The 71,585-nt window shown below is 39.3% G+C and overlaps 5 protein-coding genes across 6 annotated transcripts; 1 reads left to right on the top strand and 4 right to left on the bottom strand.

Annotated features, from left to right (window-relative positions):
- Positions 1-7,896: 7,896 nt before the first annotated feature.
- On the bottom strand, positions 7,897-19,535 carry apip (APAF1 interacting protein). Its single transcript, XM_056371506.1, has 8 exons — positions 19,416-19,535; positions 14,223-14,292; positions 13,121-13,221; positions 11,482-11,530; positions 11,214-11,331; positions 10,261-10,396; positions 8,525-8,692; positions 7,897-8,390 (listed from the first exon to the last, which is right to left on the bottom strand). Exons 2-8 carry the CDS (start codon positions 14,286-14,288, stop codon positions 8,291-8,293), a joined length of 738 nt encoding a protein of 245 aa, XP_056227481.1. The 5' UTR covers positions 14,289-14,292; positions 19,416-19,535; the 3' UTR covers positions 7,897-8,290.
- Positions 19,536-26,950: 7,415 nt separating this feature from the next.
- Positions 26,951-31,595, top strand: LOC130172913 (mucin-2-like). The gene is made up of 7 exons (XM_056381889.1): positions 26,951-27,109; positions 28,751-29,281; positions 29,480-29,575; positions 29,920-30,015; positions 30,172-30,428; positions 30,518-30,596; positions 30,715-31,595. Exons 1-5 carry the CDS (start codon positions 27,013-27,015, stop codon positions 30,336-30,338), a joined length of 987 nt encoding a protein of 328 aa, XP_056237864.1. The 5' UTR covers positions 26,951-27,012; the 3' UTR covers positions 30,339-30,428; positions 30,518-30,596; positions 30,715-31,595.
- Positions 31,596-33,549: 1,954 nt separating this feature from the next.
- slc1a2a (solute carrier family 1 member 2a) lies at positions 33,550-41,198 on the bottom strand. The gene is made up of 10 exons (XM_056381901.1): positions 41,069-41,198; positions 40,048-40,200; positions 38,741-38,991; positions 38,541-38,649; positions 37,854-37,980; positions 37,493-37,726; positions 36,636-36,830; positions 36,113-36,247; positions 35,008-35,218; positions 33,550-33,975 (listed from the first exon to the last, which is right to left on the bottom strand). Exons 1-10 carry the CDS (start codon positions 41,196-41,198, stop codon positions 33,904-33,906), a joined length of 1,617 nt encoding a protein of 538 aa, XP_056237876.1. The 3' UTR covers positions 33,550-33,903.
- Positions 41,199-52,048: 10,850 nt separating this feature from the next.
- pamr1a (peptidase domain containing associated with muscle regeneration 1a) lies at positions 52,049-62,070 on the bottom strand. The gene is made up of 11 exons (XM_056367791.1): positions 61,698-62,070; positions 60,579-60,749; positions 60,268-60,393; positions 58,671-58,785; positions 57,694-57,911; positions 56,014-56,211; positions 55,698-55,892; positions 55,209-55,275; positions 54,327-54,586; positions 53,426-53,754; positions 52,049-52,996 (listed from the first exon to the last, which is right to left on the bottom strand). The coding sequence occupies exons 1-11, from the start codon at positions 61,801-61,803 to the stop codon at positions 52,424-52,426; spliced, it is 2,358 nt and encodes a 785-aa protein (XP_056223766.1). The 5' UTR covers positions 61,804-62,070; the 3' UTR covers positions 52,049-52,423.
- Positions 62,071-64,584: 2,514 nt separating this feature from the next.
- slc35c1 (solute carrier family 35 member C1) lies at positions 64,585-68,805 on the bottom strand. 2 transcript variants are annotated; one of them, XM_056383674.1, is made up of 3 exons: positions 68,689-68,805; positions 67,463-67,974; positions 64,585-66,325 (listed from the first exon to the last, which is right to left on the bottom strand). In XM_056383674.1, the coding sequence occupies exons 2-3, from the start codon at positions 67,941-67,943 to the stop codon at positions 65,745-65,747; spliced, it is 1,062 nt and encodes a 353-aa protein (XP_056239649.1). In that variant the 5' UTR covers positions 67,944-67,974; positions 68,689-68,805; the 3' UTR covers positions 64,585-65,744. The 2 variants fall into 2 exon arrangements, with proteins under 2 accessions (XP_056239649.1, XP_056239640.1); XM_056383665.1 differs by lacking the exon at positions 68,689-68,805 and having other exon boundaries at positions 67,463-68,375.
- Positions 68,806-71,585: the final 2,780 nt, after the last annotated feature.

The raw sequence follows: 71,585 nt of genomic DNA on the forward strand, positions 1-71,585 counted from the left end.
GTTTTTATGCCTTAATATAATATGTCATTTTTTTGACCATTTTATGCCTTAATATACATTGACCTATTATGCCATACTATACTATGACGTTTTTATGTCTTAATATAATATGACCTTTTTTGACCATTTTATGCCTTAATATACATTGACCTTTTATGCCATACTATACTACGACGTTTTATGACATTTTTATGCCTTAATATATAATGACCTTTTTTGACATTTTATGCCATACTATACTATGACGTTTTTAGATGTTTTTATGCATTAATATACATTGACCTTTTATGCCATACTATACTATGACGTTTTTAGACGTTTTTATGCCTCAATATAATATGTCATTTTTTTGGCCATTTTATGCCTTAATATACATTGACCTTTTATGCCATACTATACTATGACGTTTTTATGTCTTAATATAATATGACCTTTTTTGACCATTTTATGCCTTAATATACATTGACCTTTTATGCCATACTATACTACGACGTTTTATGACATTTTTATGCCTTAATATATTATGACCTTTTTTGACATTTTATGCCATACTATACTATGACGTTTTTAGACGTTTTTATGCCTTAATATACATTGACATTTTTTGACCATTTTATGCCTTAATATACATTGACCTTTTATGCCATACTATACTATGACGTTTTTAGACGTTTTTATGCCTCAATATACATTGACATTTTTTGACCATTTTGATGCAATGTTAAAGTTTAACATTTTTTAAAATATTTTATGCCATACTATACTATGACATTTTTTATATTTTATGCTTTACCATACTATGACGTTTTATGCCTTACTATTCTATGACGTTCTTTAACATTTTTATGTAATATTAAAGTTTAATTTTTTTTGTATTTTATGCCTTACTATACTATGAGGTTTCATGCCTTACCATACTATGACATTTTTTTTGACATTTTACGCCTTATTATACTATGAAATTTTTTAGTGATATCAAAGTTGAACTTTTTTTGATATTTTATGCCTTACTATACTATGATGTTTTTTTTTGACATTTTTATGTAATATTAAGGTTTAACTTCTTTTGATAATCCTTTGATAATTTTTGCTTTACTATACTATGACGTTTTATGCCTTACTGTACTATGATGTTTTATGCCTTACTATAATATGACGTTTTATGCCTCATTTTATTATGACATTTTTTTGAAATTTTTTGGTAACACCAAAGTTGAACTTTTTTTGATATTTTATGCTATACTATACCATGAAGTTTTTTGATGTTTTTCAGCCTTTCTATACTATTGCATTCTTTGACGTTTTTAAGCCTTACTATAGTATGACATTTTAGGCCTTACTATACACTGGCGATTTTTGACTTTCTTGAGCCTTACTATACTTTAACTTTTCATGCCTTACTATATTATGACGTTTTTTGAGGTGTTATGCCTTACTGTTCTTTGACATCTAGTCAGCCACACTCTCACACTCCTTGTAATCAACTATCTTCAGGTGCTCAGCAACCAACCAGATCTCACCACAATGTCAACCAGCCAACCAAGTTGTCCCTGACATACATAAAATCTGTCCTCCTTTGTTCTGTAGTCACTTTTCATTTTAGCACAGCTGCTCTGATGCTTCTCCACTTCATCCACCTCCAGTCTTCGTATCCATTCAGGCCGAGCTCATCATCACTCTCATCACATCTTCAAGACCACCACCAGTTTCTCAACCATTGGGGGGTTTCCTGTACTTCGCACAGCCTCACCCCCTTATCACATATGATGACATCACCATGGGGTTTTATTGTCAAAGACTCTCACATCTATCATTTTTCCTATCTTGTTTTGCACATGCCAATAAAAGTTTCATCGTTAAGCATATGAGACTCTTTAACATATGATGTTATTTGACGGGGAAGTTTCATGCCTTACTATATATACTATGAAGTTTTTTTTACGTTTTATGCCTTACTATACTATGATGTTTTTTTGATATTCTATGCCTTATTATAGTTTTATTTTTTTGACATTTCATGGCTTACTATATTATGATCTTTTTTCATTACATTTCATGCCTTACTATACTATGATGTTTTTTATACGTTTTACGCCTTACTACCCTGTTTTTTTTTTTTTTTTACGTTTTTATGCCTTATTACAGTTTTACTTTTCTTTACATTTCATGCCTTAATATACTATGACATTTCTTCACTTACTATAGTATGCCACTTTTTGACATTTTTATACCTTACTATACTATAACATTTCATGCCTAACTATTATTATAGTTTAAGTAACGTCAACTAACATTTTTTTGACACTTTTATACCATACTGTACTATGTCGTTTTATGCATTACTATAATATGATGATTTTCTGCCTCAGTATACTATGACATATCTGTCCCTATATCCATAGTGATGTCACCATATGTGTCATTACTGTCATTACATAGTTTGTAACATAAATGAAATACTTACGCTACTTTATTACAACAAAATTCTTACAAAAACTCTATGTGTATCTATTTGTCATTAAATTTGAAAATACATGTCTATCTTTTACATTAACATATATAATATGAACATATACTTACAGGCTTTGGGATTGATATATCTTTATGTAACATATGTGTATAATACAAACAGATATACTAAAATACAGTTTTTTCATTAGCTAGACATATATGTCAATACATTTTTCAGCAGGTTTCATATGTAATTCTTACATATAGAGACTATACTTTAAATAAATATATGATTTTACTTGTTTTGTACATATTTTCCAATATGAAAATTCACAACACATGTCCACACACTCAACACATTTACACACATTATATTTGTGTATGGGCATTCCTGAATGTAAATTCAGATCTTTTATTTTAATAAACTGTTTGGTTGACAGCACTAAAAAGCTACTCTCTTTGTTTTGGAGGGTTGGCAGGGTTTTTGCTCCCCTACCAATGTTGAGACCAAAGCTACGCCCTTGGCGAAACCCCTTTTGTTTGTAAGGCTAGGCCTCACAGTGGCCATAGCTTAATTTGAATGGCTCACTAAGCTTATTTTGCCAGCTTTCTAGGTTAGATTATGTGGCATGCAGCTCAGTAAATAAAATCTGATATAGAGTCTTAAGTATCAGTGCTAACCTAAACCAGCAGCAGCACTTTGCCTCAAGTCTTCTAACAGAAATTAATCCCCCTTAAAATCCTCCACTTTACCATTTTTGTTGGTGTGTTTTAATTAGTACAATCAGTAATCCATAGGTGCTTGATGTATTTTCACTAGATGATTACTGAATTACAAGTAGCAATTCTTCAACTGAACATTGATGGTTCGTTTAGCTCCATTAAGCAAAAAATTATTGTCTTTTGGCTATATGTTTCTTTTTCTTTTTCTAATGTATAAAATTATTTTTAGTCTGGAAAGCTGTTCTTATGGATATACATAGATATATAAACTGTAGATATATTTACCTGACCCAAAAATCTTAACTACAATTTTTCTTGCAAATAAGAACAGCCATCTGTATTCAAATTTGTCTTTAAACATTAGTAATAAGTAAATTCAGTGACTTTTCAGTGATTGAATCACAGGTTATCTTTATCTTAACTGTGTTCATCACTCTAATCAACCACAATATAAGAATGTTATTGGTGCAATGTTGTTGGTCTGGAAACTGCCTGCACATTGGTTTGTATGGGGAGTTTTGGGGAAGGTTGAGGCTCAACTATACATTCTCAGTGGGTCTGGTAGTACTAGCAACAAGCTGCATGTAGTCATTTGATTCATCCTCTACATTAGGTAACTGAAATGATGTTTGAACAACAGCAGAAACAGCATTGCATGAATGTAGCCAAGTGTAATATTACTACTACTAGTACTACTGGGTTTATGGCATTGACTTTAAAAGAGTCTAAACATGTTAGGTGGTTATCTCCAGTATGCAAGGTCAATTTTTTAACAGACTTTGAAATTGTAGTTTGTAGCAAGTAGATGCTGGCATGAAGATAATTGACCATAATGAAGTGAGTGGGAAAACAAACCAAATCTCTTCAAAGTCAAAGTTTTTTTTCTTTTTCCAAAATTAAAAGTAAAAGTAATTTTGTCTTCTATTGAATATGTATTGGTGGCATTTTCTGAAAAGTGAAGTGTGTTAACATGAGTGGTCACTGCTCACTCGCTCCCCTTATAAGGGCTCCGAAAAGAAAATCCATATTGCTTTATTGTCTGTGAAAAGGTTGCCACATTCAATTGCTTGTATAGCGTGTTCTTTATCTTGAAGGTTCTTTTTTTTTCAGTATAAAATGCATACTTGTCATCTCAGTGAAGGCCAAAGCGATAACAAAACTAAATTTAATTTTTTAGGAGTCTAAAGTAGATTATGCTGAACCCACTCACATTAAAAATAGTATGTGGAGTGACAATTTACTATATTCAAGGACCAACATTAGAACCTGGTGACTCAGTCAGCTAAGGGAAATGCAGTACCATGTAACTGCTATCGTTTGGCTTCAAATCCAACACTTATCATATGCAAGCTCCTGTCTTTCAATATTTTCTTCCACACTCTTTTTAGAAATACCTAATGAAGGCAAAATGCCAAAAAAAAAAACGACCAGAATGAAGCGGTTTAAGGATGTCAAAATGCAAAATTGGTCTTTTAAATGTCAACGCTAAGATACATTAGTGAGCTTTTTCTGTGTGGATGCGTGACTGTGTGCTGAGTGGCTGACACACATAAGCTCACAGTACTTGTGTCTGAACGTCAATAATATTAATTTATATCACCATTTGGCCTGTCACAAGGCTTTTACTGAAGCTAAAAATCATAAACACATTTACACTTTAATCAATATCATAAAAAATATGGTGCAGCAATGAGTGTTCCTTTTTCTCCTGAGACATAGGTGCCAAATACGTTAATACAACTTGAATATAATTGATGGGTTGAGAGGCGCCACTACAGCACTTGAACTGTTATATGTCCCCCAGTTGATTGAAAAGGCTGGGGAAAATAACATTTTCTGCAAAGTTGATAACGAGATGCTCTGCACGGCAACTGATAATGTGAAAAAAAAGACTGCTAATGGCTGAAGTGATGAAGGAGAAGAGGATCAAAAACAGTGATGTGAGTTCTTGCCTATCCAGGCAACACACTGTATACAGTATTTAAAGTTTTATGAATAAAGGTAAATTAAAATTAGCTTTTTGAGGAGGCTCAAACAGAATCAGGTATCCCAGAGCTTGTGTCATAGACAGCCTGAAGGAAGCAGGGGTTTGCTCCGACTACAGATTACAACAGGGGATTCTGTGCATGGATGCTACAATCACTACAGAGAGAAGTGTAAAAATGGAAATGATTGCCAAGGGGCTCATTTTTTACTTTTCTGTGCCAGAAAAAAAATGTGGGTTCAAAAGGTAACATGATTGTTTTGCTGGTGACTTGGGAATGCTAAATGGGCATATTGTTATTTGAGCAGCACACATACTTTCCACAGTTTCATTTAAGAAGAGACTTTCTGTTGTTTACAAGACCTTTTTTGGCAGGATAAAGGTTCACATAAATGTTTGATTCATTTTGGATGATGCAAGTGCTGCCTGCAGTGGTTTCAGCCTCTCTAAAGTGACATCTCTCAAGCCTACCTTGAGGGAATTTCTTAACGTTCACTTGGACTCAAGGATGAACTGATTAGATTTTGGTGGGCAAAGGTCAAAGGTCACTGTGATTACACAAAACAATTTTTTTAGCCATAACGACACAATTTCACACAGATGTTTAATAGGATAAAATTATGAAGCGGTCAAAGGTCAGCTTCACTCAGGAACTGAAGGCGAGATTGCGACTATATTTCACATTTGGTCGGATACTAATCTTGGGTGTCCACCTTGGAAATGTGGTGACTGTGTAGATCGTTTGTACTGCTGGATTGAAGATGTGTATGACGCATATATGAGTCTGGCCAAACATGCACGTAAACTGCTGCTGAGCTGGTTGGCAGAGGCATGAAACCATGAGGCAGTTCAAATTCAAATTTTCTTTGTTTTAATAAATTGCCATCAGCGTGAAGTGAAGCCTGGAAAAAACTGGAAAATGCAGTGGCAGGAAGTAACTTAAAGGTGCAATGTGGAGTTTTCTCACAGGAAAACAAAAGGTCTGTCATAATTTGTGTATTCTTGAGGTGTATCGCATGCATTTCCTTTCTCATACAACACTTTTGACGCATCTTGGCACGTTACCACCACTGGTTGATCTCTATGAAGCGATTGGCAGGACTGTGTATCCTGTCAGTCACACGTGCATGTGCTTGAGACCCACTCACAGAAAACGAGCATCGTAGTGCCAGTGAGCTCAACGGGGAAACTGTAGTACATCTGATCAAGTACTGTACTTAGTGCAATTTTTGAGGAATTTGAACATTTCATCTACAACTACATCTTTCACTTGAGAATAGTTAAAATTAGCTCCACTTCAAACAGTAAAATGCTACATACACATTGATGTAGCAGTAAAAAATAATATAAAAATGTAATTTGTGATAATGTATGACTGTAGAGAGCATTTCTCTGCAGAACAGGTGCTTTTCCTTCGATGCTTTAGGAATACGTTGCCATTTTCTTTTCTTTTTTTTTTTCTGCCACTTAGTCTGGTCGGTGAAAATACCAGCAAACACCTCTTTGTTACTGCTTTAACTCCAAAGTGACAAACTGTGCACTGTAGCTCTGGGCTCTTTCCACTTAACAAAATGTGACCTGCAAAACATGCAGCAGTTTCACTCACTCAGTAGGTGTTTGAGACAAAAAGGTGTGCGCGCTCGTACAAGCTGCTCCCATGCCTTGGCGTGATCAACGTCCCACAGCGCCCCCCAGAGCTCAATTATCATGTGCCCCCCCCCCCCCCCCCCCCCCCTTCCCCTCCCCTCATATTAGATTCTTGATGTGTCTATTGCTGAACTTTGCAGGCTGACAGGTAATAAATATTTATATGAATATATATTGGGATGAATATTGGAATATATAATACACATAACATTTGCTATGAGCAATTGAGTCCCTTGAAAATTTTGGTACCAGAGTACGATCTGACTTTGACTTTGCTGAATACCTTGTTGAATTTTGCTTAAACATTGCAGTTTGTCTGTTTTTTTGTTCGTCTGTTCAACACTCGAGACACCGACATTGTGGCTTCACACTGCTGGTGTTGTTTCTTTTGCAAATGAGTTTCCCAGAATTCCTCGTTAATCAAAAGATGGGGAATGTTGGCAGTGTAAGTGCAACACCAAGGAATATTCTTGTTCTTTTTTTTTTTTTTTTGCTGTATATTTCTTGTTTTTCCAATTTTAACTGAGCCTGCGGCGTATTTGACAGTGCTCTGTTTTCAGCGAGTATAGTGTTGGAAGCGATGGGATCGTGGCAGCAGAGGGAGCTTGTTAAAAGAACAACAGCTCCGGCTTTCATGACAGAATGAGTATGCAGACGACTGAAGGCATGCTGTGCAAAGATCTACAGGCATTGTGCGACGGCTGCGCCAAATGGACCTGCCTGCGCTGGAACGGTGCAGCGGGGAATGAAAGGATGTCCACAGACACAGCAAGGGTCCTTTTTTTTACACAGTACAGTGTTATTTTCACTGAAAGGTGTTTGACAAGATGACCACAGCCATTTGTGTGTGTGTGTGCTGCATTTACCAAAAGGCAAAAATGGGAACAGAAATATGGCTTCAAACAAAACATCAGGCATCATTCTGCCGGCCTTGTATTTAAAAAAAAAAAAAAAAAAAGGAGATAAAAGAAAAGAATTAGTAAGAAATAGTTTTAAAATGGCAAATTTAATTTATATTTTAAAAATTGAGGTTTGGTTTGGGATATTTTAGTGGTAGAGCAAAACCAAAAAAAAAAAATCATTTCAAAGAGTTTCAGTGACTCAATTGTTTTTTATTGATTGAAGCAGAGGCAGATAATCACCATTACAGGTCAACTGAAATACACACTCTGCTCACGCCTGACATGCACCAAGGCCTTGATTTCAGTGCAGTCAAACTTGAATGGGAAAGCATTTGAACCTGAGGACGTTGATTTGATAGCTGCTCACTCATGAGTCGTCCCACAGTGCTTTGCAGCGTAACCTCCAGGTGCTTCCGGATCACAGGCATTCAATCTCCTTCAGTCCTGAATCTGCCCTCACCATCAAATTTCATCAAATTTGAAGCCGGCCAGCGTGAAAGGCAAATGATTACAATCTGCTCTCCTGATTGTAGTCTACTGACCTTTCTGCAACAAATGTCTCTTTAAAAAGCAGCAGAGAATGTCAAACTATTCCTTTTTCTTCCATTGGGAGGGCTGAAGGGTCCAGCCCACACTGCTTCATCTGCACAGCCATGTCGAACAGGTAGTCGTAGCATTCGCACCTACAAAATGCAGCAGGGATGAAAAATACAACGTAAAGAATTTACATCTCGTGCTCTCAATACAAATCTACTAATATATTCTTAGTCATAAATAAGATCAAAGAGGTTAATAGTGGTGGGAGGTGAATGCTCACATGGTCTTGGCTTTTTCCCACGACTCGCCCCAGACATAAACACCGTGTCGGCGGACGAGGACCGCGCATGAATCTGGGTATTCATCCATGGCCCGAGCCATCCGGTCTTTCAAGTCCTTCTCCTCTGGTGTATTTTCGATAATAGGCACAACCAGGGTGTCATCATACCTGTATATATACACGGGGTGCAAAGAGACAAATTACACCCAGGCTTAAAAGTATTTGAGGCATTAACCTAAGCCATTAGATACTGGCTATACGTGTCTGTTCTCAAAGCCTGACCCCACCGTCTGCTCCACAGGGCCTCAGACTGTGAGGCAATCGAATCAAAGTGATACAGTGACTGCGAATCGGGCTTAGTGCTGAAACTGGGTAAGTAATTTATGAAGCAAAAATATCAAACAGTTTTTGATTCCAGCCTCTCCAGAGTAAGAATTAGCTGCTTTTCTCTGTTGTATATTATGTCTTTGTTGAGTTTTGGACTGTTGGTTGAATAAATCAAGCAATTTAAAGTTGCCACCTCTGGTGAGGAATCAACCAATGTGTGACTTCATCTTCCCAGGCCCACTCACTCACTTTGTACCAGGATACCAATAAACACCTCATTACAGCAAAACCTTAGGACAGGACTTTGAGTGATTTCCTTTTCATATTTTCTTTCCAGTTTATAGACTAAACACTCAGGGCAGAATAATTCTGAAAAATAATGAATAATGAAAATAATCATTATTCACTGCCCTAATCCAGCAGGCTCCTGACTTGCCTTAGTCCCAGTTGGAAGCAGAAAAAAAAAAAAAAAAAAAAAAAAAAAAAATCACTGCAACATTTCCTCATTTTATTCAGCTGCATTGACGAGTTACTAGCACACTGTCAAACCTTTAAAACTTTAAAGTGATATTCCCATCAGGCTTTTCAGTCAATTATAAATCGTGAACTGAATCCCTTAAATGAATGAGTGAGGAGATTTTAAATGACTGAAAGTATCATTTCCACACAGTACTTGATTACATGCACCAAAATAAACCTGAAATAAAAAGTATAAAACATCTTTGTGAAGTCAAAAAAAAAAAAACAAAAAAAAAAAAACAAAACAAACAATGCATGCTTTGGATTAAAATGAAATTCATTGTAGGGCTCCGCATGTTTGGGCCTGTAATCTGCACCAACTATTGAGAAAGTGCTGCAAGACAGGGCACATTTATGTACAAAGAGAGGCAGAGAAAGAGCTGTTCATGTCGTCATGCGGCTTACGTCTAAAAACCCACAGAGTGTGATGAACCTGTACTCTCCTTGTGGGTGACTTGATGCACCATGTTATGCTTTTCTTAAGCTCGATGAAGGGCCATGAGCCAGACGCAGTTGATTCCCGCAGCAAAGTTGGCAGCTGCAGCACCATGCTATGCTGGAGATTTCTACTGTCAGATTGATAGTGAGTGAACTTGTTCCCTGGCAGGTGTGCAACACATTCATTTTGGAGAGCGGCGTGATAAAAAAAAAAACCAAAAACAACACAAAACAAAAACAAAACAAACGGCCAACACTTCATAAATTCACTGTCTGTGCAAATTCACGCTGTGTTCGCGCGCTGTCATCCTCTAGCGCTGCACTAAACATATCTATTATGAGAGCCAAGGTGCCTCCACCGACCGAGACTTTACAAAGCTCCTCTTGACTGAGAGATGAAAATGTGAGGAACCTCTTTGGACTTCACTAATCCTTGCTGCTTGATTACATACCGATAGTTGGAGCCTGAGGTGCCCTTACGAATCCCCTTGATCATCTCCTGGTGTGTTATCCTGAACTCCTTGCCAGGATACAGCAGCGTTGCCATGACAGCAGCCTTGGAGTGGGTGTGTATCACTGCCTGTGCCCCTGCATTTTAGCAAGAGGAAAAGCAGATTTTGATTTTTGAGTGTTATCTGCTGGTATTGTCTTTCTCAAATGGTGATTGTAACAAGGAAAGAAAAAGCACGTTGACCTTTACTTACAACGCCTTTATCACACAGCTGATAAATCACACGAGTGTAATCTTGTCTGTTTCTTTATTTTAAAAAAAGAAAAAAGAAGCTCATTTCTAGGAATATGTTAAAGCAATATTTCCACAAAACAGTTTCCAAACAGAAGACCTTTATTTTGTGGACAACAATCTTATACTTTATTTCAGAGTAAAACTATCCAACGAAAAATAAACCACACATTTATTGAGTAAGATGTGTTCAAAATGTGTTTGTTAAATAAAAAGGAAGAAGAACACAAGGACACTGCTTGGAGTCCATTATTGATTTTACAATTTGGTTTGTGTGGATATTTATTCCATCATTTCTAAAATGATAAAATGATGTTCCTGTGGTGGCTGAGAGGGCTCAACACACAACACAAACACATAGACAAACACTTTGCATATACGCAAGAAAACACAACCAAAATACACAAATGCCCTGCAAATGCACACAACACAACCGGACAGACAAATGTGCTGCAAGTAGAACTGACAACAAGGCGAGAGTGATGAACCCAGCGCGGACGTGCTCATTGTTCAGTGCTTAGTGAGTTACTGAAGTCGGCCACTCATCAGCGCTGACTAATACAACAGTATATACAGCTGGTCCTGGTCTCTGCCTTCAGACAATGGTTGGTAGGGCTCTGTGTGGTGTGTGTATGATGACGTGTATGAACTAGAGCGACTCACCTCTCATGGTGTAGGCATTCATAAAAAGCGGCGTACACTGGCTCTTCTTTAATTTCTTCCAGGCTGGTGGACAGCTGATGTCCCTCTCCTCCACGTCACACACAAACATGTCATCTGGCTGAGTAACACAAACAGTTACTAAAAGGGATGAAGTAAAACTTAGCACACTAATCGTTATAATACAGCTATATCAAAACACTGTGTCAAATGTGAGTCATTATGTCTACTGAGCAGAACGAAGTTTCACACTGCGGTGGAGCCCTCTCACCTGTATTCTCTCTTTCTGGACGCCTGATGGCGCGATGTAGATCTGCTCTCTGGGAGTTACCAAACACACAATAAGGTAAGTAAGGAAAGGAAGGAAAGGAAAAGTACAATCAAGTCATATCCTGACTGCCCCAAGCTTAATCTGTGTGTATCACACTCCTTTTCTTCCATTTTCTTGTAGAGCACATTGAGCAGCAAACACACCATGTAAACAAAATTTCAATAATTGGCTTGTGTGTCAACAATCTATCACATTTCCTTAAGTGAGCAGTCATTGTTGGAAGGTTTTACATTCTATGGTCTTAGCCAAAGGGAGCTAATGTGAGAAAGGCCTGAAATGTAAAGTAAGAAATGCAGAATTGTGGCATTCAACAAACACGAAGAATGATCACGTTGTTATTTAACTGTGAACTGCGAGGCTTAACATTTCCCCATAGGATGTAGAGGATAAAGCCATTGTACTCTTCTTTATCTAGCAACTAACATACCAGATAAAGGAGTAGCCTATTGATTTTGAGTGCAAGGTTTGGCGAGGCCGCCTCGGGCTCTGACTCATTCTGAGTCAAAGCAAAGCAACTGTGAAAAAGTGCTTCTAAACTTAAAATTCAGACCTACACTCACAGAAAGTAAAAATACACTTATTTGAATTTTTGTATAAAACATCTGACAGCACTACTGTCTGTTCAGTTCGCTTCATGTGTTGCATATTTTTTATCCACTTTCTTTTATGTAGACTGGGTAAATAAATGTTAGCGGCTTTTGTTTTAATAAAACAGCCTTTAGATTGCTGAGCTGAACCACTGAAGCATTGATTTATGAACAGTGTGCAGGCAGCCACAAGATGGACACATCTGATAGCTCTCCTTTACTGCAACATGTAGATGATGTTGGGGCCACAGATTCAGAGTTCAAACGTTCTTTTAACTGAATTTAAATCATCACTCTGCTGTCAAACAGCCATTTTAAGGAGTGATACTCTGCACAGTTTAAGTCCTGCAGCTGTGCTGATAACTGCTTATTTTCAATCTGAATCTAAAGGTGTAATAATTTAACAAAATGAAAGGAAATATTAGAGATACAATGTCTCTCTCTCTCTCTCTGAATGAAATACCATCACACTGGGAGCAGCAGTCAGTTAATCTTATTTTGGTTTCATCTGAGGTTTCATCAAGTTCCCCTGTTGGCCTAAATAAATGTCTGCCATTCGGCATATCGAGCAGGGATTTGCTAATGGGTGGTGCTTTCTTTGTAGCTGCCATCCAAAACAACACAGTTCAAAGATGTTTGTAATAACCTGTCAAACTCTTCATTTACAATTCTGTTTCATTACGGCAAAAAACTGTGGCCTTCTGTCTTCACCCGAGATTTTCACACACACTGTCGAAGCCGATATATCTGACCTCACATCAGGCTCACTACACATTTGTCAGCATCAAAAAAAAAGTATCTCCACAACAGATTTTTAATATCACTGTCAAACATATGCTAATAGACAGTGTGTGTCAGGTAGTAATACGGTTGTAATGAAGAACCCTTTAAGATGGAGTAGATTGTCACTGTTAAGTGATTGAGTATAAAGAAAAAAAGTGCTATTTCTGATCCTCCACACTATTCTGCAAGAAAGTAATCTGCATACGAACCCTCGTCTCAGACTGATCCCTCCGCCCGTCCCCGTCACCCATCCCAGCTGGTAGAAGAGTCGACATAACTCGGGGATGAGAACTCGGGGATGTTCGCTCTCCTGTAACAGACACACAGCTGTTAGACAAATAATCGAAGTTCAGCTTTAACGCTCTTTACAATCAAAAAACTTGAATCCACATGTGCTCTACTGTTAATGTTCTTTTTTTTTTTTTTTTTTTTTTTTTATTTAAAGGATGCTGTCACTGTGATGGAAACAACAAACTTAGTCTGTATAACCAGTGCATATTTTGCACTCTACAGTTTGGAGATATTCTATACGTTTCTTATTGTCAGAAAAGCCCATGAAAAGATCAAAACCAACAACTAATTAACCCTTCCTAACAACCAGTATGGCCGGTATAGCCAAAGCCTGGTTGTTCCTCTGTGCCGTGGAGCTCCAGTGATGTCCACAAGCTATTACAACCGCATCAATGAGCCACATTGCTGCACTGGGTGACATGTTCCTTAATGACCATGAATACAGAAACTGTAGTTTATTTTGACATCTACACCGCCCTTCTGCCTTAAAATACTCACTATAAACATCAAATTAATATTAATCCACAGCTGAAAATAGTCCCTAACAAGAACACTAGTTACTCCAGTTTGATAAAAAAAAAAAAAAAAAATAAAAAAAACTACAGTGAAGTGTTTCAGGAAATTACTCAACCATTAAAAAAAAAGAAGTAAGATTTAAGTGTTCAGTAGAAATAACTGGACTTGAGGCTGTGTGCCAGAGACAAGCGCGAAACTGAAAACTGAGTATTGACACGGACTAACACACTGTTGGTTTTGGTATTTTCTTGGGATTTGTTGATGAGAAGAAAACACAGAATAACACCAGTCCTATGGTTAAAATGCGTCTGAATGTGCTGTATTTTAATGGTGTTTCAGGACTGTGCCACAATACTGGAAACAACATAAAATTATCACTGCTGGCACTGAAAAATTACTTTCCTCCGAAAACTCCATGAAAACAGGTCTCCTGTCAAGTTCAGGTGCGTTTCTATAGCAACACTTACATACAAATGCAGCGTTTTTCTGTCATGTTATGCTTGCCTGTTTCTCTGCGGCCTCTTGACCTGCATCTTGGAAGCCATTGCTGGTGCCACACAACGCCGACATCTTCCTGTGAGAAAATCATTGACCACATTTAATAAAAATTCCCAATGCCAAGAAGATGTGTGAGAAAGGTTTGCAGTAACATTGATTTCAGTGTCATGTGAGACGGGCTTAGTGCCCTTAAGTAACAATGAAACAGCATTCTGTCAGTGTTTTACTTCCTCATTTTGATTTATTCCCATCTGGAATCAGATACTGATCAAATAACACAGGGAAGTATAAGTTAGAACTGATGTCTCCAGTTCTCACTAATTCCTCTCCTTCCTTCTCCTCCCACACGTCAGTTATTGAGAAGTCAAATTCCTTTTGAAGTAAGATTTCTATTTTGCTAACGATTACACAATGGAAATTTTTATGAGTGTGACGACACAAGAAAATGGAAAGGTGTGCATATTTGGATATGACTGTTAAATAGAAAATAGTTTTTCACTTTGTTGTGATTAGTGTGTCCTTTGGAATTTTTAAAATCATCAAACAAAACATGGCAAAGAGCCCTTCACATTAAAAGAGTTTCCTGTGAACTACCTAGCTGCAGAGATACCAGCACCGACTCTACATTTAGTTAGATTTGTGACTGACTATCTGCAGTTTAAGGGATGGGTTGTGCTGCAGGAAGCTGTACAAACAGTCGGAACAGGAGCCTCCTCGCATTGTTGACAGGTAAATATTCTTAGTTAGCTTTTGTGAGCTTACAGTAAACACCAACTGGTTTAGTGGAGGACAATAAGCTAATGTTAAATGCCTGCAAGCTACGCAGCCAAAGTTCCCTGAAGGGGAAGGAGTATAAGACTACAGGAGGGGTGAATTTTAGAAGTGCACACTACTACACATTACTACAACTGATAATCAATTGTCACTCACGGTCACTTCTGTCCTCACAACACTGCAAAGAGCTGAAGTTCAGAGAATCACTGTAAGAAGACACCTAATACTGATGCCCTTTTGTACCCGCGAGTTATTTAGTTACTAAACACTTTTAGATTTTGCTCCACCTTTTTCACTTGACATGGAAAATTCCTGTCTCAATGCAAAACAGTTCCTTATTTTGAAGACAAAAAGCTTTAATAACACACAATACACGAACACACTCAATGCATTCATATATAGGAAATGTATGTAATAATGTGTATTGTGTTTCATTTTTATTTGATTAGGCATTTTTAACCTTCCATATTGACCACCACAACTCTGATAATCAATTCATAGTTTTTATATATATATATATATATATATATATATATATATATATATTTATTTATTTATTTATGATACACTGCTGATTTTGCAGGTTTTCACACTTTCAAAGCATGTAGAAATCTGTAATTTTTTTCATAGGTACTCTTCAACTGTGAGGGACAGAATCTAAAACAAAAATCCAGAAAATCACATTGTATGATTTTTAAGTAATTAATTTGCATTTCATTGCATGTCATAAGTATTTGATACATCAGAAAAACAGAACTTAATATTTGGTACAGAAACCTTTGTTTACAATTACGGTGCAGTTGTCCTGCCCCCTTTGCAGAAAAGCATCCCCAAAGAATGATGTTTCCACCTCTATGCTTCACGGTTGGGATGGTGTTCTTGGGGTTGTACTCATCCTTCTTCTTCCTCCAAACACGGCGAGTGGAGTTTAGACCAAAAAGCTCTATTTTTGTCTCATCAGACCACATGACCTTCTCCCATTCCTCCTCTGGATCATCCAGATGTTCATTGGCAAACTTCAGACGGGCCTGGACATGCGCTGGCTTGAGCAGGGGGACCTTGCGTGCGCTGCAGGATTTTAATCCATGACGGCGTAGTGTGTTACTAATGGTTTTCTTTGAGACTGTGGTCCCAGCTCTCTTCAGGTCATTGACCAAGTCCTGCCATGTAGTTCTGGGCTGAACCCTCACCTTCCTCATGATCATTGATGCCCCACGAGGTGAGATCTTGCATGGAGCCCCAGACCGAGGGAGATTGACCGTCATCTTGAACTTCTTCCATTTTCTAATAACTGCGTCTTTCGGTGTCTTTTATACAGGTAATGAGTTCAATTAGGTGGATTTAATACAGGTAATGAGTGGAGAACAGGAGGGTTTCTTAAAGAAGAACTAACAGGTCTGTGAGAGCCAGAATTCTTAGTGGTTGGGTGGTAGGTGATCAAATACTTATGTCATGCAATAAAATGCAAAATAATTATTTAAAAATCATACAATGTGATATTCTGGTTTTTCGTTTTAGACTCCGTCCCTCACAGTTGTAAGAGTATATATTTTTTAAATTCATCGATTCCAGCTTCTCCATTGTGAAGACTTTCTGCTTTTCTCTGTTTTATAACATTTTAAACAAAAAGGCTTTTAGCGTTTGGATTGTTCACAGAAGAAGAAGTTACCCCAGGCTTTGGAAAACTGACTCAGGGATTAAGGGATTAATCAAGAAAAAAAACCTCAGCAGATTAATTAATAATATAAATCGATAGTTGCATCCCTAAACAGCAATTGAAAAGAACAAGCCTGTATGATAAGATAAACTATGTGATAATGAACATTTAAAGTCATTAAAGTGGTTCACTTTCTGAGTGGTCACGGTTACGGGTGTTTTACCACGTTTTGTTTTTATACAACTGAAGTCTGTTTTCTGCTCATAAGCTCTGATGTAGCTGCTTTTGAAATACTGTACAAGTCAGCACGCACAACTTCAGTGAGCAATCGTGTGTCACTGAAGACTGGGTATGCAAATTCTGATTTCAAAGAAAAGATGAAAGTATTTTCATTTCATTAAGTGGGTCTCTGTGCCAAGTTGTGTGCTTATCAGAGAGATCGGCTGCTGCAGTCTTTGGGTCGGAATGAAAGCATAACATAACAAACTTAAATAGTAAAACTGGCATCTCTTCTTAGATGCAACATACTGCATTCAGTTCCATAAACAGACGACTTGCTGTCATTTTTAGCTTTTAAAACCATTCTGTTGTGGTTTGTTTATCTTCTTCCTTTGTAGACAAATGCCATATGGTACATGTACCAGCAGGTAGGCAGTCACAATGAGTGCATTGTTTCAAGTTTAACCAAAATTAAAAAAGTTTTTAACAAGAATCACTGACAAGGTTCTTTAAAACAAAGCTACTACTAGAAAATAAATATAATTGTAACACTAAATAATTATTTCTAATAATATATTACAATAAAAAAAAAACTATGATAATGCATATTTTAAGTCACTTTTATCATTTGCATTTCACATCAAAATACAAAGATGTGCTAACAGATCCAAACTATGGGTCTGAGCAGCGGCTGATGAAAAGCTTCTCTTCAGTTTTTGGTTTGTACTTGTTATGGGTGTGTGCAGCGTCACGTCTTGTTGTATACACCTGTTTCCTGTTTTGAATTCTGTTGTAGACGCTCTGGAAAAACTGCACGTTGGCACACACAAATGTGTCATTTAAGTCACAGTACACTAAATCAGGTCAAACAGTGCTTAATTGTGAAATCATCTGTTTAGGTTGGAATGAAACATAACAAACTTGCATAACACAACAGGCATCTCGGATTACACAAGAAACTGCTTGTTCTAATAAACATTCATTTTCCATATTCATTTTCAGCCAAATGTTGTTTGTTAATCTTGTTCCTTTATAAATTAATGCCTTATGGTACATGTGGCAAACGCAGGCATTCACAATAAAATAAAATAATAATAAAATGCTAAAATTACAGTTATTCAAAATTTGAGAACAAGATTGACTGGCAGGTTATCTTTAAGCAAATGGACTTTACTGAAATATAACTTATATAAAGAACATGCAATTAGTCGTTTCATCTTTGATATGTCACAAAATTGTCTAAGAATGCCAATCACAACTTAAGTGGAGCCGAAGGTGACATCTTCAAATGTCTTCAAAACTGTGAGTGTTCAGTTCACACCCATATGTGACAAAGAAAAGCAGAATTAGAGCCTCTAATTTGAGAGGCTGAAGTCTGCTAATATTTAGCATTGTTTCACTATTTTTGCTTGAAGAATGACTGAAACAATTATCAAAGTAGTTATGTCGATAAACTAATCAATTAATCAACTAATGGTTTCAGCAAAGTAATTAGCAGTAAGTTACAGTACTCATGTCACACTCCAGCCTCCATTGGTGCCTCATGTATTCCATTAAATCTGACTTATGAGTAGTCTATAATAAAATTAATCATAAATCAGGACCCAAAAATTAATGAAAATATATGAAAAGAAAAAGTATGATGTAGAATATTTAGTCACTTTTGTCAACAATGGTTTAAGCCAAAATTTTAATGGATCCTGGTTCAAATGTGAGACATCACTACTTTTTGAGGCAAACATTATAATAAACGTAATATACACGAAATTTGATAATGTTTGTGTGCTCTAAGATATTGTGATTTTATATTATTGTATTTAATTGCTTAGATTATTTTATTTTTATTTTTCCCTTGTGGTTTCCAATTAGCTTTTCGCCTCATAAAGACATGACTATAATTTAGAATTACATATTCATTTGCATAATACTTGTCTCTAATGACAAGGAAATTTATATTTATTAAGTTTTTTTCATGAGAAAAAAATGTTGACTATTTTCTTATGTTTTAATTAACTGATTATCATAATATAATGAAACAGCAAAATAATACACAGATTTATTGATGAAAACAATCGTTATTTGCAGCCTTAACAGGCAGTGAGTCGCACAACAAATGGACCTATTTGTTATTAAGGTTATTAGGTTTATAGAGGAATAAAACCTATGAAGCTTATGTCGTTGACTGAGGCAGAACATATGGTTAGATGTGTTATTTACTAGCTAACTGAGTCACAGTACTCACATCACGTTTGAGTAACTCGTCCCCCCCGAAATAATGTTCAGCCTGAGTCGTCAGAAACATTCATACTGCTGCTTTCTCAGTTTTGTAGCATAAAAGTTTGAGCTGTTACCTCATAAAATATTATAAAATGCAAGTGAAGTTCTGTGCAGCTAGCTAGTGCTAATGTTGCCTCAGCTCTAGCAACATTTAGACTAACTTTGAAAACAGATTATTTTAGTTTGCAATGCAATGCATGTTACACTGTGACTAAGGTAGTTTGACATGTGCTCTTAAGAGCAGTAAAATATGCATAAAAACAACTTCTTACCTCAATTATGTTGTGAAATCAGTCTGCGGTTGAAGTAAACTACGTGACAACAGTAAACGCTACTGCTAACCCAAACGTCATCAACGTGCGACACACAAACAGGATACAGGGATGTTGCGGAGAAATCTGCTCCCTCTTCATATACTGCCTCCCACAACGCCCCCTCCGTGTTTACCTTTAGGTTAGGTTTGGTTAGGGCCGGGGGGAGGTTGGGGTCAGCTCAAACACCTGAGAAGACGACTGGTTGGTCAGATATAGCCTAAGGTTAGGCTCGGGTGAAGTGAAGGGAAACGCATGCCGACAGGGAAACAGATTTCTACACAACACCGGGCGTGAAAAGTGTCACTAAACCTGTTATCGTGGGCTATTTTTAAATTCCGTCCATACTGTACATACCATAATGGCATGCCATGTGCAGTGGAAGAGGAATGTAGTACTTACTTAAGGGAAAAAAGCAAAACAATACTTATTATAAAATACTATAATTAAACTTCATTCAAAAATCCACAAGTAAAGGTGTTTGGAGTTGAATACTCATTATGCAGAATTGTACATGTCAGTGTTATATATTTGTACGCCTAAATGTTATTACTTTATAGTTGGTTGAGGTGGAGGTTTTATGTAATTGAAAATATAACAATTCACTATATTTTATTTAGCCTAATATATGAGGTTTTGTATTCAAAATCTTAATCTGAAAAGTAACTAATATTAAAGTGAGGATGATTTCAAAAATAACACCATGAATAGTTTTTATTATAAATTAACTTCATACAAAGTGCAGTAAACAGAAAAAAAATGGGAATCAAATCAATATTTAATGATTGTTTTAATGTTCCTTTAAAACAGCGCCATTTCTCCTACACCTGCACACTGTTTTTCAGGTACAGTATCCTTGAGATCTTGCCACAGCTCTTCTGTGGATTCAGGCTGTCTCTGAGTGTCTTTTGTCTCCTCATGTAATCCCAGACTAACACCATGATGTTGAGATCAGGACTCGGTATGTTTTTGGAGTTGTTGTCATGCTGCAGACACCTCCCTGATGGTATTGCACGATGGATAAGAATCTAAACATGTAAAACATTTGTGCATATATGTACTATGCTGAACTGCATTTCATTGTACACCTGCTTCCTGTGTGAAATAATGATGAAGTTAAATCTAATACATTCTAGCCTTTTATCTTTCTCTTCCATAGGGTTCAACATTTAAACTCTGTTCAGTCCTGTGTTTTGACCTATAAAGCCTCCTCTCTGAGATAGCTTGCTGTTTGCTGTTTTTTGCATCACCCCTGCCAGCTGTTTGCCTCAAATCCAGTTTAAAAACTCTAATCACAGGAAACACCATCAGATCTAACATCATACACTTCGTCAACATTCTGCATCTCCGCTCATTGACTTAATAAACCCTCTTTCTGTTCTACATCAGACCGTATGTCGTACCTATCAACATTTGACACCTTACTCTGGTTGTCAGTTGCTCTCACTTACACAGAGGCTACAAATGTACACAAAGATAGCAGATACACAGCTAAACAAATCTAAACAAAGGCATGCAAGAATACACAAGGCAAGGGCGGGACAACAAACATCATACAGGATATCTTGTCATGGTAGACATTAAACATGCCATAGGCTATTTGTCTGTGGTCATATAAACATAGGCCTATGCTGTAAATGCAAATGCAAAAAAAAAACACGTACAATTTTTTTCAAGGTAAGTCATAAATGTAAAAGAGGACTATTTCATAAAAACTGTTCCATCTAGTCTGAACATGCTGGCTTGAGGAATCCCTACCTGCAAGAGATGACAATTGCTCCACACAGGCACTCCTCATCACAGCTTGGCTTTGTTTCCCGTTGAGAAGACTCCAAAGTGCTGTTGTGTATGGGTAAGAGTAACTGCAATGAACCCTGTGAATAGTCTGCAGAAATTCCCATTTTGGCCAATCTTCAGTCTGGCAGATGTCACTGAGGGTCTGCCTCTCATCAAAGTCCTCATCAGAGTAAGAGTCAAGTGTCATCGACTTCTCCAACTGCACCCGTGGCACAAGCACAGAGGAAGTAGGGTTGTTGAAAATGAGCCGCAACAGGCCCACACTCCTCAATATTACTGCTATATTTACTGTATGTCTAAGAGCTTAGCTTCCTCTACAAATACCATGCCTTTGATGACTGAGGATCTTAACAGACTTACTATATTTATCTCTCTGTGGGCTGCTCTGCGTATACATTTGCTGACTTTGATGCTTTAATACACCTAAGCTTCGATTGTAGATGTTTTCCAAAGCTCCATTTATGTGTTTTAAAACACGGCAGTGGCGTTGGCCAGTCAGTCAATTTGGCAATGTAGTATCTCAGCAAATATCTAATGAACTACTTTGACTTAGTTTGATATAGATACTCATGGTCCCAAAAGGATGAACCCTTATATCTTTAACGATCCTCTGACTTTACATTTAGGACCAGCAGCAGGTCAAAGGTTCGCTGAGCTAAGTGACGGCCTGGGGCTAGCTGGTTACTGTGCTAACTTCAGTTGAAGAAAAGACATGGTAGAGCAAGGGCAGACACTGACGTTGCTTTGCATCGCTGGAGACAGCTGTTGGTGAATAAAGGAATGACATTTGAACTTGCAACATTTAAAGCTAACTCTGGCTATGTAGCAAAACTTACAAATAGCTCCTTGAAGAGAACAGTAAATGCAAAGAGATTTTGATTGATTGCAAAAGAGTTTTGCATTTCATCAACCAAGAAAAGAAAATCCCATCTTAACCAACCAGGAACAGAAATTCTGGACTTAATCATTTAACTGTGAGAAGATGACGTTGTTGTGCATTTTTCAAGCTCCTCGTGGAGTAAAAATGCAATACTTGTATGACGCAACCTTTTATTTTTATTTCAGTAACATAAACTTATCTGTGTTCATTTGACAGTTAACACAGACTGTTCAGTAGGTTTTAAAAGTCATATTGCAGTTTGTAATTGTAGGTCTATTTGTAACAAATTTGTCATGTTACATCAGTGTAAATAGGCCCAATCCTGCATATCATTTCCTCTTAAACCCGTGAGGGATAATTAACCTACAACTGAAAAGGAGTGGCACCTTTTAAACGAAATGCCTGCCATGTTTTGTTTCATGTCCTGCCGTGTCAGGGTTTGTCAGAAATAACATAGAGTGGTGTAAATAAATCCTGCCAAGTCACATGTGGGGAGGAGACATGTGTCGGTCTTCTTCTTCACCACTTTAACAGTTAGCAACATGGAGACACAAACATTGGGTGCGTCCCAATGTGGTTTCCAGTAAGAAGACGGTGGATAACTCAAACTACTGGCTTGGAGAGCAAGAAAAAGGAAGTATCACATGTGACCTACCAGCCAAAGCTTGGTAAACAATAATAAATCACATGGTTGATAAATGAAAATAAAAGATAGTGACTTTTCCAGTCTTGCCACATTTATTATAACGGATTCAAACCTCGGCTTTAACGACAGTTGCACACTGTAACACTGTACATGTTCCCTCTTGTAGGACGCCTCTGCGCAACTCTGCCTAAACCAAGTTACTTACTTCTGTTTCGATTGTCACCTATATGAATTAATGTAATGCCTTTCATCTGCACTGCTGTGAAACTGTTTTCCCTCCTTTTGCTGACACACAATACGGGTCAAGCCGAGAGGTTCGGATGTCACAGCAGGGCAAATACAAGTGCAGCTAATACAATTAATAACAATTCACTTTGACTTACAGTGACAGTTTGCAAGCCATGACATCAATGTTATCTTCAATGCTAGCTCACAATTCGTTTCGTTATCTGCAGCTGTGTTGTCCATGCTGTGATAAGTCCGATGTAAAGCCCAGGGAAGCACAACTGTAAGTGTTTTTACAGCTACATGTGCACCACTATCTATGTGTTCTTTTAATATTTTTTTTTCTTTTAATCTGCCCCAGAATTCAGTTCTCTGGGTAGTGAGTCACCACCTATTAAACCGGGAGGTGATTTCAGACAAAAACAAGTGATTTTGGCTGCAGAACAAAGGTGGCAGAGGAGAGGAACTTAAATTAGAAATTTGGAAAGCCTCCATTTGTGTGACTGATACGTATGACGTATAGACTCCTGTTAAAATGTTTTAAATGGGGAGGACTTTGGCTTCCTCCTCGCCTCACGACATCCACTGAGCTCTGTCTTTGTATGATTTCTACCGTGATGTTTTAATTGTGAAACCAGATCAAAACTAATCACTTCACTCGTGGTGAATCCATACATTCAGGATGATTTGGGAGAACGTCCAGTGATTGTAATATTTCCATTTACATGGAAATATGACTTTATTTTCCTCTCTGTGTGGGTGTATAAATCCTTTTCACATCTCAGTGATATAGTCAGAATTGTAGGGTATAATAAATAATATCGTTTTTATTTCCCAGAACTTTCTGTCAGGCGAGAGGCAGTGATGAGTGCTGCTTTTATGTGTTTTTTATTTCTAACGCAGGAATGTGGAAACTGAAGTGGATATTTGTCCATGGCAGAATGGAGGTCATAAAGGTTATGATTAGTTTCTCTTGGTTATTCATGGTGGTAATAGCTGTGAGAGTTGAAGTGCACAGGTCGCTGAGCTCAGTTGCCTTGGGATTTTGGGGATGGTTACAATGGTGGTTGCCATGAAACACGGGGCAACAGTGAAGAAGAAGGAGGGAGACAGCGAGAGTGGCTGCTAATTGGTCTGCACATGCCCAGAGGACCTGCCCTTGAAAGACCTTGTGCTCGGCTGCTCTGCTGCAGTTTACCCATTCATACGTTTGATTATACACGGACACAGAGAAAATACCATGTCGTGATTAAGAGTTTGAAAATCTGGTAACACGGACATGCCTGTGTGTGTGTGTGTGTCTGTGTTTGTGTGTGTGTGTGTGTGTGTGTGTGTCTGTGTTTGTGTGTGTGTGTGTGTGTGTGTCTGTGTTTGTGTGTGTGTGTGTGTGTGTGTGTGGGCCTGCTTGTGGTTTTTTAAAGAAGCCACTTGAGAAAAAACATGAACATCAAAGTTCATCCTCTTAAATTTTTGCGAGGCATTTGGCCAGCGGTGCTCGTGTTCAGGCTGTGTTTTTTTTTTGAAAACCAGACTTCTCCAGACTTAAATGCACTTGGACTTTTGAAGAAAAACCTCACAACAGCAGGGGCCAGATATTCACCGCTTCATATCAAGGCTCTCTTTTGAAAAAAAAAAAAAAATGAATAAAATAAAATAAAAACTCACTCCAAATATCTGAAAATGCAAAGCAACAGCTCGACCCAAAATGAGAATTCAGTCATTACTGATTCACCCTCATGTTAGTTGAAAAGCCATTGAAGTTTGCAGGATGATGAAACCCATAGCCAGTTAGCCTCCATAGTTACATCTCAGCCCTTTCCCCAGACTGCTGATGTTATTTTACTGCATCAAAATACTGACATCAATTTCCAGAAAAAAAAAAAAAAGAAGCACCCATCTTGTTATAACCAAACTGTTGAAATTCCAATTCACTGGACATAAATTTAAATCATTTGACTGAAAAAAACTCATTGACTTTCTGACATTCAGCTTCATATGGTTTAACTTCTCACATATAGATCCTCTTCTGTTGCCCCCACCCTCACTAGACAACCACGCTGTGGGGGATCATTTGAATCCTTTGACTCACTAGCGATGTCTAGTCGGTGAGATTTATGTTTGAACCTTGAGGTTAGTCATGTTACACGTCACAGCTAATATATTGTACAATTTCATTCTCAACAGTAACAGGATCGAACGTTTATTAGGTGTGGAGCACAAGTCTGGACAAGCGCTCACCCACACACAGCTGAGTAACTCATGGCAAATGTCGTGGTTGTGAACGTGCCAGAAGAGCCCGAGGCTGAAGCTCTGCAGTGATGCGGTGACGCATCAATTTCCGTCAGATGCCAGCGTATCACAACAGTCATTATACACAACACACATCGCCTGCAGGAGGATGATACTGAGCCGAGTTTCTCTCTGGTCGTGTCCAAAGTTGCGCACTGAAAATTTTGGAGCAAATTCAGAAAAAGAAGATTCTTGCTCTCGTTTTAAATCCCTGGCTGGTGGAAGACAAAGCAATAAGGAAGCACTAATGAGAAAGGGTGTGTTGTTTCATGTGTCTCCAGAGCCGCACATAATTTATCATGTCTCTCACTGAGATCTGGACCTGTTTCGGAGGCTTCCCCCCTCACAGTCGGCCAGCAAATTCCACACTTCCCCGAATGCTGTTTCACACACTGTGCAGAGTACAGTTTCACTTTTTCCCCCCTTCTTCCCCGTAATTTAACTGCTGGTTGAACTTCACTACATAACAATGTGGCAATCACTGATGGTCTGTTGCATTTGCTTTGTACGTCTCTAACCTTTTGTCCTTCCTGACATGACGACCTGTAATCTCACACTCTTTCCTGGTAATTCAGTTCTTGTATTTACTTTTGTTATCGCATGAATCTCAACATCTAAATAAAAAGCTAAAAATTGGCCATAAATCTTTCTTTGTGTGTAAATGGTTTGAGTTCTTGCATAGATTGGCAGCAACGGAACAAAGTTCTTCAGGTCCTTTACACTCATTTCTTTAAATCAAAAAACTATAAAGAATATTTCTTTATGCAAAACTTTGGTTATGTCGCTTTATAAAATCTTATTATTATTAGTTCTCTACTTGGATTGCTTTAGTTTCTGGTCTCTTTGTCTTTTCTCCTGTTCTTCTGTATTTGCATCTTGGTATTGATTATTATATCCAGTCAGTTACGTCTGTATATATATATTTATAAATATTCCTCCTAATATACACTTGACTGTTTGTGTATAAAATCCAACATGTAAATTTTTTAATGTCATGAACCAGTTACAGTTCTGGTCTATTAGACAGAAACTGTTGATATTAAAACTATAATTTTAAATTATTGCTTTAAGTTTACACCCAACTGTCCCTTCCACTTTAAGCCTGGTCTCTAAATCTGAAAGAAACTGTTGAGGTAACACATGCAAGAAAATTAAAGTTTTTCCCCTTCCTCTTCTTGTGACTGTGAGATTAGATTAGATTTTTTTTGTTTGTACTGCTCGTTTTTTGTTCATTTCTGGCAGCCATAGTATTGTCTTGGTTTACAGCCTCGTGTGCGGTGGTTTCATTTTCAATTTTTTTATGTTCTTTTTAAAGTGATGTTGTTTGACTCTGAAAAAAAAACACAGCGTGCGTCGTTTGCACCTGATCATTAAAATGTTAAACAGAATCGTGTGCTCCAGTATCTCATTTACATTCAGTCGTCAATCAGGTGACCTCATTTTTTAAAATCTTTTTCCTTAATGTGTACATAAAAAGGAGGAAGAAAAAAAAGAAAAAACCGTGAGAAAGTGTGTGAGAGGAAGAGGGTGTGTGAGGAAGAGGGCGTGTTCTCCAGTGTGCCAGCCCTCCTGCGTATGTTTTGTGTGTTGCCAACCATTGTTGTATTGACGCAACACCTACCTGCTGCTGTGTATAAAAGGCAAAGCCATGAATCATCTGCCTCAAATTATCAGCTCAGTGTGCCAAATAGTTCCGGCTGGCTAACAATTAACTTCAGTCCATGGCTCTGTCACCGCTGTCTGGTATGAGGATGAAGAATCTTCTTCTGGGGGTTATTCTTGGACTTCTTGCTGTTGTCCACACAACACCTGTTGATAGTAAGTAAAACAATCCCTTTTGTTATTCTATCTGATTTTCCACAGATTTGCTCTTTCAGACACTTAAACTAAACTAAATTATCTCTTTTCTGTGGATCTGTATCAGTATGATTTTATTAGCCACGTGATTTTATCTTTGAGAATTACACTGAAACATTAATGTTCAAATTTTTCCTGCTCACATCCTTGTGTGAGATATTCGCTGATGCTCAATGAAATTCTTTGGCACAATGACATTCTTCTATCTCAGGACTCAGGAAGCCGTATTATGGGTTATGCGGGCTGACAAATACAGAAATTCGTCAGTACAGAAATTTCAATGTGATTCCCATGGTGTCCTTTTTCTCACCCCTTGTGAGTCAGCACTTTCCCTGCCCGCCACCTAAGATGCTCTTTATGTTTCAGGCCTAACTCTCTCTGTAAGAGTAGGATTTCATTGTCGGCGCGCAGGTTTCACCGGCACCTTCCAGATTACACACAAGAGGTCTTTGTGAAACGTTCTGCGCTGCTGCAGGAGGTGCATTAATGCGTATGACATGAATGAGGTGAAACCAAAGATCAGCAGAGAGAGCTGTTACAAAAGTTTGAGCAAACCGGTAACTTCATAGGGATCATTGGAGCTGAGCGTGACGGGGCAGAAATGGAGAGTGGAGCTGTGTAGTTTCATTCTCAGGCCTCTGTTTATTTAATTAACAGATTACTGGCTTATTATGGTCAGTGGCAGAAGAAGTGCTCAGATCAGATGTACCAATTACAGCATGTACTTTTATATCACCAATAAAGTCAAGCAATTAAAAGAAAATACTTAAATAAAAGTGCAGAAGTGTTATCAGCAAAGTTTTGACTATCCTCTTTTTAAAAATATTTATTATTATTTGACCTCTTTGAGCCTCCAGCAGGAATTTAAATAAAACTATCTTTCTTTGGTTGAACAACTAGAAACTCATAGACGTCTGAACCTGCTGTCAGCGGTAACGTGCCAGAAAAAGTTTGGAAACCACTGGTTCTTTAAAAATGAATTGCATTTCAAATATAAAATCTTATTGTGAACTGTAACTAGTACCTGTAGCTGTAAATACAGTGAATTAAAAAAAAATACAATATTCAACACTGAAATGTAGAGGAATTTCTTTTTACTATTGATTATGATAATATGCAACGAAATAAAACCTTATCACTATTAAACTATGATTATGCAGGTAAGTAGGTGGTTAAAAAAATACATTTAAACGAACAAAATGCCTGATCTTGCTTCCTCTTCGATGAAATGAAACCCTGACGATGGCTTCCTTCCAAGTTCAACAGAACAGTCAGACTCTGCTGTGGCGAGCTGGGCGTGTCAAACGGTTTGCTCTTAACAAAACTGATGCTTTAGTGGTGCAGCCTCTCTTTTGTTAACCCACTTACACACGATTACTCACGTGGGTTAATCATTACTGTTCCTCACCACACCTTGTCAATGAAGACCACAACGCAAGTTTATACAAGAATTTGGGCGAAGTACAAAAGCCCTGTGTGATCACTTTGAACATACATCAAAAAAAAAAAAAAAGCCTGGTAACTTTCCTTTGCGCTCATGCTGGGGCTGGTAGGTAAACACTCGAGCTGATCTGTGGACTTTTCCATCTGTCTTTGTCGTAGCTGTGACCCAGATCCCCACCAAAGCTGAGGATGTTGTTTTCCGAGAGGCCATGACGGAAGGGTTCCTCCTCGAAAATCCTTTTCAACTTTCCCTCACAACTGAGTCACCCAAAAGAAACGCGACGGCCCCCGCTTCCCCGCAGCCGTTCTCCGAGCCCGAGGGGAGCGCCGCGGGGAGCGACAGCGAGGAGACGACGACCTCGGTGTTTGTCCGGCATGGAGGTGACCACTACACATCTACAACCCAAAGCCCTCAGCCTGACTTTACCTCTTCACCTGTGCCAAATGAAGCCCAGTCAAGCGTCACCCCGGACCACGCTCCGGCCTCTCAAACCGCTGTCTCCATCTTTGACTTCCTGAGCACTCTGGATTCTGATCTAGAGTCTGTGAACAGAGATGTGTCCACTGTGACCTCTAGCTCCACCACAGAAACCAGCACTGCTTCAACCAGCTCCACAGCTGACGTTATCGAACACAAGGCGCCATGGCTGTTCGCAGATAATGAGGGATCAGGATCAGGATCAACACAAGGTACGTCAGAGGAGCTTTCAGTGTCAGTCACTACTGGAAAGGCAAAATAGCAAAACAAGTCATATAAGTATCCATTTACTTCATTAATTGATGGCAAATATCTTCACTCCCCAGTAGTTATACCTACATTCACTGTCATATTGTCTGTAATGTTTGCCTATGAAGATTTTAAGCCTGTGTTTTTATGTTCCTCCACAGAAACCAGCACCGCACCCTGGACCTCCACAGCTGATGTTACCAGACACGTGGCTCCACGACTGTTCACAGAAAGTGAAGGATCGGGAACAACACAGGGTACGTCAGAGCAGCTTTCTGTGTCAGCCATGACTGAAAACACATTCAGCGTCAAAATATGTTTTTACAGGTCGTAAATATGAAGTGAACATTACTTTAATAAAGTTGCATTAACTTCAGTCTCGCTTTTAAAATGTGTTTTTAGAAACAGAACAGAACCAACATGGCATCAATAACCGTTAATACAAACTGTGCTGCCCTGTTGGAGCATGGCTACTTTCTTTTGCCAGTGTGGATGTGAAATAGATCTCAGACTGAATTCCTAACGGTCTTAAAAAGTCTTAAACTTGTTGAAACCTGCAGAAACCCTGTTTTAAGAGTGTGTTTTCTATGTTCCTCCACAGAAACCAGCACCACACCATCGACCTCCACAGCTGATGTCATCAGACACGTGGCTCCACGACTGTTTGCAGTAACTGAAGGATCAAAACCAACAGAGGGTAAGTCAGAGGAGCTTTCAATATCAACCTCTACCGAACAAGTCGTACAAGCAGCCCATACATTAATGTCAAATATCGAATACCCCTGTAATCACTGTCATCTTGTCTGTTTGCCTGTGAGGATTTTAAGCTTGTGGTTTTTATGTTCCTCCACAGAAACCAGCTCCGCTCCATCGACCTCCACAGCTGATGTTACTGTAAACGTTCCAGAGGTGCTTGTAAATGAATCCGTGATCAAAAGCATAAGTAGCCCATTCACTGATGGTAAATATCCGATATCCAATAATTATGTGTGCAATCGATATCATTATTGTCTTTACTAAGATTTTAACTCTGTGTTTTTTATGTTTCTCTACGTCTAGTGGAGAAACAGGATACTGCATCACCCCAGAACAAAGGACACGTAACGCCAGGTGAGGTGTAGTCAATAAACCAGCTTTCTGCATGATTCAATTCTGGCTTAAAGTCCATCTTATTAACTCCTTCTCTCCCTTCTCTCCAGACTGGATCATCATCGTTGGTTTTCTTGTCGGTGTTGCAGCATTGACAATGGTCTGCGTTGCCATCGCTACCAGAGAAAAGTGAGACTTTAACATCAGAAAAAAAAACCCACAGCAATATTTTGATTGTAAGTTGTTGTTTTTTTTGGGGGGTTATTTTGAGCATAGAATTAAATTCTCCCTCTTCCTTATTGTGCAGGTGGAACGGACCAAAGCAGGTATCCCAGCCACAGACACAAACCGTCTCCTCAAACCAGAAGAGGGAGCTAGAGATGGAGACATTTCTGCACAAAGAGGAGCCCAGGGAGAACGGGAAGGCAGCAGAGTACACAGTCATCCCTCTGGACGAGCTTCCAGAGAGCTACTCATCACACTGAGCTTCACAGACAGACCCTCTGGAGGCTGGAGACTCATCACAGAACCACAAGACTGTGTTTGGAGCGGATGAATTTGATCAGAGGAACATAACTGCCAGGGCTGTTGAGCAAAAAAACAAAAGGTTTCTGTGGCCTTTCACGGCTCGGAGCCCTTCCTGATCGAGACTCTTGGTCTGGTTTTTCCTGCCGGCTTTTAAAAGCTGTCACCACACCTTCACTTTGAAGCTGCTGCAATACTTTGGTTGACGTATTTGTTTCCGAATCAGCTCTGTCATTAACTGTAAAATAACAAAACTAGTCGGGTAAGATGCACCAATGCCATTTATGTGAAATATAACTGGAAAGTCTTTCCAGTGTCATTGTAAATATTTTTTTTTTTTTCCAGAAAATCCCTCTGTGTATTTCAGTGTCTTTGCTGTAATATAATTTAATATCTTTGTAATAATGTTATTAAAGTCATGGGTTGTAACTTATATTAAGCTGCTCTTTTCCCCACATTCATTATGGAAGCTCTGAGTGCTGAACAGTGCTCAGTGCGCTAACTCGTTAGCTTCTCTCGACAACCTACACGGCACTTCAGCTGTCGTTAACATGCATTTCATTGAATGTTCACATGCCGCGCGACATCCGCCCTCATCTGAGGAATAAACACAGCGGCAACTCTTCAATAAACATTTATTTGTGTTTAATATTTACACACAAGTATTAAAACATTTACACATCTTCAGTCCATTTGCCTGACAAATATTTGTGTGCTCCGTTACAGTTTTATTTGAGTACAATGCGAACAATCCTGCATGCGTTCAGTCAGTCAAAGTCAAAGGAAGTTCTGCATTACAATGAATGTCAGACACAAAAAAGACAAAATGTTGAATACTTTCTCGGACCGGTATGTGCACACGATCAAAAAGGAAGATAGAAAATAGAAGTTTTATGATCTACAGATTGTACAGTTTCACATGTTCATAGAAAACACTGACTAAGCTAGGCCATACACATTCTTATTCAGCCCGAGGACCAATGACAAATGAAACAGACGGGAAAGCGATGCAGCGAATTAACAGAGGATGGGTTTTCACATACATCAGGGTGTGCTGATAATTCCTGAGGGAGGTGTGTGTGTGTGTGTGTGTGTGTGTGTGTGTGTGTGTGTGTGTGTGTGTGTGTGTGTGTGCTTGAGTCAAAACACTGGATGGCTTGCTGAGGTCTCGCAACATGTAGACATACTGTAGCTGCCAACACCAATATGCTCATAACCCTTAATAAATAACCCAATCTGCAGTGAATCAATAAGAACATGGAGTCATTAAACAAGTGGAAAATTTTGATCTCTCTTCCCTGACAACCATTTTGGAGCTCAGTAGTTTCTCTTAAAAACAGATAAATTCAATGTATTGCCTGTAAATAAAACAACCTATAAGTTCACAACCTACTGAGACAACTAGTGGCCCGTTAGAAGAACAGTTAACATCGCGCTAATATTGTTACATACAGTATATATAACTATAGACTTTATAGAAACTTTTAGCATAGCAAAAACAATTCTGATAGATGACAAAAAATGTCAAATTCTATACATTTGATTTATACACGTCATCTAAAGAGAGTATATACACAAAGTGCAAGGAGGCACTTTAAACATGAACATATAAGCTGCTGCTTATATGAAAAGAGAAATAAATAATTCAGTTTTCACCTAGGTGTGAACAGAGTTGTTACACGGACTTAAACTCAAAACATGTTCATATTCAGCCAACATCCCACGACCTTGTTGCTACGGCTTCGGATTTTTACGCAGAATTTAGTGTGCGCTTGCTACTCACTTTACTCTCACAAGCTTTTTATTTCAATCTAAAAAAAAAAAATAATCTGCTGTGTAAAAAGTAAAATCTGCAAAACACTAAGTAACATCCTGCGAGGAAGGCCCAGCCGTCCTCGCCCAGAGTGTCGTGAAGCTGGAAGGTGGAGCTGTTTTAGTTTCCCCCATGCTAAAGTGTGAGTTGCGATATTGATGAATAGCAGTATCTTTTGACTTTTCTTTTTTTTTTTTAAATCCAGAAAATCATACTGACTGCACTCTGCAGTTGACATCTTCAAGGCAAGGTTGTCATATAGCAAAGAAATAAACAATTTGAAATAAAACACAGAGCAATGCACTGGCCCGCTGAGAGTTTCTTTAGCCTCCAACTTTCTTTTGCTTTGTTCATCTTCTTCCTCCTCTCAGAAACACACATGAACACAGGCATACTTTTTAACTGCAAACAGTAACGCAGTGCTTCACTCATAAAGAACATATATATATATATATTTATATATATATATATACAAAAAATAAATAAAATAATTAAATAACTGGGAGGGCACCCTTCATGAACTCTTGTTTTCTGCTTCACGGCGCCCTGCAGCACATCCCGTACTGTTTGTTACCACATTTAGAGGCCGCACCCTCCATCCCCTCTAATGGTCTAAGCCCTAAGCTTTGCTTCTTACGCTTGACCATGTGTGTGCGACATCAGGGTGTAATCCCATAAGTCAAACAGTGAAAGTTAAATGCAGTATTTAACCATCTCGCACTTACATCGCGACGCCGCACGAAGCGCTGTGTCTTTCCGTTCACGCTCTTGTTTTCTTTAACGCTTGCAGCAGCAGCAGCAGCAGCAGCAGCAGCAGCAGCAGCAGCACCACGTAAGGCCCTGTAGTGTTGTCAACTGAATGTTTGATTCTTCTGAGCGAAGCGCACGACGTGCAGCCGCTCGTTGCAGTTTGTGTCCAGTTGGTGCAAATGCAAGATCTAATACAAGTTGGTGAGTCATCTGTAGTTTGCTGCAGTAAAAAAAAAAAAAAACTGGCCGACTGTTTGTGCTTGCAGTACAGTTGACTCTTCTAACTTTCACCTTTTTTTTTTCTTCTTTTTGTTTGTGATTTTTTTTTGTTTTTTTTGTGTAGTTTCGTCGGCAGACAGTAAAAGCTGGTGGAACTCAGGGTAAGGCGCAGCAGCATCTGAAGCTGCTTTACTCGCATTTCCATGGTTCCTCCTCAACAAGAGAGAAATCTGGAGTCTTGCCATTTTTGCCCATGGTGACCTGTAAGCAATTATCAAGAACATCTAACTACTGGGGCCAAGGCACCGTCATGTACACACCGTCAGCGGTTGGGGGCAGAGAAGCCATTGTTTCATTTACATTCGGGCCAGTGACCTCGGGGCTGAGTCCCCAACACAGACAAACATGTCTTCTCATGCACCGACACAACGAGACAGTGATGCTGTTTACACGTCACGGTGCTTCCTTATTAACAGAAGAACATCTGGAGTTGGCCATGTATTTTATGGGTTCTCTGCCCAACCGAATTACAATACTTATCAGTTAATGATCACAGTGCAACTTTAGCATCAGACAAAAAGTTGCATTATACAGGCAATATGAAATATCAATGAAAAAAGTTTTGAACGGGTGAAATTGTCTGAAGTTGTGTTTGTTTAGAAAGCTAGCTACAATATAGACGGGAGAAGACCTGAGATTGGCATTTCATGAATGTATATGCATCACTTTGGATGAGACATGGTGAAACAGCAGTCTTTATGCGTACCACTGGCTACAAAAACGCTTTGAAAAGATGGGCAATTACTGAAAACTGTAATTTGGTCAGGGCTGCCACAAATACATGTCCAATTAAGTAGACAAAAGAAAATAAAAAAATAAAAAAAATAAAAAAACCAGCTTCTAAACAAATTCCAAGACATACCACAACAAAATACAAGTCAAATATAATCGTGTACAGAGACAACGCTTTCTGTTTGATTGATACTTAAAAATAAACACTTTTTCCTTTGGATTTCATGAGAGAAAAACAGAGTTTTTGAAGATGATAAAAAAAAAAAAAGTATATATATATAATATAATATAAAAAAAAAGAAAAGAACAAACTTTGCTTTTGACGAACCTGGTATCACAAAAACTGCTTTTTCATGTGACATTTACTGATCACATAGTCACAAATACAGCAATATAGGAAGAAACACAAACACGGACACAGGAAGAAAAGACAAACACGTGGACACAGCTGGGGAGGAGTCTCTACATACAAGTCTCTATATCCGTTAACGTGAAATGTACCTTGCAGTCGTCTATCAAGATTGAGTTGTGATGAGTGTATACATTCTGGTTGGAGTTATTTTCATAGTAGGACTGTGTCTTTGCCATCTCGAACTCGTCCATCCGGCTCTGCTGGGCGTCAAACATGTCCAGTTCATCTTTGGAAAGGTGGTAGACGATACCGGCGCCGTAGGAGTCCCCGACCACGTTGACTGAGGTGCGGAAACGATCCCTGCATGTTGAAGAAGAGAGTGACGGGGAGGATACGGGGGGGAGGGGGAATGATTAGCAGAAGAAACGACAAAGAGAACAACACTGCAGCAGGCAAAACTTTTTCTTTTTAGCCTTGCTCGCAGCACGGGTGAAAGGATGGCAATCACTTGACTGGCCCATCGCTCCAGACTGACATATCTCAGGAAGTGTTGAATGGGTTGCCATGGCGTTGTGTGCAGACACTAATGGTCTGCAGAGGATGAATCCTCCACAGACTAGTTCCACAATGGGGGTTTTTTTGTGTGAAATGTCACACATTGTCTAATATTTTGGGTTGTCACCAACTACCTGAAAAGCTAATGACATTGCACTTTGTGTTTAGTGCTATAAGAAAACGTTGGCATGCAAACGTCCTAAAGTAAAATGGTGAACACGGTAAACATCACACCTGATATCCGTCACCCACACATGTTAGCATTGTCACTGTGTTAGCATGCATTTAGCTCAAGGTACAGCCTCACACAGAGCCGCATGGCTTTAGATTCTTAACCTTGTTATCTGACTTTAAAGAACTCTTCTTACGTCCTTTATGTTAATAGTTCAGTCAGATCATCAGACTCATGTCCCATCTAGCCTGAGGGTCAACATAACATCTGTAATTAGGTAGTGTGTAGGTGGGGTATCAGCATTATATTAAGTAGCACCAATAGAAAGGAAAGCACCAGGACTGCTTTTCTTTTTTCTTTTCTTTTTGATGATGTCGTTCCATGTGCTCTGAATCCATGTCAGAGGTGTGGGCATAATGAGAGGTGCAGTTCTATGTCTTCAGAGTTGTATGGGTCTGTTGTTAAGACACTAAAATCATCAATCATTGCCCCTGTGCTGATGTTTTTGATGTTGGTGTTGAACTCACAGCAGCCAGTCGACAGCGACCAGGAGGCTGATGTCCTGAGTGGGCAGCCCCACCGCCGTGAGGATCAGGAGCATGGTCACGAGTCCGGCGCTGGGGATACTGGCTGCTCCAACACTGGCCAGGGTGGCTGTCATACTGAGACAGGGAGAACAAGTTCAACTCTCAGCAGGACAAACCACAGGATGTAAGCCCCCCCCCCCAACACACCACTGCACACATGTAACAACCAGTCACTGCATTTCTAATACAAATGCAATGATGATAAATATCTGAAATTAGTCAAACTAGGAAGTGTATGAGTCTACAACTATAATAAAATAAGTATAATACAGAAAAATAATACGGTTAAAGTGTAAAAAAAGTTAAAACATTTTACTTTATGCACGTTTCAGTGTTTATATGGAAAAAAAAATCATTTGAAAGAAGGATATTCATTATATTTATTACCCTGTTGAGAAGACATTAGCTGATTTATTGCTAAAACATCACCTCACTGCGTGTTGTGAAATCTCTCCACTCTCACCTGACAGTAATGATCTGGCCCCAGTCGAGATCGATGCCGTTCATCTGAGCGATGAAGATGGCGGCCACGGCCTCGTAAAGCGCCGTGCCGTCCATGTTGATGGTGGCGCCCACTGGGAGGACAAATCGCGTTACTCTCTTGTCGATGCCCAGGTTCTCCTCTAAGCAGCGGAACGTGACGGGCAAGGTCCCGGCACTGTGGCGGAGCAAAGATAAACAGAAACAAAACAAGGGAGAAGATGTTTTATTTTCTAGTTTTTATGTTCAGTTTGCAAACTCTGCATCAAACTTGCAGAAATAAAAAAAAAGAGACAACTTAAAAACTGAACTGTCTGTTGAGAATTAATTTGACTGGTAAATCAATGTTATTCATAGTTAACTTCTCACATGAAACAGTCTTACGTGGGCTGCGGATTTCACCAGTTTAGGTGGGACTCTCACAGAGATAACACCGGCTGTTACTCTGCAGTTGTTCTGTTTGTTTGTTTTTTTCCTGATAATTAATAAGTGTTTGTTGTTGGTGGCAGAGCAGTGAGCAGACAGGAGCTTGAAAGAGCTGAGCTCACCTCAGGAGGGGGAAAGAGTGTATCTCGTGTCATTAATAAAACATGGCGCATAGGAAAGATTTCCCACGTGGAGGCAAAGTGAGAAGCTGTTGCTGGCAAGAAAACTTGAAAATAAAAAGTTATAGCTGTTATTTAAAAAAAAAACACGGCCGCATATGTAAGGGGAATATTCATCAAAACACGCAGCGCATCGTTGGAAGGAGACCCTGAGGCGGAGGCGGTCACACTGCGCCCGCCGGCGGGGGAGGAGTCTGAATATAAAGCAGGAGCGAAGGGCGGAAATGTCTCGTACCTGGACGCTGTTCCGAGTGCTGTCACCCAAGCCTGGAACACTCCCATGAAGAACTTGAAAGGGTTTTCTTTTACTATTAGAAAATATATGAGCGGAAGGAAGATGCCTCCGTGGATGATGAGGCCCACTATCACAGTGACCATGTACATCCCCAGCTGCCTCGCCACCACCTCCAAATCAGCAATGGAGATGATCTTTCCGCAGATGAGGCAGGCGATACCGATGGGGGAGTACCTGAGGAGAAACACAAGATTGTTTTTTTTATATCTTCTGTAGCAAAGGTCTGAGACCACTTTCCCGCGGTAAAGAGAAGAAACTGCGGGAATGTTTCGGCAGTTTTACTGACTGTGGAGAAACTCACCACATAATTGCTCCAACAAGCCTCATAACAATCTCATTCAGGACGTTGAAAAACTCCAACATCATTTTGGCTTTTTCTCCCATTTTCCCCATAATAACTCCGAAAGCGACAAAGAATCCAATCAAACCTGCAGAAACACAGAACACAGTAATGTTAAATAAGTCTTGGATTCAGCTCTTATAGATAATCAATGTCCTGGGAGGAGGACTAATCACTCATCGACTAATATTCTGAAAAGTAAAAGTAGTGCAGGTGATACACAGGGACATTTTCTTATGAAATATAACTACATACTGAACCCAGACCCAGATGTGGATACAGATGCGGATGGCAAGATTTTCAGTTATTAAACACGTCTGTTTGGCGGATTATGCAAAACAGTACAGAACCGGACCAGGGAAGAACCCTTTCAACTTTGGTACCAATCCGGTTAAAGGGGCGGATCCAGCAATGTTTGTTATCACTTTCCTTAACACTGTATTTTCATCAATTTCTCAGGACAGATCTATCAGTTTGTCCAATTTGTTGCAGATCTATATAATAACTTGGATCTGCAGATAATAATCCTGATCTGGTGCCATTCTAGTTCTTATACGATTGAAAATAAAAATAAAAAAACTTCTGCTTTTCTTCAACAACTGCTATTTTAAGTTGTGCAGTGGGTGTGTTTTGAAACCCTTCACCTACCCAGGACGTTCATCCCACTCTTGAACTGCAGTGACCTCTTGATGGTGAATTGTGGGGGCGCCTTGGTCCTGTTCGTGGGCACCGGTACTTTGGTGGTTACTGTCTGGATCTGGACGAGAAGAAAATAACAAACGGTTGAGGCTACTGGCATATGAGTCAGACTTTACATGGTGGGTGAAAAGTTTCTGTGAGACTCCTACCTGCTGAAAACAGGCCTGCACCAAGTTCTCTGGGAAGAGATTGCGGATGAGATCGAAGAAAGCGTCCACGCTGGACACCTCGTCGTTCTTCCTCCCCTGCCCGAGGTTAGCCCTCAGCTTGGGGTTCCCTGGATGGATGAGCAGCACCAGGATCACTCCCAGGACGGCTGCGATCACCGTTGTTGACATGTAGTACACCATGGCTCTGGTGCCCAGGCGGCCACTGGATTTGGCATCCAAACCGGCAAGACCTGTCGGGATAGTATGTTTTACAGGAAAATAAAATAATCGTGCAATATCAAAAAGATAAAGAAGAAATACTGAAATATACTGAACGTCACTGCATGGATCCTATAGGAATCATGTGTTTTCTGTCTTTAATAGACAGTTGATCAGCTCCCGTCACCAAACAGATGCCGCTGTGCCTCCAGACCTCCAGAGCTGTCAGTGTTTGAACTGTGAAGCCTCCGCACTTGCTTCATTTAGATAAGAAGTGCCGGCGATGTGATTGTGACTGTTCTCTGAGGAACGTATTGTCGCAGATACATTTGGAAAAACTAATTCTGCACCTGAGAATTTCATGTGAATTGCTTCCAAAGCGAGATGAGTCAGTCAGAAACTGCTGGCAGAGTCCGTGTAGACACAAGAACCACACGTCTACACACGTCTGCATTTGTACTCAGCTGAACAATTAGACTTATCTCTTGAATTCACGGTTTAATCATCCTGAATGAAAGCAGGTGAATGGAGCACATCTCAACTTCCTGAACAGCACATGTTGCACAGCAGCACATCCAGTGTGCACGGAGGGGGGTAACTGAGCTGGGTAACGAGGGCTTGGTGGAGGTTGTCTGCACTGGAGGCAGAACTGTTAATGTGGATTTACCACCATATACCATACATCCACTGTTACATGTGCAGGTCATCAGCTGGATACATGCAGGTGAATGAGTCAGTATTCACTCAGGTGATAATGTTATTACATGTGAACACAGCCGGATAATAATAATAAAAACGTACAGAAAAATGGATTTAATTTGTATAGATGTGTATTTCAGTGGAAATCAAATACAGGTGAAATAACACAATAGATTTTGTAGTCCTACAGCTTTATTATCTAGTTAGTATGAGGTTTATATTTTCATGAAGAATAATGACAGATTGAAAAAACAATAACATGTGTGCCTCCTGTTTTCTTTGTACACAAAACAGGCGTTCTTCAGTTTGATCAAACTCCCAAGTGGCACAACGTGACCTCTGTCAGGACACTTGTCGGTGTTTTGCAGCAGCTACTGTATCTCACCCACCTGTGACCAGACTGGAGACAACGAGGGGCAGAATAAGCATCTTCAGCATCCTCATTAGGATCTCCCCCGGGAAGGCGATGATCATGATAACATCAGGAGGGAGGGGGGATATGTGCCGCAGCAGCATCCCAGTGATGGAACCCAGAAACACACCTGAGCCGGCGAGAAAACACACACATGAAGACAAAACAAACCCAAACAACACAAAAGCCACGAGACACGAACCGTGAACGCACCGTATGTCTGAATGGAAATATATCAACACCTTTTGTGATGCATAAAATCTCACCTTCTTCTCATTAGAATCTTAATTACATTAATCGCAGCCTGTCATCAGAAAGCCACAAGTGCCTGGTGTTACCTGCACTGTTATAATTATGAACATATGTGATGAATTAAACTTTTGAACTCATGAGGTCACTTGCGTTTTATAATAAGACAATGGCACGAACACATAATATTAATTTCTGTTTTTATCTGTCAACACATGCAGCAGAAAAAAATGATGAAAACGAATAAAAAATAAAAGTAAAGACGCCTGTTTTCCTCGGTAAGGTGCCTTCAAATGGAACATTAAAGTCCTGCCTCAACACTTCAGTGAATTATGGGGTAATTTAAATCATCAGAGACTAAATACCGTCAAAACTTTGTCTTTTGAGTGCCTGCTATTTCTTTTTTTTACATCAAGGAAGAAGCTGTGAGATATTTTCATATTTCAAGTATACGTAGTAAAACGTGTTTAGCTTGACGTCAGGCAACGCAGCAGCTCAGTGATCAGCACTGTTGCCTCTCAGCAACAAAGTGCTGGATTTAGGCCTTTTTGAGTTTCCAGTTTCCTCCCACAGACATGCAGGTAAGGACAAACTGCCCAAAGGTGTAGCTGTGTTTGTCTGCCTCGGTGTGTCTGTGCACTGATGGACCAACAACGCACTGAAGAGTGAACCCTGCCTCTTATCTAATGCATGCTGGGAAACGCACGCATTAGTGGGACTGGGAAAAATAGCGGGGATGATAAACTCACCGAGGATCGTGAGAGTGAGAACCATGTTCTTCATGATTTTATCACACAGACCGCCGCATGGATTCTCAGCAGTTTCAACTATGGGCTCCAAATGGCTCTCGTCCATCCTGACTTCCACTTGCTTCTGCATTTTGTTGGCACTGAAGAAGAAAGACAACAAGTGCTGTTAATTTCTGAATCTTGTTACTATATTTAAAAAAAAAAAAGAAGCTTTTTAATCTCTAAGCAACAGATTTGCTTAGAACAACGATGATTGAAAGAGGTTCAAAGACGGAGGTGGGGGCACACTACGGTTAAGGAAGTAGCTGGAACTCTATTTTCCAGTAGAATTATTCCATTATTGCTGAGTATGAAACAAATAGTAAACTTTCTGCACAGCTACCTGCTGCTGAAACAACCTTCATAACGCTGAAGGTTGATTAGAACTCCATTGGTCTAATCAACCTTAATCAGGCTGATGAGACAAATTCACAATAGTAACTGGATATACAATATTGCATACAAGATTATAATAGAAAAAAAAAAAGCTGTTCATTGTGTCATTAAGTAATTAATGGAGGCATATGCACACATGATTAAATTCAATTATTTCTGCGCACTCTGCAGTCTGCACGCACGCAAAAGTTGTAAAAAGTTCACAGATGGCCTTTCATAATTAGAGACTGACATTCTCAAACAATCAGCACAGAATCAATAACGAGCATGTTTATAATCTGCATTTTAAACAAATTATTCCAGTTTTTACTTGCTAAATTTGAATAAACACAACACCAGCTGTTACTCATATCCTCCCCTCTGCTTCGGCTGCCACTGCTTCTGCTCAACGTCTATGCATAGTAATTTATGATAATTTGAGATGTTCTGTTGTGAACGTGTGAAAAACAAAGACGTGCGTGACGGGGACATTTTTACAAGTAGATTGTATATATGCACATATGCGTTTGTGTTATGCGGTCACACGCTGTTATGAGTGCATCTGGTCATTTTTGTTGCTTATAGAGATACTGCATCATGATCCCATCCACTCCGCGAGCCTCCTCTTCGTCTTACTCCTTCATCACGTCACTGGAAGCAACAAGTGCCTCAAGGTTTGTTGTGGTCTCGCGTAAAGCCTCTTTGACTTAAAGATCAGCTCTCCCCTGTGTAGCCTTTAAATCCCCTGTAGAGCACAGACGTGCACAGTTACGTAACAGTGAACGCCCGTGTCACTTGGACACTCGACCTTCATGACTTGAACACCTGGAATATCAATGCACCAAAAACCTCGAAAGAAAAATACTAAAAGTTTCTCTCAGCAAAAGGTTGTGGATTAAGAGAAAAGTTTCCTGCAGGAAAAAAACAAAACAGTTCACAGATGAGAGCGGGAACAGAGCTTTAATTTTAGGTGGCGTGGAGACAGAACGTTCTCTTCTCCCCACTTTCAATAACATATTTAATAATTCCACATTTGAATTACCTTCTGTAGGAACCATGAAAGGGGACAGCGAACATGTAAGGTGAGGGGCAGAAAAACTGCCAAGTCAATCACGCCTGTCTGTTACACTGTGCTCTTGCATTAATGAGACTTAAGCCTTTTAAAGGGGATAAAATTAGCACCTCCAGCACACAAGTGATTGAGTTATGTAACAGAAAAGGGGCTTCCCAGGAAAAGTCAAGGTGTCACCTCCTCCCGCATCCCGACTGTTACGCAGGAGATTACCAATTTAAACTCCAAACTTCAGCGTTCAGACCAGATTCTCTACGGCTAGTTACGACCAAGACCAAAAAATAAAAATAAAAAATCCTCTAGTGAAAGACAGTTTAGTTGCCAACGAAGGAAATTTTTTGAAAAGATAATGGTTTTCCTTTCCAGTGCAAGCTGGGAATTTTACACAAGAACCATTAAAAAGCTGCACAACATATACACGGATGAGGCCGACGTCAAAGGGTCAGAGGCCAGAAGAAGGATGGAGTGTATGTGTTTAAAGAACGACGACGAAAGACGGTCTGAAGAACATCATACTTTATCTACTAATGCACGACTGACAGGATTACTACAGGTGGAGAACTGACAGAAGTTTTACTCTTTTTACACATAATATAACACAACTATTACAGAATCACTGCTGCATCATCCAGCTCTCAGCGTAAAGCTGCTCAACATTATTTAAGACTGTCCCATACATCACCACCACACCACTATGTGTTTTACTAATAATGCTTACCAGTTGTTTTGTAAATTGCTTGGGATTGAAATGAAACTTGTGGATAGAGAGATTACACAGCCATCAGCACAGGTGAAGAAATCAACCAAGTCATGACTCCTGCATTAGTAAAATCCAGTCAGAACTTCTAAAAAAAAAGAAGTATTTTATCCCTTTAGAAAAGGGATGTTGAGTTGTTAAGAAAAAATAAAATCTGCAGGTTACTTCTTCCTCAGTGTTCAGTGTATATCCACAATCACAGATGCCTTCTCATTCAGCTGCAGGGGAGGCGCGTAAAAGGTAAACTGACGAACCTGAAGGTTTGACAGGAGGCTCCCAGACAGGAAGGGTGGAGTCAACCTGCTGAGATTAGCAGGGGAGTGAAAATCCTTGTTGTTGCTGCCCTTTTTTTTTCTTTTCTTTTTTTTTAAACGTTTGTTTTGTTTACTTCTACAGCGACTTCCAGAAAGTGAATCGTCTGCAGAGCTTTCATTTTTTTGTACAGCCCTTTCCAAAAAACACTTTGACTTCAACACTTTGAATCACTGGTGATATTATCAGCAGCAGCAGCAGCAGAACCATAATTCATTTCTAACACACAGTGGCGTCGTGATGGGACAGCCTGCTGCACATCGCCACAACACTGACCAATTTCATAAATCTAGTGACATTTCAGGGGAGAATTTAACGGAGCAAGATTCTCCTACAAGAGAAAGAGAACTGGCTTTCCACTCAATAATTAGCGGCCTCTTTATCTTATATTCACCTTGTGAGGATTAGAAAAATTACTTACTTACTAAACTCCTGCAATCCATAATTGTGATGTTAAATTGGTTGCACTCAAGTTTATCTGCATGCTTCATTATTATGTGAATCAGTTAAGAGAAAAGGCCCAGATTCAAGGGTCTCTGTTGGGTTCTCCATTAACAGTATTGAGTTCACAGTGGACAATAACTTTCCACATTAAGTAGCAAAAACTGACTTAGCAAAACTATGAGAGCTAAACAGAAAAAGAAACTGATTGCAGCTGTTTCTTCAAGTCACTTTGGAGCATTTAATTCAACATTAATTATTAAATTATAAGAAATCAAATATATAATCATATTTAGTTTCTTATTTCTTACTGGGTTTGCCTGCTGTGCTCCGCAGCTTAAACCAACACTGGATTGTTTGAGACGACTTGAGGATTTGAATGAAGGCAAACAAAAAGCCAATCAAGGCAAATAGAAACTTTCCATGATTTTATAATTTTTTATTTTTGTTCCCCCAATAATATGACTGTGAATGTTTCTTGTGCTGCTCTGCTCCAGCAGACAATAACATTCATTCAGCGACAACAGGGATGAGTCGGGCGTTGATTTGAGCGTGACATGGCCGTCGTACATGCAATCATCACGACGGCGTTGCCATATTTACGTTGATGCGGCCGACTTTGTGCTGACAAGATGATTGCCGAGGTTCTGGGATGTCACAGGGGCCATTTGAACATTTTGACACTTGCCATGCTCCCGTCTGGTGTTTTATTATGGGTTAGTATGTTATGATGGCGCGTTACTGCTTCGTCCTGTGACACGGGAATCAAAGAAATGGTCGATCAGAAGCAAAGGTGAACTGAATGTCAGCTGTCCGATTGCACAGTGATCGACTATTAAAAGCTCGTGTAGCTGCTGCAGGAAATAGGCCTATCATCCCTGCAGTTTGAACAGTTACCGAGCATAAATGTGGTGAGTAGCGGGCACTTTATAACCGTTAAGAGTGCGTGTGTGTGAAGTTTCCCATTACCGAGCTGCTCTCAGAGCCTCAACGGGGAGAAGAGAGCCAATCTAAGAGCACATGGCAAGGCTTTTGTCCATGCATCTCCACACCTTGCTCCGCCTTTTCTACCCTCAGCACCAAGCCAACCTCATGCTGCAACACCTGACAACACACACCACGCTTAGACAGCAGGTGTCTATAATTAACTAATCTGTCCTGAGCCACCCTAATCCAGCACACATACACACCGAGATGGATCAGACACACTCGGAGAACAAGTCTACAGCTGTGATATCCTGGAACATCTTTTCCACAAATCACAAAAACCAAGGTCTCATCCTTCATGTGCACGGGTGATACTGATAATGGATCACCTTGTTTTTTTTAATCAGGTAAAATACTAGTTTAACAGTTACACAATTTCACTGTGTGAGATTGTCGTCATGCTCGATGGAGCACAAAGTCCCAAACATCCCAAATCCCACTCATGAGTATCGCAAATACGGTGACAAGAATCTGACTAAATGTTTAAATTACAAGTAAGAAAAGAATCTGTCCCGGTCAGTCTAAATGCCAAGAGGACTGTTTGGAAGTTAAGACTTGATGTGTGCTATAAGTAGCTCTCATTAATCATTGAGAGGTGAAACCGGGGTCAGTATAATCCTTGATACCAGACACATGGTGAGCGCGCATATTATGAGGCAGGCAGACCCCCCCCCCCCAAATGATGGAAAGTCAGTGAGTGTGTCCAACTGACCTTTGTTCCCGGCTGTTCGCAGCCTAACGGACTTAATAAGAAGACAACAAGTAAAGCCTTTTAATTGTTGTAGACCACAGCTTAAACCTTTCTCCTTGACCTCATATCAACCTACATCCACGCACTAAAAGACAAACACATAAGACCGCTGACAACATGAATGTCAGCAATTTGTCCCATTGGTTGGGACAAAACAGGACGTATGATATACTGTATTATATATATATATATACATATAAAGACTTGAATCAGCTGTCGTTGTTTTTGAATTATTTTGAATTGAATTTCTGGCAGATAAAAACTTTGAAATCAATTAAAAAAGACAAAATAAAAACGCAGTGAAACACAAAATAAAACACCTAAAAAAAAAACCCAATAGAACCTTAAAATACAACGGCTCTTTCATAGATCTGTTGGGAGTTTAATGTTCTCCTTTTCCCTTCCTTCTGCTGAGTCTCTCTGAGGTTTATTTTCAGGGACGCAGTTTCTCAGTTACAGTTTTATTAAAGAGTCGATTCAAAATTTTTCAAGTGTATCTTAATGATCAAAAGGGTTTTTGGTTCTAACTGTCCAAACTATAGGACCGGAGAGATCCCCTGTTGTGATTTCAATACAAGCAATGAGGGATGAAATCCACAGTCCTTGTTCTTAACTTTATATGAGGCTTTGGCCGTCGAGGTTAGACAAATCAAGTGGTTATATTCCAAGCTATTAGTCTTTTTATTATGAAATTGCTTGATCTGACAGGGCTGAGGAATGTGTCTTTCATCACTTGCTGTACATTGAAATTGCTCTAAGATCTGATCTTTTTGTCTGCTTTTGATTAAGGTTCCTCTTTTTGCAGCTTTCCTGTGTTTTTCATGGTGTTGTTGGCATTTTTAAAACTTTCTTCTTTTATAATTTTGCTTTGTTTGTCACTGATGGAAGTCGGGTAGCGACTATCTGACCTCCAAGTTCGATATAAAGAGTAATAAGATGAAGACGACTCCCAGAAGTACAGCATATCAACTTTACACGGGAAGTTAACGCTGTGTTTTGCCTGTGCCAAATTAGAATCAACTATAATTTATCCAAAGGCTCAGAGCTGTGTGAAGGAGGATTTCCTGCAGGACAATAATCTTGAGCATACATCAAGTCTGTGTTCGGCTTTTCTGCGGTTCAAGGAAGAGCAAGGAGTGTTTGAATGGCTTTCCTTCTGTGCTACAATGATCCGTCAGTCAATAAATTAAGATCTGCAAAAATGTTGGTTCTCACTTTTCTGCAAAGATTTGTATCGATTGATGCAAGTCAGCGACAAAGGTAAACAAACACTGAGGTGAACACAGAATTTCAACTAAATACCAACACTTCTGCTTCTATTAGAGGAAATAATCTCAGTCAAAATGTGAAGTAGCTTTTGGGGAGGAAAATCCAGAACCGTTTTTTGGCAGTTGGCTCATTCTTATAGATCAGACTGTAATGAAAAAGGTGATTAAGAATATAAATAGTGAAATGTACATGCAACACAGTGGATGCACACACATCAGGGCAGACTTTACACAGTGAGTGCTGTCACTAGCTAAAACCTGTTTAGCATCATAGAGGCATGGGCTGAAATTATGGTGCACGGCTGATCCACTGATGATTTTAATGACATCTGTCTTGTAAGAGCAGGATTTGAGCTGGATCTGAACTCATGCAGCACCAGCTCCTGATTATGAGAGTTAACTGCACTTACTTATGCAGGAGATGGACAATTAAAACATTTCAGATCGGATAAGCCGCTCTTGATTTGCTCTGCCATCATGCTCTCCACTTGAGGATGAAATTGAGGAGGAAATGCCGTTTCCACTCAGATTCATTTCACAAAATTCTTCTTGTCCTTCCTCGCACAAGAGTAAGACACGCTGAAGCTACATTATGCAGCTAGGATGATATGCTGATTCGCTTTCTTATTGGGCGTTAGGTGAGAAGGTTATTATCTGTTTCAATATCTGTGCAATCAAAAGCTCGGTCCAGAACGGGTTTAGCCTAGCTTAGCTTAGCTTAGCTTGAAGCAGTGAGAACCAGCTGCCAGAAAAATACACCTTTCAACAGCTCCGGTGTCTTGTTCACATATTGTAGTGTTTTTTATAAAGTTTGTAAAGGTAGGAACTTCACAATGAGGACAGGTCCTCTGAGATGCTGCATGCTGTCACCAGGCCCAGCGCTTGATGGTCAATAAATAGCTCCAGTGCTGAGCTACCTGCCTGAAAACCCTGGTGTCTCATTGTCTGTTGCTACACTGGTTAAACAAGCTCAACAAGTAAGAAATAACAAGTATAAACTTTGTTACAAGGCACATTTGACAGAGCGAGGCTGGCTGCTTCCTGCTGTCTCTGGTCTTGGTGTTAATCTAAACTAAACAAGTCGTCATATTCTCTTCTCTACTGAAGGGATGAGCACCAGGATATTCCTCCCATAGGTGGCCATAGGTGGGTGAGATCCAGTGACTATTATCACGGTATTGTCATCCTGTTTTTCCACTTATTTATTCAGGTTTTTCCTTTAAGTTGTCATCCATAATTATAAAACTACAAGGGACGTGAGAAAACAGGCAGATCGAAGATATGAAGGATCTTTCCCTGCAAGAATGTGAGGGCCTGCATGATACATACAGAATGAAATCTCTTTACTGTACAGTGACTTGAGGGTTAAAGTCCGTTAAAAAGAAGCTAAACTTAAATTGCAGCTTGACATGTGTCAAGGTGCGTCTCAGTGTCTTTCACCTTTCGACGCTTCCTCTCACACTGAGAGTAATTGCACATATAGAGGTTAATAATTTGCCTCACGCCTGAGGCTGTGAATCGGCAAATGGAAAGAGGTGTGATTTTAAATAAGTGAAAAAGCCCTTTTTATATCTGCAAAAACCTGGAGAGAAGTCGCTGATTTAAATCTACACTACAATTGACCCTTCCAAGGAATAATGTTTCTGGATCAAAGCCATGTCTTTCTTTGTTTTCAGTCTGTAGACCCCCCCCCCATAACAAATATCACAGATGATGTGAGCTGTAAATATATTCCGAAGCTGAAGAGACAGACACCGTTTTGCATCAGTGGGATATAATAAGTCATTGCAGAGTAATTAGACAGTTAACGAGGGCAGAGTTTGACCTACAGATGAAATGTGTCGAGGTGTTGAAAGGAGATGTTGACGTGTAGAAACTGCTAAAACGAAACTCTGACAATCATTCATGATGCAATTCATTCAGTTACACAGGAGAATATTTCATCATCATTTTTGATGAAGCTGAAGGATACAGCTTGTGAATCTTAACGGTGTACAGTCATGTTTTCAGTTCAAAAGCCAAAAATAATATCATGATATTAATAAAACTTTTTTGAGGCTTTTTACATAGATTATTCCTGAACTTCCTGAATTTGATTTGAAAGGATTTCATAGATTTTTCTGTGGCGCTGGGTGTATCTCCACTTATCTCTGCAATTCTGAATTGTTAACATGTTTTTTTGAAGTATTTTTTTTTGATCTGAGGCAATAAGACATGATGATCATGTACAAATACTGTATCGGAACGAGTGAAAGGAACCGCTTCAACGTGTCATTTTAGTGATTGAACCTGGATTATTTCTCCGTGGGGCTTCCAGTTAGGCCTGCTGATTAGACACTTGAAAGTTTCTTTGATGCAGCAGTGAATAATATTTCTTCAGAAATATTTCTACTCGACCACTTTCTGGTTTTTGTGAAAGTCTTGAACATTTTCTACTTAGTGAAAATAAGAAGATTTAATTTGGTAATCAGCCACTTCATCATGTAATCTCTATTCAGTGTGTCTATGAATAACCTTGATTTTAAGCATACAAGAGATTTGTTCAGTTGATTAAAGAACTGTCAAGGTAAAAAAAAAAAAAGAATCTTTTTAAAATTTTTATTTGCAAGTTGCACATTATGATTAATGGAAAGCTGATTATTCTTTCTGCTTTGATTATTTCAGGGGAGTAAGTGTGTGCAAAAAAATATAAAAAAAAAAAAAAATAAATAAAAAACATCAGAAGAGATGAAGAAGAGTCCAAGAGTTCACTTTACACTCCGCGTTTTTAAATGTGCAAAATGCATTGTTTTATTTATGTCAAAAGAAGATGTGATGATTTCTGTAGTCATGTTCCCTAACAAGAAGCATAAAAAAAAGAAACTGTCTGATGTGCAACCCATCTAGTTAATTTTACTTGGGATTCACCGTGTAATCCCTCTGGCTATTCTTTTGAACTTCATCTTGTCTGGAGTTGGGGAGAGTTGGTGGGAGCGAATCTCACACGGAGCGCCGTATCTCTAATGATGCACACGTGGCCCAAGGACAGCGAGTTTTGCATTGCTTTAAGAAACTGTCACTTCCATAAAATGCACGAGTTGACTTGTTCCTGTCCTGAGATATAAAGTCATTAATCTTTTAATCCACTAACAGATGTTGTTTCTATCATTTTAGGGGCTGGTGCACGGCGAAGGACCAACACAGCATGTGTCAAGACTTTGAGTACTTTAACCAGTATCCTGAGTTGACACGCACTCTCTCTCACTTTCTCTCTTTCTCTCTCATTCACTCACTCACGAGCAGGAGTGGGAATACAACCAAGCAAAGCAGCACCCATTACATCCAGGTATGATTAGAAGTGGGTCACAGCACTGTATGTGTCTAACCTATAGCAGCCACTCTGAGGATCATCCACATGCAATGACAAAGAGGATGAAGACTGGGTCACACTGAGGGGAAATCACAGCTGGCAGAATAGTTTTCTTTTAAATTTGAAATGACTTATATTACCTGTTTGCCAGTTATACACATGCACAGATGTTCTTGTAAGGAAAGGACAGTCTACTTATCTACCTCTAGCATCCTTAAATAAAAGAAGATGCTCACCTGCGGAAGTCTTGTCTTCTTTAAATTGACTTTCCTGATTGGAAAAAATGTTAATTTCCTTCAAGCGTGCATAAAATTAAAGCAGCAGAGTTAATAATTTGCAGAGTGGAATCATACAGGTATTGCAGCAGGTTCCTCCTCCTCTCCTACTCTAAGGTGTAGACGTCCTTGCACCTCCCACTTGCAACCTAAAACCACCCTGCACATGCACAGTGTGCACACTGATGCACAGACAGGGAGGTGGGGATTTGAGATGAGAGGTCAGTGCCTCCTCTCAGGTGTGGGCAGGGTGTTCTCTCAGTTAAAGAGTAATAGATTAGTAGAGTTTCACCCCTTTTTTTTTAGCAGCAGGACATCATGCAAGTAAGATGGCGACCTCTGCAAGTACAAAACATTAAGGCACAAGGCAATGAAGTAACCATGAATGCATAAAGTTTACAATGTTTTAAATGCATTTGTATTTACACTGTGTTTGTTTACTGGTATGGAGGTTTCTCTCTTTGGTTTTGGAATCTATTGGAGTCAGTTTGATGCATTTCCTAGTCTTGACATCTGTATTTGATAAGACATTTTGTTTATAAATGAAGAATGCAGTGAATTGTGCATTGTCAGTCATCATTTGCATTATTCTCTCTATTCACTTTGCAGGTTGCAGAGAGTGAACACTGAACTACTCACTGTTTAATTGGCTGGGCTTAAAAGGTGTCCTGCACAAAGCCGCGGAGAAGCACAGAGGGTGTCTGCGTCTCAGGAGTAAGAGCTAAGTTTAGCAAATCCTCTCAGTGTGTTTCTCAATGACAGCACATGTTGGACAGTCTGCAGAGAAACTCACGAACGCATAAGCTCACATGCAAACATGCAGCAGACACACAGGTACTGCACATATTTACTGCGACAGCTGAGCATGCAGTCCGTACACGGTGTCCCTGCCACGCACGTGCTCACACGCACAGCTTGGAAATGCATGCAAATAAGGCAAATGAGCTCTCGCTGAACTCTAAATGGTGGGCTGTTTGCATGGTACTGCTTTTTAAAAGATGACTAAAATATGCATATTTTTTTATTTGGAAATTGAAACAGTGCCTACACATGGAATAATAAAAGTTCTAATATCAACTTAGAAGAGAATAAACGTATGCATGCGCCTTGCTATGTGCAGATAATAATTTATCCTTCTTGGAAAGTTTTTATCTGCAGGATAGTCAGAGGTCAGAGGGCTGGAGCTGGCAGGGATTCAACACCCAAGGACAGGTCAGCAGAATGGAGACAGCGACTCAGCTCTTAAATACTACTTAAAACCAGCTTTTGATTGTATCTTAATTTTATACTAAATGATATGACATTATATTTCTTCATTTTCAAATTACAAAAGTACAGTAACAAGGACCAAGAGTTAAAATAGCATTCATCTACTTTATCTACAATGTTTTGTTTTTTTTATTGTGAACAATATTTCACAGAAAAATAAGGTAACATGTCGACATCATGAGAACGTGGGTGTGCATCTTAACCGGCTCACATTGATTAGTTTGAAGTGGTGATGACCCAAATACAGAACAATAACATGCACACACAAGAGACACAAGAGGAGTGGCAGGTAAACAGTCCTCACACCTCACATGATATTAACACAGACAGGAAGCACGACACTGTGTCCTCTTTATCTGCCATTCACACCAAATATGAGATTTATGAGACTGGAGATAAACCACTATTAAACAGCCACTGAAAATGATCTTTGAGTAAGATGTTGAGAAAAAAGAACAATCTATTTCATGTTTTCCTCTATCCAGTCTCGAAAGCTGCTTATTCGTGTCTGAACCGTGTAAGTCTGTAGGTGGCAGTTCTTTTCCTCATAGCTGAAACTCTCTAAACCAAGCAGCTGCCAGCCTGTGCCGGAGGCTCCCTGAGTCTCCTCGTGACCAGACAACACACCACTTGTGGATGAAAACCCAGCTGGCACGGCTGTGAGGCCTGGAATAACACTAGGACAGGGGCTCTCAGGACTGGACGGCTTCCTAATGACACACAGTGCATTGTCACTGATCTCTGTGGTATGTGTTCCTCCTTGTGCAAACTCTCTTTCGCATTGAGTAACATCACTCAGCTCAACAAGTTTGCTCTGGCTGGAAGCGGTGTAGCGGCCCAGGTGCCTCTGATTGTTTGGTAAAATCCACCTCGTGGTGTAAGCCTCCTGCACTGTCACCTCTCCTCCTTGCATTCTGGGTAGACACACTGGCAACACGCGCTCACTGATCTTGGCCTTGTCCTTTAGCTTGAGCACAGCCACGTTGGAGTCTGGAGCAACGTAAAAGTTTGGATGCACTAAAATATCTGAAACCTGTTGAGGAGGAAAGGGAGAAAAAATTGGTAAAAATTGGAAGTTATTTTGGAATATATAATATATTGAGATCAGATAATATGCGGCAAGATGCACAAATATTTCTTATCCAAAACAAATATAGTTGTATCGCAGTAAGGCTTTAAGTGCACACATGAATCATTTACAAACAAAAACCTATCCACAAGCTTATATTTATGTAATGAGGATTCCTAGCTTAAGACTGGTAAATGTTGCAGTCATGGGAGACTTTTTTCTTCTTTATGACCAAAAAAAATAAAGGTTTAACCATAATTATAATGCTTTTGGTAATTTGCAGGTCAAAAAATGTTTAGGTTTCTGGTTTAAAGGTGAAATAAATGTGATTTAAATGACTTTTTCAACTGGCAATCAGGACCTTACACATTGAAACTAATGACTGTGTTGTACCCTGAGGTGGCGCTGGCTTCTCGGCTGGTTCTGCATTCCTATGACAACCTTCACATGTGCCGGGTGAAGGGGCTGCTGCTTGTCCTTGCCTACCACACACTGAGCTGCCACCAGGACGCTACGCTGGGTGAGCAGAGCCCCGCTGCAGGTCAGGTACCAGAACGAAGATTCTTCCGACACCTCCCGCTGCTCGGACACGCTCATTCCACGGGACCTGTGGGAGCCGCTGGCAGTGTGATCAGGAGGTGAGCGGATATAGATGGCTGCATGCCACGGCCACTGAGTGTCTGAGAGGTTGTGAACACTGAAAGTGGCAAATTTGCCACAAACTGTAGGAAGGGAACAAGAGGAGAGAGAGAGTGCCAAAAATTCAGAATTTCAACTCAGTCATTTCATAACATACTGGCAAATGTGCACAATTGTGTTTAATAATTGTTCAGATAAATAACAAGGAAACAAGGAAAAAGTTCTGAAACACAATCTGTGTGTAGGGTGTTTAAAGGAATACTGACATCTGGAAAATCTGTTTAAAAAAAAATGTTGACTTAAGTATTAAAGCTTTTGTTCTCATCTTAGTCTTAAACTTCAGGAATGGCTTAAAGTCAGTTAAATTATTGTACAAAAGACCTTAGCAACCAAAGATCACCGTGGTGAAGTTCCCATCAAAACAACAGGCCTATCACAAGCGCTAATGGCAGAAAATCAACAGTGTCCATGGAAACAGTAGAATTTTACAGCGGTAAAATCTCTTTCAATGTTGTAAATTACAACAATTAACACACCCTCATGTAAAGTTAAATTTAAGCGTCATATTAAAGGAGAAAATTTGCTGTTTTTTTCCTCTTTGAAAGTAACTCAGGTTTCACTTAACAAGCTGGGTCTAAACTGCTGCTGCTCTCACCTGGCGAGCAGGAAACATGACGCCCACTCCACCTGCCGGTCTTCAGACAGGTGCGTCGGGGGCTTCCTGTGTGGTGGTAGAGAGGTGACGCACACTTGTATTTGATGCTCGTGTAGACCGAGTGAAAACCACGAGGAAACTCGTCCAAAGCTGCGTCATCTGTTCCTGCACTGGACTGTCTGTCCAGTGGAATAAAGCCAGCTGACAACAAATCATGCATGCCGTACCTCGATGAGAGCCGTCTCTGGTTTGGACTCTCTCTGGGGGGAAAAAAATGCAGTTTGTCTTAGTGGCTCCTTATCTGCACTTAACTCGCTTCATGTGGAAATACTGTCACCAATGTGACATTAACGTCTAGAACAAGATTAATCATTTCAAACGTTAGCCATGCATAATTAAAAGTAGTCGGACAAAACAAAAGACAGAGCAAACTCCCTTGTGTAAAATTTTTTTTTTCAAATGACTATTTCCAGGGTTAATAATGAGCCTCCAGGCTCTATTAAAGTTGCATTGTCTGATTTTTTTTCTGCCCAATAACATTTCATTTGAAGATACTGTATTTGTTGATTTGGTGGCAGTTGATGGATTGTATTATAAAATCAGAGATGGTAACTTTAATATTGTTGGACATTAAAATGGTAAAATCTATTATAATTACACCAGTTTGACATGTTCTCCGTTTCTGAGACACATTTAGGGATATGCATTGCTTCTACACTCACCTGTATGATTTGTACTACTAAACTGTTTGGTGGCACCAGAAATCTGCAGTACACACACTGAGATTACACATAATCACATAATCTGCACCAGTTTTCACAACAAAACACCTAGACATAGCGGTTTTAAATTGGCTAAAATGATGTGAGTCATAAAGGATACCTTGATAATAGATGTGGCCTCACAACGCTTTGTCGCACAAGTTCAGACACTTTGGGTTCTCGACAAGCTGTAAGAGGCAAATCAAACATGTGACTGTTAGTGCATGAGAATCACTTTCAGGGCTTCCATTGTTGAACAGCTGTTTCCGTAACATGAGTAATTGTGATAAGCAGGGTAAGTTATTCAGAGTAAACAAGAACAATTCTAAGCATAAAATAATCAGGGGCAAACGTATTCTTCATTAAGAAAAATTTACAACCATCCATCTTTAAAAATAGCCTTGTTGACTATGCACTTATCATAGAGCTCTAATTGCTAAACTGTGCTTTTGTTCACACGTCAGGACTTGTGTCATATAAACAAATAATCGGACTTACATTTTGTGCTGTCGTCACATAGTAATGAAGTGGAACAACAGGCTACTTTCTGTGTGTTTGTGTGTGTATAACAGTTTGTTTGCAGCCCTAATGTGTTTTTGAAAACAACTACCTTTCACACACTTTGGTGGCCTGCTACTCCAGGATCCATTAGAGAGGCAGGCACTCAGGTGGTTTCCAGTCAAAATGTAGGAGTTTTTACAGAAGAACTCAACCGTCTCTGCGCCCGTTGCTGTGTCAAGAGCAGGTCTGTGGTAGCCATTCGACAATTTGGGTGGAGGGGCACACTGGACTCTGCTTGTTTGGCCTATATGAGTACATTTGTGAGAGAGGAGCGAGAGAAAATTCCCCCAACAAATGCATTATGTGGCTTTTGTACTGTATAAACATGAGAAATGAAGACCAGAAACGACCTGGTGAAAAGGTACCTTTCACACATGTGGGAGCTGTGCCACTCCACATGCCATTAGTTTGACAGGTCCTCTGCTGGGAGCCGGTGAGAGTGAAAGGTGGATGGCACCGATAGTTTACAGTCACAACCTCGTCCTTGAGGCCATATACAGGTAGCAAATATCCATTGGCCAGTTCCTCTGGAGGTGCACACACTGGATTCCTACTGGCTGAAACTGTGGAGAAATTTTAATAAATGAAAGACAAACCTAAACGGAATCAGCAGCTAATAAAACTGAATAAAGATTCACAATTGCTATTAAATTAATTCACATCAGTCGTACTAAAATGATGATAAAGTTTGAAAATCCTTTAACCTCCTAAGACCCGAACTCTTGCATGGCGTGCATTTTTAATTTCTCTTTGCTATTTAGGCTGATTGGGACCTGAGAAAAATGATATCCACATATGAGGACATTAGTTTTAAATTTCGATTACTGAGTGGCAATATAATATCCTCATATGTGGTCACCAGGCCCTTGTTGAGAAAAAGTTATTATTGTGGTCTAGAGAACCCAAAATGTGAGGTGACATATGTGGACGCCAGGTCCTAGGAGGTTCATTTTTACATATTGATATTTTGAGTTTGGCTTGTTGAAAAAAACCTCTGCAGTAAATAAATATTAGTATTTTTCCCCTAAAAGGAATAACTTTACTTCGGTTACCTCTTGCTGCATGTCTATGGCAATCCCTTTATAATTGTGAAGTGAAACCAACCAGTGATCATTTTTTTCTTTTTCTTTTTCTAAAACTTTGAAAATACGGGGGGGAAGCAGACTGCTTTTAAATTAATGTATGTAATAAAAATAATAATGGCCCCAGGATACTGCCCTGAGGAACCCCACAAATTATGAGTTTTGAAGTGGAGAGTCTATCAATTATATCAACCTTATGAAATAAAACGAGAAAGTAAAAGGAAAGAAATGGATCTCTTTTACTCTAGCCTCTCTAAAAACTATCGTTTAGTTTGGTCTGTTGTCATATTATCTTTTTTCACAGGGTCTTTTTTTCTCCCAGAATTCATTACATGCTGAAAACTCTGCTCTTTTTTGACTTATTGATTTAATATTTACTGAAGTATTACTGGAATATGCCTTAACATCCACTCGTGGACTATGTAACACTGTGATATGGGGAGGTTAGTTTGCAAGAGTGAAGGTCCATTAGAAAAAAAAAGACTGCAACGCAAGACGCATGATTTGCTTCAAAGAAAGCAAATACAGAGGAGCAGTATGATAAATCTGTGTCCATGAATGCCCGATTCACATCACTGCTCTGTGTAGGAGGCTGCACACGCGCACTCACACACATACACACACACAAACACATATATACACACAGAAATGAAAGAAAAATGTTCAGGAGCAAAACGCATGGAAACAGGAGTATCATCCGTATCATGTATTCATGATATCTGAAGTAGATACCTACAGTATATCATGAATAAGAATATATCAGACATTGTTATTCTGTGTATGTCGTGTCTACAGAGGAAGCCAACTTCATACAGTGAATCAGCCAAATCTACTATAGAGTGAGGACAAAATGAGAGGAACACCAATGCAATATAATACAGAAATACTGCTATAAACTTTGTCAATCCCATGTCCATACTGTATCTGTGTTACATTCACATCACTAAGAACGATTATACCTGCCTGAACTCTCCTGAAAAGTAATAACAAATCCATCAAAGTTGTTGTAGCCATCTGAGGTGAAAAGGATGTGCAAGAAATTCCCAGAGCTTTTTACTGGAGGAGGCAGCTGATCCCCACAAAACCGGCCAATCACAGGGGAGCTCAGATCGTCGCCGTCTCGCACCTCAACGTAGTCATAACGACAGTTATGGTCAGACTCCAAACTGAGCAGTGAGAACCTGCAGCATAACCATGGAGAAGTGATGTTTCACAGATTTATTTCAACCCAATGTGTAACACTGAAAAACAGTCTTCCAAGTGCTGAATTGTGTAAACAATAAGTCCAATTATGTTGGCTAATGCAGGGCTGTCTGGCTGCTGTGCTTTGACCTCAACATCATTTGACAGACTGATAATGAGTTTGTCCCCCATAGAGTTGCTCACTGAGGAAAAGTAGTTCCAAGCACATAAAAACAAAAAACACATAATTTTGCTTAGCCTGTCTCAGCAGGATTACTGAGTTAGTTAACGGAATAAAACCATCACTGGCCTTGTCCATGTTAGTCCACGTTGGAGGGTATTCCCAGAAGTTACTCATTAATGACACTGTGTATTTTTTTTGGACGTTTTGTTGAACTCAAAACATAAAAACATTTCACTAACAAGTAGAAAAGAGAAGATAATCAGTGAAATAATTTGATGTACAACTTCCAAATTTGCTGTTTGTGTACTATGGTAATATTTGCCCTGACTTGAGCCTATGTCAGTGCTAACCCTGAAGTATTCTGAGCTCTAGGCTTTTCATTAATCCAAACACAGACAGTCAAATCTCTAGACTGCTTGTCTTACCAGTTTATCACTTGGGGCTCAGCAATCCTTATTATCAATAACGTGTTGGACTTTTCAGACAAAGTCATATGGCGATATTATGATTTTTTTTTTTATCTCTCTTTGTAAAGGACTTGACTTTACATTAGAGCCCTGGAAAAGTGACCTACCTGAGCTCGATGCTGCTGCCCTTCTGCACGTGCACTGTCCATTCGCATCGGGCATTTGTTGGGTAACTCTCCAGGGCTATGTGACCCTGAGCCCGCTGGATGACGCCTCCGCATGCTATTTCCCACAAGAGAACTGTAATTACTTTCATTTAGTGAATTCACATAACCGTCAAATATTTGTTTATCACAGTGGAACCCAGCATTTTCATTGTGGAAAGCAGCACCAGCAATGTGACACGCTGTGTAAGAGGGCAGATAATATCCAAAAAATGATGAGATGACGGGATCCAACCAGCCACTACAAAAACCATGATTATTAACATCATGCTGGCATTCAAGCTGGAACGTGTGTTTTTCAGAGGAGTAAAAAAAGCTAAACAAGACACAGCAAATGCTCCAAATTGCTTTCTGTCAGTCCACTGAGGGTTGAAATGAAGGTTTGAATTGGGATTTAATGGTTAAAGGTTTAGGGCCTTTGGAATATTTCAGAATTCACAAAAAATAGTTTCTTTAGCAAAGCATTAGTGAAATCACACAGCCTGTACTTTGTCAGTTTGTCTGTCGCACTCTCTGAACAGGTTGTACAGGACAACACAAGTGGCACAGTCGCTCCTCTTTTGATTGTGTCGGACTTGCCGTACACAATAGAATGGCCTCAAAGTGGTACTCTGCCCTGGGCCATGAAAAAATAAAGAACGGAAAAATACCATGAGAGTGAATAAAAGGAGTGGCAACAAGGTAAACCTGTTTGCTTTCTTCTAATAATAGCATTATGTCACCATTAGCTTTACCAGCACACATTTGATTTAAATGGTTTGGAGCTGCTGCTGTATTATATTGATAATTAAAGAAAATTAAAAAACATGGATCCTTTTCAAAATTTTTGTATTTTTAGAATAGATGCTTCAAGTAGAAACTGACAGTTGTCTATAGTTGCAGCTGTAGCTTAGCTGAAACCAAATAAAAAAGCGTTGTCGCCACCAAGTGACCTTATCGTGTATTACAAATGTGGATGTGGCAGTCTGAAAACTGTGGACCAGAAAACTGATAATGATTACAGCCCCCAAAATGAACATGTATATTTGTGTATTTCTTCATAGATATTAAAGAGATTTAAACTCAAGTGATGGATTACTATATTTCTTCTTAACTTGTAATAAACCAAAGCACATTTCAATGTTCAATGTTCACAAATGCTGCAAATATGAGCAACGATTGTAAAGCTGTACTACAACATATGCCAGTCTGAAACAGCTCTGTCCGTCATTCTGGAATGACTTAGTTGTCAATGGTTGCATTTACCTTAGGCCTCACATATGACTCTATAAACTTATCATTTTATATGGTGACTAGCCAGATAACACTATACTGGTAAATGTAATCTACAAAGAAAAGCATTCAGCCAAAGAGCTGTATTTATGATATAAAAGAGCACATCATCTTCACTTGGGCTTGGTGGAGTGCTTTGCATTACCGAACTGTATGCACCACGTGATTCATGCATTCTCTCGTCAGCAATGACTATTCAGAATATTCGGTCTATTCTGTGGCAAGATAAGGCCTTACGGCAATACTGCATTACAGCAGTTTGACTCACTTTTACAATCGCCTCCACTCCAGCCTTGGCGGCACTCTGTACAATACTTTCCATTGACGAAGAAATCGTCATTGGCTTTCCATGTTCCATTGTGGCAGCTCTTACAGTTTTCAAACAGACTGCAGCCTCGCAAGGACAAAAGGCAGAAAGAGGTTGAGATTAACAATTTTAAGTCCATTTATAACTCTCAGTCAGTGACTAATATAACACCTTAGTAATGTGGCTTATACTGAACATTGATGTGAACAGTAAGCATCTCCTAGACTATTCCTGATAAAACAATTTGTATATAAGCGACAATGAGAGTGTACCTGGGTGAATGATGCAGGGGTCACACTGATCCAGAGCATTGCGGCAGCAGGGTACAGTGTAACCTACCATCGACCCTTTTGAGGGACACCGACACTGGATCAGGTGGTACTCGCAACATGGACGACACATGACGCTCCACTCGGAGCTCGGGCAGTTGTCCCCTGTCGGAACTGTGGAGCCAGAACAAGAGACCCTTGGATCAAACTCAATAACCGCCTTCTGATACTTTCATTTTTGGTGGTCAAAATAAAATGTAATGACTTACAGGTGAAGAATTGCACAAAGATATTTATCTCTATAAAAAAAAAAAAACTCATATGCTTCTACGTGTGGTTATAGAGGGCAGCTACTCAAATTCATCCCTATAGCATATTTTCCTGTAATCTGATGATCCAGATCAGACTTCCCTGTACAACACAGGTACAACATTTCACGATGACTGAACAAATTGCTGAGGTGTGAAATTTTTCTTGGCAGGTGATTTTGTGGCAGATGAGGCTTTCAGGCTCAAGCTGGACTGCATTCTGTTTGTGGATAAAATCTTACCTTGACCCACAATGATGGGCCATGTTGAGCAGCTTGGGATACAGAGACCAGTTCAAATATGTCCCCAAATCCCACTAAAGAAGTTATTTTCTTCCAAAAACCCTTTTTTGAATAGCAGATATATTATTGAGCATTTTGTATTGTTCTCTCAAACAGTGAATGGTGCAAAGTGGACTCAGGATGAATCTCAGAAGCCAATTGTCATCATCACACGATTAATTCTACCCATCAATAACTATGGATTTCTGTGCTAAATGAAATGTAAAAGCCTCCCAGACTTTGAACCCTCACTAATATGTCCAATATCTGCATTAATTGGGAAGGGAGAGGCTGTATACAGGCTACAGCAGGAGAAGTTGCATAGTAGCATGAATTGAGACCAGTCCTAGCAGAACAAGTGACTCACTCTCATGAAATAACTCCAGATTTAGTCAGCAATAAAGTCACCAGCCTTATTTTTTGTTTAAAAAATTAGCAGCATTTTCACAAAAAGGGAAGCCACATGACATAAAGACCATCCAATATTGTGTACAACAAAAACAACATTCAATCTAAACTGCAACTTTACTCACCATGTGGCCAAGCTGTTACACGAAAACAGAGATTTAAGAGGAGGTAGCAGAGCTTGGGGTCCAGGAGAGTGGGCACGGGTACTTTCCACGAGAGGAAAGTGAACATGTTGGCTGCCAAACTCACAGCAATAAACCTCTAAAGAAGTCCCAAGAAGGTCGCGCTAGCTCAGTGTTATCTACAGATGTTTCTCTCTGCTCAAAATATGACGTAACTATGGATGATGAATTCACCCATCTCAGCATAATGGACAGAGATCCTTAACCCATTCCTTCCATGATGCTTTTTCATTTGTGAAATGTTGTATTTGCTTTGAGATTGTATAGCTCAAATCGATGGTAGGACTGCAACTAATTCCTGCTGCTCTGCTCCTGGTGTGAGTTCAGAATAAGTGCTGCTGCACGCTGAATAGTAACAGGGGGAAAATACTTGCTGGCAAAGAAAGTGGAAAGTGCATTTGGGGGAAATAAAGACATCCTAATGAGGAAAACAGTGATGTCCAGAAAAAAAAAAAAAACTCCATCTGTCAGTTTGCTGAAAGAGGTTTCAAGGAAAGAAAACAAGTGAATTTCTCTAAAGCTGCAAGTTAGATATTCAAAATCTTTATTTTTATTTTTTCAAATACTTAAAAAATACATATCTGCACATGCATCAAGCCAAAATTGTTCACTGATGCCTCATCATACACCAGCTGTCAGGCCAGACATGACAGATAACAGATGTTACCTCTAATGACCCTATGAAATGTTTATGATGTCAGTCTACGCAGATTTGCCAGGAGCAATGAGGCTGATAGGATCGACACAGCCCATTTCATGACCAAGGCTGCTTTTCCATTACCTAAGCTGTTACCTAGGAGTTTCCGTGTTTTGATATCTGTTCTCATCTTCTCCATTACAGCAGGTTGTGAGCTGACAGATTGAGAGCGATAAAGCTACGTGACTTTAACTGTTGTTTGCTGTTTTAAAGACTGTTGTTTATTTTTTTATTTTACTTTTTGTGATACCTGATACAATCACTTTGACTGAGATTTTTGGCATCTTAATTACTGTGAAAAAGTTCACAGCAAATTTCCCCCTTTCTTTTTCAAGTCATGGTTTCATATTGTCATTATGCACACATATATATATATTTTTTTGTAGAGCCCCACACTTTCAAGTTCACAAGTCAACATAAATTACTTTTTACCCTGACAGGTAGACAGAAGAACTCTTATCATCCCTAAACTGACACAAATTAGATTGCGGACCCCCATTTGATAAGATTTTGTCCCTGGGTCCCCCAAATAATGTTTGCTTTTAGATGTTTTATCACAGAAAGTGTTTGAAACCTACGACCAAAATAGTCACATGTTCTGTCATTGTGTTAAGTACGGATGGAATGACAGTGAAAATAAAATTATTCCCCTTTTTTGCTGGAGACCCCCAGGAAACCAATCAAGGACCCCTGGGGTACCCCGGACCTAGTGATCTGAAGAACCTTTTTCACTTTACCACCATGCTAGAATGTGTGGTTGTAGTCTTGGATAAAAACCTACAGTAATGCACTGGTGAACTGTGAAAGAGATCACTTGTAGTAACCCCCCACCCCAGCTCCACACAGCTTATTACTGTCATTCAGCTCAATATTTTTATTTATAGCTTGCAACTTCCCTCTTTTGGTTCAATCTCATTGATCTCATCAGGGTGATTTTCATATTTTCAGTGAAAGACTCGTAGTTTCCTTTCTGCCCATCACCAAGTGACAGACGGAGGAGTTGGTGGAGTCAAAAACAGAGCTAGAAGGAGAGTGAATATTGGCCAAAAATACCACTCCAAATGAATCCTAACGCTGCTCCGTATAAATCAGTTTGCTACCATGTTTGCCATATCGAATTTGTGAGGCGATATTAGGTCAGGGTCATCTTTGCTGCCCTCAAGTGTTCAAAAAGAAAAAAAGAAAATCAATGAATGCAGGTTTAAGGTGCATTTCATCATGAGGCTATGGGTATTAAACTGTATAAAACAGTGTAAGGGGTTAAATATATTGCATGGTGGGAATATGTTTCTACAGACAGCAAAAAAAACAGTCGTCATGATTCATAACTGAAAACACCCCAGTGGTAATTAAGTCTCCCATCGACACAGTGCCAACCACATTTTGACCACCACTTTGAGCTGACATGTATAAAGAAACATGAGTGACTACTTTTGATGCTCGCAGCCTTTGAACCGTCAATCACTGCTGAAGATTTTGCTTCCTTCTCTCATGTTGAACCTGACCCAACCAGACATGAGAGGGAAAGATGAAGGGTGCGGTGGGGTGGGGGTGGGGGTGGGGATTACGTATTCCACACTATGACACAGTTATAAAACTCTCATTTGTGTCACAGGTCCAAACTCACTGTTGAAATGAGTTCTCGACATCAGAGACCAGTGTTTTTTGGTTCATGTAATTACCCATGGTGCTCTGTCGGGTTATTTTTAGCCCCCCAGTTGCTCAGAGGAATATTCCATTTGGAGGCCATAGGCTCTCATCCAACCCTGCTCCCACATCCACTGACCTTCCCCAACTCAAGACAATAGAGACACATCCAGGGGCCCTCTCACTGAAACATATCACCTCAAACGAGACCCCAGACGTAGAACGAATGAAGACGGATTAAGCTTTGCAGCAGTTCCATGAAGTAAGCTTTGATTGCCTTTGCCAGCAGACAACTGAATTACTCCAAACCCGGCAGGCTACAACGACCAGCTAGAATTTAGCACGAGCTGAAAATTAAAATGAAAAAAAAGAAAGAAATTAAATTGTTAATCCTCAAATGTAAATATGTAGAAAAATCCCGTCTGTTGTTGCATCTCATCAACAGTTAGTTTGCCCAAAGCAAGCAATTCAAAGTTGGGACAAAAATAATAAGCACATGGTGCATTTTTATTTTATTTCTATAAACAGTTCAACGAAGGAGAAATTAAAATAAAATTTGAGAAGAAAATCAAAATGACTGAGTAGAGACACAGAGAGAAATGGGTTTTATCATAAAATTTATTTTGTCGTAAAAAGTAAAACTCCTCAGTGTAATTCAGTTTCAAACATATCAAGGGGCAATGATATTTCTTATTTTTTAAAGACTAATAATTGCAGTTTCTCGGTAGATACATTATTCAAAACCATTCTCAACTATTTACTTTGCTCCTGGTGCTACTGGTGACCTGATGATCGGGTGATTTACATTCAGTAACCTTTATCTGTGTTGTCTATTCATTTGGTTGATACAGCTTGTATTTATTTCAGCAGGTCTGAGAATATTCACCTTCCTCTGTGCTCTGAATAATGACGGTCATAATTCTATTAACCACGTTCACATTGTTTGTTCGTCTGCCTTCATATCAAACATTAGACTTCAGAGAGCTGTTTAATGTTCACACATGATCCCACAGCTGACACCTCTGCAAAGAAACACAATAGTCACCAACGCCTATGTTTGCAGAGTTTTACTCAGCTCAGAAACATAGTGTGCTGTAGCAAATGATGCACAACAGTTCAAAATGCTGAGGAAGTGTTTTCTTTGGAGGTTAAAGCCTACGTTGGTCCCACTGTCTGTCGCGATCGTGACATTTCATAAAAAAATGGCAGCAATTTGCATGTCCGACACCCCTTCTAAGAAAAATATCATGATCAGAATTAAACAATAGATATAGAAAAGCTAAATATAAGCTTTTGATGCCATGATGCCAATAACCCTCAAACTGAGTAAATGCTTCTTCCCTCCCTGTGAATAAAAACTTCCTTTATTCCTTCATCTGTAGACTAGAGCATAAAAGACACATTATTATATTTCTCTGTAATATAATTTAAAAATAATTTTAAAAATGCCTCAAATGAATATGAAGCTTTAAATATATATACATACAAATGCCTTCATACCTCAAGTCAAACTGTATAAAACCCACAAGACTATTAAACCCAACCCAAATCACTGATTCCGTGCATGTACTACTAAAACCGCTACTTCTCACACCACATGGTTAAAGGCTACAGGTTTCTTAGCCTATTGTTACGCTGCACAATGGCTATACTCCCAAACCGCTTTTCTCCCCTGAAAGCAGTTTTTCCTTGGCCGAGTCCTGAGAGTCTTTGAGGGGAGTCTTCTTCATTTCTAGACTTTTAACCCAAGTGTAGGCTGACGAGCCGCCGAGAACCATCATGTTACTGGTCCACCACAGCAGGCTTTTACTGGAGGAGTTGTACACCACTGCAATAACAGTCTGCGCGCAGGCCTTTGCCGTCCCTGAGACGTTGTGTGTGAGAGGACTAGTGTACTTGATCTGGAGACCTGTGACGTAACCGATGGCGAAACCAAACACTCCTCCGAGTGTCATCATACCCCAAAACCCGAGGTCAGTGAAGCGGCTGAAGCTGGCGATGCGACCCACCTCTCCAAACACGACAATGAGCGGCAGGAAGAGGACGCAGGCATTAATGTTGTTGTAATAGGACAGTTTCCAGATGTTTCCGTCCACTGCTGGCATCACCTTCTTGGTGAAGATGGCATTGAGAGAAACACAAGCGCTGGCAAGTACCCCGAAAAAGACGCCTGACCAGGACAGGGACCCCGCCATGCCTTCCTGGTCCACGCCAAGCCAGAATCCACCTGAGAAACAAGGAAACATACAGGTCTGTGACATCACAGGACAGTTTTCTTACCAATATTTCTTTTTAAAAAGTCATTTAAGTGAATAACTTATATTTCTTGGACTTATACACTTTATAGACAAGAACTGAAATTGTGATTAAAATTAGTACTACAAAGTGAATTAAATGACAAGTTTGTGTCAGAAAATAGTGAAAAGTAAAAATTCCCACATTCCCAGAGACGACTGTTCTATCCTGAAAAAACAAAAAAATTTTTTTTTTTTTACATTGGATATATATCATCACAAATTGGGTATTTACAATGAAATAAAACATAACAGCAGAAACTAATGAAAGTTTGCGATGTCTGCTTGATAAATGACTAAATAATGTTATTCGGTGACAGATCTTTTCAGCACTAATTGCTGAACGATCTGCAAAATAAAGAAACATCATATTTCGGTGATTGTGATACGAGACAATTACGTGGGAATGGTAATTTTAATATTTAATTTTGTTTATTTAATATTTTGGAGAATATGATTTGCAACCGGTGGCATCTCTGTAGCATCACAACGCTTAATTTATGTTCTGTTGTGACACATTTTACCTATATCAAAAATAATTTGCAGCTCCTGTGATATTCAATGTGTCATTTGGCCAAATTGCGATTTCAATAAGATTTCAATTCATTTTTCAGCCCTAAACATACAGTACCAGTAAAAAGTTTGGATACACTTTTCCATTGTGTCCAAACGTTTGACTGGTATTGTACATATCAACTATTGTTAAGTTGAATGCTATTAAAATTGAAATGGTTAATATAATGTATACATCAGACAATTTTATGCAGTATTATTCACACATAATGAATAATTTCCACAACATTTTACAAACAGTTAATGGATTTTGGTTTGTCTTTCCTAATCATTTCCTTCTCATTTTATATGAATGATTTTGATGTTTTTCTACTCGTTTTATGTCCTTTCATGTGATGCACCTGGTGCATGCAATTCCTTTATTGTAACGTACTTTGTGCTGCATTCATCAAGACTATTAATCACGTGCAAAGGTTGACAAATCATTTATTATTTATCTAATCGAGAAAAATACTGCGTTAACTGTCTCTATTCAGGAAAGAAGAAGGTTGGCCTACCAAGTATGATCCCACAGCACAGTAAGGCTTGGTAAGATGTGGTTTGTTTCAGGATGACATACGACAGCAGCACATTGAAAACTGTGCTGAGTGAACGGCCGATAGTGTAAAAAGCCACTCCGACGTATTTCAGGCACAGGTTGTTGAAGGTGATCATGCCGATGAACACGATGGACAGCGGCAGGACCTCCCGTGACGTCTTCAAGTCGAATCTGACCGACGGGAAGTCGATGAGCCCCGGGCACAACTTGGACAGCAGCTGCATGACCCAGCACAGACCAACCGTCACCACGCACTGATAAAAAGTGACGAACAGTGGCGCGTCCAAGTCTCGGTTGTCCAGCAGATAATTATTAAGGAACACCATTGTTATTGAAATAAACCAGTACAGTGCAACCACAGCCGCTATTCTGCAAGCCCGGAATAAGAAAGTCTCTCCTTGTTCGTCCTGGTCCATCGTTTCCGAGCCGGACAGAGCCATCCTCAAGATAGTGAACCGCTTCAGGTGCGTCCTGTTCATGATTATAGAGAAAGAAGAACAACCTGGGTAAAAAGTGAATCATTTACAGCAGCTAAAAATGTAGCTACAGCGTAGCGTTGCTAACTATACGTTGCAAACATGACTGTTGTGTTGGGCCAGCGGCTACAACAAAAAGTTTTCCGGTCTGATTTCTTCAGAATAAAAGCGCCTTCTCCACAAATCTATGCCCGATTTTAAGGAATACAGTCATTTCACAGAAAAATTAAATCCCTCACTTTTGGAATATATTCAATGGGAACAGTTGTTCAAGTTGTTGCTGCTAATTGTCTATTTCTCCGACAACACAAACATTCAAACATTTATTTTGAAGGCAGGCGCCCAAACCAGAAGAATCCTAGAGCGTGACTACTTCCTGGAGTGAAACATTTTTTATTTTATTTAAAGAGACAGAGTCCTTGAATAAATGTGAGTCGGTGACCATTCCCATTCTTTCAAAAAAAAAAAAAAAAAAAAAACCAAACTTAGGAGCTTTCATTATTCAAACTAGTTAATGTATTTATTTGTTTCAGCTTGAAGTAGCTACATTTTGCGCTACAGTTTATATGTTGCATTTATCCTTTCATCTGGTAACTAAGCCTTTCGATTTTAATGTTAACTCACCTGCCAAAAGGTTTATTAGCCCACATTTTTTTTGATTGGGTATATGATGTATTGTATGTAAAAAAAAAGGAAAAGGTTTTCATACCTTAATTTGTCCGAGATCGCTCTGTATTTGAGTCTAGCATGGAGAGCTAGTCAATGAGGAAGTATCTTTTTAATGTTTCTACCACTCCCAAGAGGGAACGGCACAGTTGGGTTTTGCATGACCAGAATTTCCTGATAGACACCTTTGCCCTGCCTTGCCAGAAGACACTGCCCAGGATAGATATGTACACCTGATCAGAAAAATCCAGAAACTCTTTTTAAAACTCACAGTCGAAGAAAAGTAAAGAGCAAAGAGTAATGCCTTTACTTACATCAAAACAACAGGAGAATCGATAAAGAACTGACAACAAGAATTACGACAGCTTCTTTATGAGGTTTTACAATGGGAATCACTGCTTGAAGCCTTTAAGTGTGGTTGTCATGCCAATTTTACAGGAACACTCAGGATGGTTTTCAGAATTAAAACCAATGTAGTCTGTAACTTTATTTTGTTTGTAAAAGTTATTTTAGTCAAGACCTCCACTGTATTTGCTGATACATTTACAGTTCAGTATTAAATGCCTGCAATAACCATGAAGCCATATACATATAACCCCTGGATATACATTTCTTTGAAAAAAAAAACGTAGCACATAAATAAGGCATAATCCAAGTTTCAATTTATTTAATTAAAAATAAATCTCCAAGTCACCAATCTCCCTCTCTCAAAAACCGGTGTTAGTATCCAACTAAAAAAGTAAAAACTATATGTATCCTATTTTAAATAACAACAACAACCACCAAAAACAACAATGATAATAATTATTAAAACCGATTTCTCATTGTTTTCACTATGTACTGTCATTTTTCCCACTATTGGACATAGGCAGCAGCAGGCATTTATGGTTCTGATACATTACTGCTGCACTACAGCCTCAAGACAGCAGGTGGCAGAAAATAATCATGAATGTTGATTACGTGGCAGGCTGCAGATTATCAAGTCAGACTGACACATGACTTGTGCAAACACATTATGTAGTTGCATAGTCATGATTAGTAGGATTAGGTTTTTTATTTAATAGTAAAAAGAAGCAATATATAGAGTGAAATAGTACACAAAGAACAAACAACCCAAAACATCTTAATTCATAAATCAGTCTTTTCTCATTTAGACTACTGGGTTGGACTTTTCACTTGCCTCAGAACAGTAACCCTTGATCATCTACAATATGGTCAAAATGTGGCTACTTAAATCTAAACCTTTGTCTATAATACCATTCCTTGGATCTCTTCAAACTTCCTTGAATATACAGTGCACACAAAACTCCCGTCTTCCTGCAAGAACAGAGGCAGTATTTGTGCAGCCTAACTCAGACTGTACAACACATCCATCAGGAGGTGTCTGACCCCTCATTAGATTCCCTTTTGCTCAGGCTTGGAAGTGGAGAAATGCTGTGCTGGAGCCGGGTTTACTATTCACCAGACAGTTTGCCTCCCTGACCTCCGCCAGCTGGAGAGATTTCCACACTTTATTAGCAAGCACAGAAATTGAGGGAAGATGCTGCAGGTGGTATCTTAGATGATGGAAATGCCGAAGCTCTGTCCATTAGTAGATCTCCACCCAACATTTCAGTGCGATACTCATGTCAGAAGGTGTACAGGAAAGAAAAGCAGTTGTTATCTCAAAATGAAAATAAAATAAAAATGAGCAGAATACCAACATTGGATGAAATCCAGCACAGGTTTCACGGATACTTATGTTATATGTTATTTTACAGACCACAGACACCAGAGGCTTGTGCTTAATTCTGGATCTCAAAAATTGCAATTAGAATGAAAAATTACGAAAATATCAATATCATAATATGCTTTTCCTCTGAAGCCCTACACCTATCTCATGCTTAAATTGTATTGTCAAAAGAGAGAGAACTGTACTTTACACTGAATATTAAACATTTCTAAAACTCTTATTTTTCATGTTGTGTGACTTCCTTTAACTTTGCCAAGTCTTTAGAAATTGTTCAGGGAAATTGCTTTGGCATAGCTGCATATTATTATATACAACTTTGTCAGATGTTTTATATATATATATATATATATATATATATATATATATATATATTGTATTGTACAACAAGGCTGTCATAATAATGGGACTCTCTATGAAGCTTTTCCCATTGTGTGGTAATTTTTCCATATACCCTCAAGATGGCACCTTTTGCCTTTTACCACAGGAAGTGATCTTTGATACCTCCAGTTAATTCTTCCAAATAATGAGCATTAATTGTGAAACACTAATCTGTGATTGATGATTTAAAGAGTTATGACTTTTTTGTATTATGTTTAACCAGTGTTGCATATATATTATACATATAATGTTGTTTCCATCACAGAAGCAAAGAGCACCTTTATAAGAGAATGCATTTTTTAAATACCTTTTAATGCTGTAGATTGAGTATAAAGCTTTTGCTACTGAACAGTAAGTGAAATACCAACACACATATACTGAATAGTAGATGTAGGCATCAGGGGTATAATTTACAGACTTCTCTGTCAACCCTTCTGTTAAATGTCAAGGGCCTCATTCAACAAACATTTGTGAAGGATGATGGCCACTTGATAATCCAAATGACAAAAAAGCCCTGATCTAAATACCTCTTCATTGCATTTTACTGTAGTGTCACAGCAGAAGGAATGGCTTATGTCTATCACAACGCTCTGTAGAGAGAAGGCCAATACAGTAGATGTTGTTTATCGCCAGAAAGGTCTGGAAGACATGATGAGCAATGCAAGACGTGCAGGCACACTTCACTGCCGCTTCAGTAGATTAGACTGCACTAAAACCTAATGGGGAAAAACTCCAGTAACCAAGCTGCACAATGGAGTAACACATACCAAACTTTAACCAAAACAGAGACAAAAACAACTAGAATAATGCTCTCCCCCCAAAAGAAAAAA

Source organism: Seriola aureovittata, chromosome 1 (assembly GCF_021018895.1).
Source record: "Seriola aureovittata isolate HTS-2021-v1 ecotype China chromosome 1, ASM2101889v1, whole genome shotgun sequence".
In the NCBI taxonomy this organism is placed as follows: domain Eukaryota; kingdom Metazoa; phylum Chordata; class Actinopteri; order Carangiformes; family Carangidae; genus Seriola; species Seriola aureovittata.

Bases quoted from the DNA above. Each gene is read 5' to 3' on its own strand.
- slc35c1 (XM_056383665.1), bottom strand. From the start codon at position 67,982: ATGAACAGGACGCACCTGAAGCGGTTCACTATCTTGAGGATGGCTCTG. The intron at 66,326-67,462 runs GTAGGCCAACCT...CTTGTTTCTCAG, and splicing joins GTGCTGTGGGATCATACTTG to GTGGATTCTGGCTTGGCGTG.
- LOC130172913 (XM_056381889.1), top strand. From the start codon at position 27,013: ATGGCTCTGTCACCGCTGTCTGGTATGAGGATGAAGAATCTTCTTCTG. The intron at 29,576-29,919 runs GTACGTCAGAGC...GTTCCTCCACAG, and splicing joins AGGATCGGGAACAACACAGG to AAACCAGCACCACACCATCG. The intron at 30,016-30,171 runs GTAAGTCAGAGG...GTTCCTCCACAG, and splicing joins AGGATCAAAACCAACAGAGG to AAACCAGCTCCGCTCCATCG.
- pamr1a (XM_056367791.1), bottom strand. From the start codon at position 61,803: ATGTTCACTTTCCTCTCGTGGAAAGTACCCGTGCCCACTCTCCTGGAC. The intron at 54,587-55,208 runs GTATCCTTTATG...TTTTCCCCCCAG, and splicing joins AGGCCACATCTATTATCAAG to AGAGAGTCCAAACCAGAGAC. The intron at 52,997-53,425 runs GTACAACACAGT...CCTCCTCAACAG, and splicing joins GAAGCCAGCGCCACCTCAGG to GTTTCAGATATTTTAGTGCA.
- apip (XM_056371506.1), bottom strand. From the start codon at position 14,288: ATGTCGGCGTTGTGTGGCACCAGCAATGGCTTCCAAGATGCAGGTCAA. The intron at 13,222-14,222 runs GCAAGCATAACA...TGTCTGTTACAG, and splicing joins AAGAGGCCGCAGAGAAACAG to GAGAGCGAACATCCCCGAGT. The intron at 11,332-11,481 runs GTGAGAGGGCTC...TGTGTTACTCAG, and splicing joins TCCAGAAAGAGAGAATACAG to CCAGATGACATGTTTGTGTG.
- slc1a2a (XM_056381901.1), bottom strand. From the start codon at position 41,198: ATGCAGAAGCAAGTGGAAGTCAGGATGGACGAGAGCCATTTGGAGCCC. The intron at 38,650-38,740 runs GTAGGAGTCTCA...CTTCTCGTCCAG, and splicing joins TGCAGGCCTGTTTTCAGCAG to ATCCAGACAGTAACCACCAA. The intron at 33,976-35,007 runs GTACATTTCACG...AATTGCTTACAG, and splicing joins TCTTGATAGACGACTGCAAG to GTCACCATGGGCAAAAATGG.